The sequence below is a fragment of the Vicia villosa genome, unplaced genomic scaffold (assembly GCF_029867415.1).
Source record: "Vicia villosa cultivar HV-30 ecotype Madison, WI unplaced genomic scaffold, Vvil1.0 ctg.001104F_1_1, whole genome shotgun sequence".
Taxonomy (NCBI): domain Eukaryota; kingdom Viridiplantae; phylum Streptophyta; class Magnoliopsida; order Fabales; family Fabaceae; genus Vicia; species Vicia villosa.
The window spans coordinates 488,641-560,729 of record NW_026705481.1 but is presented as its reverse complement, the minus strand read 5'-3'; the positions used below and the strand labels follow the sequence as shown (position 1 = coordinate 560,729).

At 35.8% G+C, this 72,089-nt stretch overlaps 5 protein-coding genes across 5 annotated transcripts in view; 3 read left to right on the top strand and 2 right to left on the bottom strand.

Moving 5' to 3' along the window:
* The first annotated feature begins 32,696 nt into the window (after positions 1-32,696).
* LOC131633302 (17.5 kDa class I heat shock protein-like) lies at positions 32,697-33,577 on the top strand. Its single transcript, XM_058904015.1, has one exon. It carries the CDS (start codon positions 32,794-32,796, stop codon positions 33,265-33,267), a length of 474 nt encoding a protein of 157 aa, XP_058759998.1. The 5' UTR covers positions 32,697-32,793; the 3' UTR covers positions 33,268-33,577.
* A 5,992-nt stretch (positions 33,578-39,569) lies between these two features.
* Positions 39,570-40,332, top strand: LOC131633270 (17.5 kDa class I heat shock protein-like). Its single transcript, XM_058903981.1, has one exon. It carries the CDS (start codon positions 39,681-39,683, stop codon positions 40,152-40,154), a length of 474 nt encoding a protein of 157 aa, XP_058759964.1. The 5' UTR covers positions 39,570-39,680; the 3' UTR covers positions 40,155-40,332.
* Positions 40,333-44,002: 3,670 nt separating this feature from the next.
* Positions 44,003-44,789, top strand: LOC131633285 (17.5 kDa class I heat shock protein-like). Its single transcript, XM_058903999.1, has one exon. The coding sequence runs from the start codon at positions 44,090-44,092 to the stop codon at positions 44,561-44,563; it is 474 nt and encodes a 157-aa protein (XP_058759982.1). The 5' UTR covers positions 44,003-44,089; the 3' UTR covers positions 44,564-44,789.
* A 6,018-nt stretch (positions 44,790-50,807) lies between these two features.
* On the bottom strand, positions 50,808-54,204 carry LOC131633288 (uncharacterized). The gene is made up of 3 exons (XM_058904001.1): positions 53,686-54,204; positions 53,187-53,555; positions 50,808-51,536 (listed from the first exon to the last, which is right to left on the bottom strand). The coding sequence occupies exons 1-3, from the start codon at positions 53,962-53,964 to the stop codon at positions 50,916-50,918; spliced, it is 1,269 nt and encodes a 422-aa protein (XP_058759984.1). The 5' UTR covers positions 53,965-54,204; the 3' UTR covers positions 50,808-50,915.
* A 16,872-nt stretch (positions 54,205-71,076) lies between these two features.
* The window catches only part of LOC131633272 (uncharacterized), a 1,860-nt gene continuing 847 nt past the window's right edge, over positions 71,077-72,089 (bottom strand). The window contains exon 2 of the mRNA XM_058903983.1: positions 71,077-71,494. Coding sequence (XP_058759966.1) covers positions 71,260-71,494 — 235 coding nt within the window. The 3' untranslated portion in view covers positions 71,077-71,259. The remainder of the gene's footprint in view (positions 71,495-72,089) is intronic.

Here is a 72,089-nt window from a genome sequence, read left to right as displayed (position 1 = left end):
CGTAAGGCAACCAAGAGGGGCGTACCTTAAAGGTGAGTGAGTGAAATGTGTATTAGTTTCAGATATGTTATCTTGATTTTAAAGTTAGCTAACGTTCAATTAATTAATCTTGCCATACACGCCTAATTACTAACAGTTAAATATGTGCAAAAAATAAAGTGCGGAATGTAAAGTTCCTACGCTATTACATGGCTTCGGGATGGGGATACATAACTAAACGAATGGGGATAGAAAATTATTACAACAACCGAATTAAAATGATTAAATGTGCAAAGTTAAATAACTTGTAAACATCCATGAAAATAATCCGAAGGCTTCAAATGTAGTACCTCGCAATCAAAAATGAAATGTTAGTAATGAAATGTGAGAAAATAAAATCTAGTCATGTTATTTTTGTATTTTTGAATTTACCTAAATAAACCTAAGTTAAAACTCTAAGAAAAAAAACAAAGAAATTTATCTAATCGGAATTATCCTAATTATTATTCTAAAATTTAATCTAATTAAAAAATTTGATCGGGCCATAACAAGATTGACTAAAATTCTAAATTAAGACTAATAGATTAAATAAAATCCAATTTAATAAACATAAGTGAGTAAGTATAAAACTGAATTAAACAAATGAAAAAGAGAAGTCCTAAGGTGAATAAAAAACCAATTTCTACTCATTAAGAGAAAATAACTAAATAAATAAAAGCAAAGAACTAATACAAAGAACTAATACATCAACAGGTCATCGCCCCATAATTTGATTCAGCATACCTACATCATTTTAAATTCTAAAGAAAACAACTATAACCACTAGAACATTGACATGTGTTGGTAACAAGATTAATAAACAAACATATAACACCAAAACAAAATCTCAAAACAAACACAGCACTGGTTCAAGCAATACAAGTCATGAAAATTACACTACAAAGATGCAAAAAGAATACATTTACCGGTGACGGCGGTTTGGTGATGATGCATCGAAGGGAGCGGCTCCTCGTGAGTTTCATGCGGATTCTCTTCGATCTGACTGAAGGTGTTTGGTCGGAGACGACTTCATGTGGTTCTCACGGCAGTCGTAAGGTTGAACGTGTGTTGTCAGGATCGTTGTTGGTACAATCAGATTTGTGTTGTGGTTCCCTCATGGTCATAGCTTCACATCGGTGTTTGACGGCGACTCAGTTCTGATCTTCTTCTTTAGATCTAACACCATTCAAACACATGCAATCAATAAAAATCAAAGTTGAGGAAGAAAACAACGGACCGACAACAGCCGTGGCCGGATCTAAACGACGCGGTGATGGATAATGAGTCAAAGTTTGGTGCAAGACGGAGCGACAATGTTGCTTTGTTGTTTTCCGATGACGGCAACATCAGCGTAAGCAGTTGACACGGTGGCCCTTGAGTCACACTCCTCTTTAGTTCTTCTCTTCTATGTCTTTGTTGGATCTGGTTTTTCTACCTGCAAATTGTTAGAATAATTAAAAACAACTTTTGTGGCATGTTGATTATGACCCGGTGTTATTTATATAAAGTATCAGTGTCAATAAGTAGTAAAAATATGAATATTTTTAGTGTTAAAAAAAATTATATACAAAAAAAAACAAAGGAAAAGTTGTGTTTAGTTTGATGAATGAGGTTGTGTTTGATTGTATGTGTTAGAAACGATTTGGAATGTGAAGATTAAAAGATGGTGCGATTGTGAGAATGTTTGGATCAGTAGGTTTTGAAGATGAAAACAGAGGTTTGTGAAAGTTCATAAGATAATCAAGATTAAGGTTATTGTACGTGAAATGGAATTTTGTACGTGAAAGTGTTGGTAAGAATTAGGGTTTATTGTTAGGATGCAGTCTATGTGGAAACAGTTTGGTTTTGAAACAAGATTGAGATTGTTCTTAATATGGTCTGAAAGTTTGTGATGATGAATGGTTATGGTGGAAAGTTTTGTACGAAAAGCTGCCCCTCTCTCCCCCAGTTAGCGTTCTATTTTATATATATATATAAACCTCAGAAATATGTCATAGTTGGATTTGGACAACAGATTAATTGATATTAAGAACTTGTCTCTCATAGTTAATTTCCTTTCAATGCTGTCTTGAGAATGTTTTGCAAAGTTGAAGATGCTGTCTTGAGGTTGTTTTGGAAAGAAAATAACTTTGTGTCTTTTTTTGATATTTTTGTGATAAAAAATACATAAAAATGAAAAAATAATAATTTCTAAAAATGCTTAAGTTAAAAAACGAAAATTAATATAAAAATATTATTTTTGTGATTTTTTTGAATAAAAAGTAAATAAAAGTAAAAAAGTTGAATATTTCAAAAAAAGCTTAATTAAAAAAACAAAAATATTAAAATTAAACAATAAAAAAAAACTTATTTTTGTGATTTTATTTTTTTTAATATAAATAAAATTAAAATCATAGTTAGAAACAAATAAAATGAGAAAGTGTTAGAAGTGGGATTCGAACTCGGGACCTTGCGCTAATGTAGCTTTCACGCTCAAATTCTTACCAGCCGTGCCAATTCATTTATTCGAAATAAAATGGCGTTGACAAATATATGAGGGCAAATTTTGGGGTATGACACCCTCGTATGTTCGACCAGAACTACGTTATGAAGTGGCTTTCAAACTTAATCCTCCAAAATTCCCTCCACTGCCAAGTGCGGATTTTGGTGTGGCTCTGAGCCCCCCTTTTCCAAATTGGTTTGTGTGTGGCAACGTTTTAAAAGATCTTCAAGAAAGTACTAAAAAACGTGCTGAACGAGTGGTTCCGACTAAGCATACCTTGGATACTTTCAAAGGACATCTTCATGTAGATCTTGAACATGTTCGTGTCTTGACTCCAATACCTGAAGGTTTGGATTCAGACAATTTTTCGACTGACTTTTCTTTTCTTTGCTGATATACTGATTTCAGTTTCAACTACAGCTATTGCTCGAAGGAGGAAGATTAAAGAAGCTCCTACCCAAAAGGATTATGGGGCATCTAAAAGCAACAAACCAAGTGAGAGTGACTCCATTGTTACTGACAAGAAGCCCACGGTACATACCCACTTTATATTCTTAATCTTGTATAATCTGTGAGCAGTACTCATTTTGCTTAATATATATATTTTCCAGAGCTCGAAACCCCCAACAGGTTTGAAACGGAAAGTCTCTTCAACAGTTGTCTCAGATGACGAAGATAAATCTCCTCCTCGTACCAGACAAGGACATAGAAAGAGACAAAAAGCTGTTACCCCTTCAGGAAAAGAGAAAGGGGTAAGTTCCTCCAAAGTTGCTTCTCCTAGCGACAAGGCATCTTCTGAAGAATCTCCTCTGAAAACCGCCAGTAATGCTTTCGTTGTCGAAAGCCATAATTCAAGTCCAGACAATATCCCAACCAAGGTATTTGGGTTTCAACCCACATACTATCTTGTAATTTTAACTAAATGATTAAACCGACATCTTACCTTGTTATTGCAGGATGACGCTGGCACTGCCACTTCAGGTCTTAAGGCTCATGACCTCACTATTAATGTTGATAAACTTCACGGTAATCGTAACTCTTTCACTTCCGTCGATAAACTCCTCAAAGCCTTATCCTTACGACTAATTCTGGTTTGTTTAACACAGATATCTCTCAAAACAAAACTCATGTTCTCTCACCAATCTTCGAAGATGCTAGGCCACTCACCACCATATTGCCTAATGAACCAGTCGAAGAAAGCCAATCTACTGACGAATCCCCACCTACTCATCAAGACAAAAATTTGGAAGAAGATCATCCATTCTCAGGCAGCGACAATGTGAATCCACAACCACATGACAGCGAAGACACTGCATCGGAACAAGATGCTATGGAGGAAACTTCTAAACCAGAAAAACACAATCCTCAAGAAACTTCAGCCCTAGACACAGAAACCACTCCTGGGACAACTTCGAAGCCTGCCCCTGCGAAGCCTACTCCTTTGGAACTGGAACAGCTTAAGCAAACTGATCCTCTTAGTTTTCTAAAGGCTATTATGAATATGAATACTTCTTCGCCTTCAGAACTTGATGTCTCTCCAGCTGTCGTTATAGAATCTGGTGACAAGGAAGACATTCCCAACCTCCTTCGACAGATAAAAGAAAAGTTCTTTGGGGTCAATCTCGTGGATGTTCTTAGCTGGGAACCTATTAAGAGTCACAACTTAAATCAACTCTTAAAGAAAGTGGATTTGTTTCAAGTCTCAACAGAAGTTTCAGAGATAATTGTTTTGCTAGGTTCTCTAGTTGAACAGCTCCAGGCCAACATTCTTTGAAAGCAAAATGTCGAAAAGGAACTATCTGAGAAAATGGCCTCTCATGACTCTTCATGGAATTCTGCTGTGGATGCAACGAAACAAGGTGAGGCCCTCAAGCTTAAACATTCAGAAAATCAGAAGGCTTTTGATGATTACGAGAAGAACATCAACTCCTGGAAGCAAGAGATAAAGGCCCTCGAAGAAAAGATAAAGGAAGCTGAACATTGTCAGGCAGCCATACAAAAAGCCAACCAACAGGATTTGCTCGAAGTGGTGCAATCGGGGATTAAACATTTCGAAACTGCGCAGAAATTAGTGCCAGAGATTGAAAGATTGAAGAAACACCGGGCGTTACTTGAGCTTCGTATGTCTTCGTGGGAAACTCAATATTTGAAGATCAAAAATAGCCTCCTTGAGGATTTTAACTAGCTGTTTCCAATCCTGTATTTTGTTGCATTTTCGTTTTGTAATCGAACCTTTTGTAGAAACATCTATCTGTATGCTTGACTTCTATTTTCATTCCGTCTATGTTTCTAATATTCGCAAGCACTATCTTTTAGCAAATCTTTCAAGTTCTGCCAGAATATATCTTCAGATTTTCCACAGTGATTTTATTTAATGCAACATGTAGACCCTGACCATCCTTCGCAGCATCCTTGCCTTTAGACTTGACGTTTCCACTTCTCTAGCCATAATCATTATTACACAGTGACGTCACTCTCTTCAAAACGTCTATTTGAGACGTGCGTGCGTCAGTTTCATGATTACTTCTCAACTTCCAAGGGCGGGAAACGGCGGAAGCCTTAACTCCCTTTTTGGAAAACCAAATGCAGTCTAATCAATCATCAACATTTTAAACCAACCTTCAGTATCCCAGGTCTATATAAAGGGTCTAATATTACTTTCATTTCTTCATTCCTGTGCTTTCTCACATACTAACAACAGAAAAGAAAAACCAACTTCTTTCTCCAAACCCTTTTTCTGAAATGGCTGCACCTCTTTCTTTCAACAACATAAAAGCTCTTATCAAGAAAGAATTCAAACTTTCTGAAGATGAACTTGATAACAACTTCATCAGCCTCGAAAACCTCTTTGTCAACCAAGAACTGGACTTCTACTTTGAAGAAATCCTGGAGGGTCCTGTCTACCCCAACATGTTGGCAGATTTCTGGATGTTTGCGTCTCTACGCATAGATCCTGAAGGTAGGACCACCATTGTTTCTGAGGTTCGACATGCTCATATCAGCATCACTCCCACCACCATTGCCAACCTAATGAGATGCAATAATTCTGGGGAAACTTTTGATGATAACAGCTTCAACATGACTACTCATCTCATGTTAAGGACTCTCATGGACAACGACCCCTTCAGTGCCAAGGTTATCAGGATCTGGCATCAAATGCTTGTGGGTAACTTCCATCCTCGGAGGCTTGATGAAAACAGCATTATGGTTGAAGATTTGGAGTTTATTCTTTGTGGTCTTCGAGGGAAGAAGATTAACTTACCTTTGATGATTTTCAAAGGACTTATTAAGGCTGTTTCCATAGGTGTCACACGTCAAGGGACTGTGACCTGTCTTCCCTATGGGAGACTCCTCTCTTACATTTTCCTTAAGAAAGGTGTAGTGAGGAGGATGCGCAATTCTGGATCCATAGACATGTTCGAAGCCGTAAGCTTGCCTGTGCTGTCCTTGGAGGGTTTAGATCAAAGGATTAATTAGCAAGTGTTTGCCTTAGGTTTTTATGCTTTCTTTTTGTAATCTCAGAAGTTTCTAGATCATGTTCTTTGGATCCTTTTTGTAATGCATGTACTTCTGTGTTTGAATGAAAATATTTTGGTGTTTTCTTTGACTCTTTTCCTTTAATTTATCAACCCATTCTGATTGTAAAGCCATTTTGATCAATGCAACACATATGTTTTGATACATGCCTGACCATTTTGGCTTTCGTAGTACCCTGAATGTCTACGTTTTTGCAATCTTTACTTCGTACATGCTTGGTTTATATCTCTTCAAATATTTCCCGTTTACTCTCAAGATCCTACGATCTTCTGCCAACTCTTCAATTTCGTAAGCATTGTTCGAAAATACCTTTAAGATTCGAAAGGGTCCTTCCCAGTGTGGGGACCATTTACCAAGTGTCTGATTCTTTCGATCTATAGGTAAAATAACTTTCCAAACTAGGTCATTATTAATAAATGTTTTACCTTTCACCTTTTTGTTGTATGCTCTGGACACTCTTTCCTTTTGTCTTTTTATCATTTCCAGCGCTCGAAGTCTGTCCTCATCCAAATCTACCAACTCATTCATCATTAACTCCCAGTATACGTTGGGAGGAATATCTGCTTGTCTTTGTATCCTTACTGATTGCAAATATATCTCGATTGGAAGTACTGCATCATGTCCAAACGTCAACTGGAAAGGAGTTGTGTTTGTAGCTTCTTTTGGAGATGTTCGACAAGCCCAAAGTGCTTGGTCCAAAGTCTTATGCCAATTCTTGGGTTTCTTTCCCACATGTTTTTTAATAAGGCCAATTATTATTGTGTTTGCTGCTTCAACTTGTCCATTTGCTTGAGCATAGTAAGGTGTAGAAGTAAATAACTTGAAACCTATTTCTTTGGCAAAGTCTTGCATTTTTCGTCCAGTAAAGACTGATCCTTGATCAGTTGTTATACTTTCTGGGATTCCAAACCTATATATAATATGTTTCTGAATAAACTCAATCACGGCCTCTTGATCCACATTCGCCAGTGGTATTGCTTCGACCCATTTCGTGAAATAGTCTATTCCTACTAATATGTACCTTTGACCTTTAGACGACTTGGGGTGAATTTCTCTAATCAAATCTAATGCCCATCCCCTAAAAGGCCAAGGTTTCACTATTATACTTAATTCGTTTGCTGCAGCGTGTTGGATACCTGCATGTTCTTGACACCCTTTCGCAAACTCTATGCAATCTTTTAACATCGAAGGCCAGTACATCCCATAACGAAACAAAAGCCATTTCATTTTGTGCCCTGCTTGATGTGCACCACATGCTCCACTGTGTACGTTCGACAGGGCCAGATATGCTTCTGCTTCACCCAAGCATTTCAATAATACCCCTTCAGGAGTTTTCTTGAACAATTCATTTCCCATCAGGAAATATGACAGGGCTCTATACTTGATTTTCCTGTCTGTATCCGTCGAAGGATTTTTTAGATAGTTTATTATTGGACTCCTCCAATCTGTATCTGCCAATGAGTCTATGTTTAATACTTTGAATTCTTCTTTGTTGGCATAACCCAATTGTGAATTCTCTAGGTCACTTGGGGAAAGTTTAGTAGACATTGCTCTCCCTCTTACTTCAATCAATTCCTCTAACTTCTCTTTTGATACTTTGTATCCTGAAGCTAATTGTGCCAAGTCGTTTGCTTCTTGGTTATTTATCCTTGATATGTGTTTTAATTCCACATATTCGAATTTCTTGAGTAGCCTATTTGCTATGACAAAATACATGATCAAATTTTCTTTGATGCACTTGTATTCCTTTGTCAATTGTTTAATGACCAATTCGGAGTCTCCTTTAATTTCGACTCTGGTTGCCCCCAATTCTAACAAAGCTGCTTCGTATTCAGCTTCGTTGTTGGAGCATAATGGACCTTCGATTTTATACTTGAGCTTTGTTGGAATTCCATCAGGAGAAATTATCAACATTCCAACTCCAGTTCCTTCTCTATGCGTTGAACCATCGAAGTATAACTTCCAGGGTTTTAAACCCACATACTGTTGATGACTCTCAACTACTTCATGGTCGACAATGAAGTCTGACACAATTTGACCTTTCATTGCCTTGAGAGGCTGAAATATTAATGAATATTCAGTAAGGGCTAAAGCCCACTTACCAATTCGACTATGTAGTATTGGCTTGGATAACATATGTTTAATAACATCACAATGAGATGAAACATAGACATCAACTGGCTTTATATAATACTTAAGTTTGATATAAGAGAAATACAAGCAAAGGCAGAGCTTTTCTATAGCAGTATATCTAGTCTTTGCATCATTGAGTACTCTACTTAAGTAATAAATGGCTCTTTCGATGCCATTCTCATCTTCTTGTGCCAGCATGCTGCCTATTGTTTTATCTGACGCTGAAATGTATAGGCGCATGTGCTTCTTCCCATTTGGGGGAGATAAGATTGGTGGACAAGTCAAGTATTGCTTGATCTGATCGAAAGCTTCTTGATGTTCAGCACGCCATTCAAATTTTCCTTGCTTAAGCCGTGGTAGAGGTGAGAAAGCTTGCGTGCGTCCACTCAAATTAGAGATAAATCTCCTTAAGAAATTTATCTTTCCCAATAATGATTGTAGTTCTTTCTTTGTGGACGGAGACTTGGTTTCCATTATGGCTTTCGTCTTGTTCTGGTTAATTTCTATTCCTTTTTTGTGGACTACGAAACCCAAGAAATCACCTGCCTGCACAAAGAAAGCACATTTGAGGGGGTTCATCTTCAAGCCATGTTTCCTCATTCTTTCGAATGATTGGCTCAAATGATCGAGATGACTCATACCCGAGGTAGATTTTACCACAATGTCATCTATATATACTTGCATGAATGTTTCTATAAAGTCATGGAATATAGAATTCATTGCTCTTTGATAAGTTGTCCCAGCATTTTTTAAACCAAAAGGCATTACAACCCATTCGTAAGTGCCTATTGCCCCTGGGCAACGAAATGCTGTTTTGGATACATCATCCTCTGCAATAAAGATCTGATTGTATCCAGAATATCCATCCAACATGCTCAAATACTCAAAGCCTGCGGCTGAGTCTACTAGCATTTCTGCTACAGGCATGGGATATTCGTCTTTAGGAGTGGCTGCATTAAGATCACGAAAGTCTATGCATACTCTTAATGAACCATTCTTTTTAATTACAGGTACTATATTAGCAATCCATTCAACATACCTTGTAGTTTGGATAAACTTGCAACGTAGAAGCCTTTCGACCTCTGCTTTAATCTTCGAATGAATCTCTAGCGCGAATCTCCTGGGAGTTTGCTTTACAGGCTTCTTCCCTTCTTTTATTTGTAGTTTCAATTCGACCAAGTCTCTTCCTAGACCAGGCATCTCATCATAATCCCAAGCAAAACAATCTCTGTTTTCTTTCAACATTTTGATGACCGTTGCTTTTAGTTCTGGTTCTAGTTTCGCGCTGATGTATGTTATTCTTTTTTGATCCTTGTCTCCAAGATTTACTTCTTCAAGTGGATCTTGAGCCAACATCTTTATGTTCGATGCCATTGGGTCTTTTTCAAATCCCAAAGGTTCTTCGTTGTAAATTGCATCTAACCTTTGACTCGATTCTTCTCTCACGATCTTTTCGACTTGAACCGGGTCTTCAGAGAATTCGAAACTCGTATGTATCTCTAACACTGTTACTCCTTTTTTGGTTAGAACTGCGTCCATCTTTGCATTTGATAGTTCGTCTTCGAGAGCCGCCTTCCTTTTGTTCTCGGCCACGTAAGCCGAAATCTTTTCGAAGAACGAAGACTCAGACATTATTAATGTCATCGTCCCAGCCTGTTGGCCGTACTGCTGGATAATTCTCCAATGGTGCTGTATCTGCTGGACCATCCATGATCTCTCTATCCCACTGGAATCCATTTGGGTGTAAAGTTAAATAGTACAATGCATTCTTATTTGGGGTATACATCTCTTCTGCAGCATGACAAGGACTTATGTTTGCCAGGTTCCTATCGAAGTTGGTTTTATTCACCTGGTTAACTTCAGCCATATAGTAACTCTGATCTCCTTCGATATTCTCCACTATACCATCTTCCCTCCAAATTGTCACCCTTTGATGCATTGTCGAGGGCACAGCTGCCACCCCATGAATCCATTCCCTACCAAGCAAAAGGTTGTAATTTGCTTTTGCTGGTATAACCATGAACATAGTTGGCCTTGTGACTGAGCCCACTGTCAAATTGACCTGAACGACTCCCACTGTTTGTCCTATTTTGCCTTCGTAGTTAGATAAGACCATGTTATGTGGCCTTATATCAGTATCGAACATACCAATTCTCTTTAGCATGTATTGAGGCATTAGGTTCCCCGCTGCTCCCCCGTCGACTAGGACTTTATTAATGCCAACATTCTCAATTTTAGCCCTGATATAGAGTGGCTTCAAATGATTTCGCATACCCTCATCAGGCCTTTCGAAGAAAGCGTTCTGTTCTTAAACTGCACCATTATTCAGCACATAATAACACACAGGCCTGTGCTTCGCCATTTCCTCGATATCAGCCTCTTCGCAGTCTTCAACTTCAGTCTCCTGATTAAACTCATGAGGGAGTACGTATACAAAGTTTCAATTGAGGTTTATAGACGAAACTCCATCAGAATCGAAATCATTTGTCATTCTATCCTCTTCTTTCCAGGAATTGGAGCACATCTTTTCTTCTTCGTCCAAGATCTTTTCAGCTTCGAATAGCCTGCGTTCCACCGGAGGTTTGTTTGACTTTGCCCCCTAGTGTGGGACTTGGTTGCTACTAGAATCACCAGCTTCTCTTGGTCTGTATTCCTTTTGAGCCTTTTTTATTCTCTGATGCCTTCTCCACTGGGATCGGGACATAGGATTTTTTCCTTTGTGATTCTCCAATCGATACGCCTCTCGATTTTGTTTTTGAAATTGCTTCCTATATGCCATTGCAGTTCTTCCTCCTTGGTCCCAACTTCGCCATTTGTTGTTTCTTGCATTAGCTTGCACCCATCTATCCCTGGGTGCATCTGTAGGGACTTTGAATGTTACCCTTTGAGCTCTGGGGTGTGGGCTATCAGGCCTCTTCGTTGGAGTCCATATGTCGAAACCGTATAGGTTAGGACGCAACCCCTGAGTTTCTCGACCCATGTAGCAGTACACACGTTCGAAAGATCTTGCCAGCATTTCATCATAGACTGCCCCACATCTGGGGCATAGTGCAACTTCAGTGTTCCCTTTGTGGCATCTGACCAAAAATCCTACTAAGCTTTCCTCCATCCTTGGGTACACTTGTAGTAGGGGACTTGGTTCTCTCCCTGGGTGTTCCCATCTTTCGCGTCGAGCCCTTTCGAAGTTAGCTTCGACCCTTCGATTCAGCATGATCGAACACCTTGGACACATCCATTGTTTTCCACCATTCCTCTCATGGCAATTCCAAAGGTAGTCTTTAAGGCTTTCACCTTTTGGAGGAGCTTCGATGCCCCCATTTTGCCTCGTCAGCCATGTCTCTAATTCGCCAAATTCAGACACTGGACGTCTGGCGCTGACCATGTTAACAACTGCTGGAGGAACTTCAGAGATTTGGATTTTCTGGAGTTTCATTCTGAGGTCTTCAGTGGCCCCACTGTTCTCTCCCTTCGACCCTTCAGGTATCTCTGTCTTGGAAGATTCTTCAACATCAGTATTGAAGACTATATCATTATTTAGGCTCTCAGTAGCCTGCTTTCCATTGAACATTGTTTTGGTTTCCGCAACTTCGACTTCAGATGCCTCCACCATGTTGATATCTTCTAGCTCACAGAGGCTAGCGTCAGCAATGTTCAGGGGATTGGTATCGACCTTCATGTGACTCTTGGTCTTGTCAGCAAACTTCAACCTTCCATCTTTGATAGCATTTTGAATTAGATCCCTGAAAAGAAAACATTGTGAAGTTTTATGGCCTAAAAAACCATGATATTTACAAAAACCTCTTTTCTTCCGTTGTTCCAACGGAGGAATTTTGGAATTTGGAGGCAGTATCATTTGGCCATCTTTTACCAGTAAATCAAATATTTCATCACACTTGGTAACGTCGAATGTATAAGTTTTCTTAGGGAACCTATCATTCTTATTGTTTTCTACTGGATTTTTTCCATTTGCAGGGTTTAGCAATTTGCAGGCATAAGGTGGCGCTTCTTTCAACTCAGCTAAGTCTATTTCGACTTCTTCAGGGTTATACGAGTCATTGAAAGACTCATCATCAGCGTCTTCGGCTTCGACGTACGCTACCCTTTCCTTTTTATAACTTTTATTTGCTCTAACCTTTTCTACTTTCAAGCGTTCGACCTGTCGAACCCTATCTGCCAACTGGGCCATATCCCTAAGGTATTGGGTATCTAGTTTCTTTCTAATTGAATAATCTAGACCACCCGCAGCCATTTCGACTAGTTCATGCTCTGGGACTGTTGTAAAACACCTTGATTTCAACAGACGAAACCTATTTAAGTAATCATCAATTGGTTCTGTGAACTTTCTTTTAATACTGGCCAATTCTTTCAGACTTATCTTAGTTTGGCCTATGTAGAATTGTTCATGGAACAGCCTTTCTAAGTGTGCCCATGCATCTATTGAATTTGGTGGCAGGGTAGTGAACCAAATGAAAGCATTCTTTGTTAGCGAACTAGGGAAATATTTGATCCTTAGGTCTTCGTTTCCTGCTAAGTCCCCTGCTTCTGTCAAATATCTAGCAATATGTTCCACCGTTGACTTGTTAGTTTCGCCTGAAAACTTTGTAAATTTGGGTACCTTAGTGCCCCTAGGCAACTCTGTCTGCATGATATAATCTGATATGGGGGATGTATAATTTGGACGTCGAAGTCCAGTACTAAGGCCATTATTGGCCATAACCCTTTCTATCATGGCAGTTAAGTTATTTTCTGTAGCCAGATTTTCTCTTCTGACTCTTTGGACAATCTCATCTGGATGCTCGTCCCTACCCACGATCCTTAATCTGGGTCTCTCTTCTTCTGTTTCCTGTCGAACGGGAACGGTTCTTTGATTTGAAGCCTCTAAGTTAATTACTGGAGTTCCTTCGGTCATCTCTGTTCTTCGTGAGGGGCCTATATCTCTAGTGGCTGTCCTAGATGGTGGAACCACATCTTGTATACGTTCCAAAATGGGCCTCTCTTCTTGATTCGAAGGCTGTTTGTCTTTCCTTCTTGGTTGTGGCACTCCCATGAAATCTGCCATTCGATTCATTTGGGATGATATCTTTTGGAAAGTCTCCACATTATCCCGATTTGTATTAGCAATATTTGTCGCTAGTGGGTTCAAAATTGAAGCCAATTCTTTGGCCAAGACCCCTAACATATCATGGTTGCTTGCATCCATTTCTTGCCGAAATGCTGCTTGGTTATTTGTGGTAAAATGGGGCATCTGGGTAGAAAAACTAGTGTTGTGTGCACTTCGACCCACTGAACCAACATTCGGTGAAAACGTCGCATTGTTAGTTGTGCATATGTGGGCCCTGCCCCTCGTACGTCTGTTCCAAATGGATATAGCATTCCGTATGGATTATTTGGCCTCCACTCGAAAGTAGAATTCGTGCCTTGTGTTGCACCCCAAAATTTGCCCTATTTATTTGAGCTATAAGTTAGTGATGACGTTTATTTCGTCATTCAAAAAAATCAAGAAAATAATAAAGGGTTTCCCATCTGAGCGCTTGAGTTTGTGGAGGTTTGATTGATGATTAATTGGCTTATATGTTGAGGTTTTCTTCAATGGATTGTTGTTGTGGTGTTTTGAAATACAAGTGTGGTGGCATAGGAGATTGATTGGTTCATTTACTTTGGTCAATACACTTTGCGGTTCTCATCAAATGTTTGTTACTTCAATCACAATTTAATTGGTATTTTGAGAATTGAAGTTAAGGATTCAAGGTTGTCATTGAAGTTTAGAAGCGAAGGTTTACCAAGTGAACAAAGTTTCATCGAAATGGCGATTTGATTAGAGTTTATTGATTAATATTCAAAGTAATCTAAATCAAAGTTTCGTTCAAAATTCTTTCCAAGGGAGGAATCAAGATTCATTCAAATGTCATTCACTCAAAGTCAAAGTTCAAAGGCTTGAAGCATATTTCTAAATCATAGCAATTCATGTTATTTCCAATTACAAATATGATTCAAGTCCATGTTCATTACAAGAAATTACAAAAGCCCATTTACAAAACTATACAAAAAAAAATCAATTGCCCACTCCATTACAAAAATACCATACAAAAAATAGAAAGACAATCTATATGCAAAATTCCAACCCTGCATCAAATAAACCAAAAACAACAAGTTTAAGTTTCTGCATAATAAAACCGCCAATACATACTTCAAATGGACGGCATCAAAACCAAAAATCAGAAGGAAAACCGACTTGCAACTATTAACAAAAAAAGAAGAATAAATCAGTTCGAAAGAAAAACCGCAAGAGGATTTCACAGCTCAGCAGAGAAACAGAAAATAGTAAAAAAGAGAATTCAAAACAAAAACGCAAGAGAATCGTAACAAAGTTTGCGCTTCAATCTTCAATCTTCATCAACCACAACAGAAGCTTCATCTTCACGCTTCAATTTTCATCATAAAACAGAAAACCTCTTCATCTTCAATCTTCATCGTTCCTCATAACCTTCAACTCTCATCCATAACAGAACTCATCGATTCTGAGAACCTCTCAACCTTCACAGAATTCTTCAACCACAATCATCAAACTCCAAGCTTCAATATCAATCTCTAATCTCTTCCTTCGATCTTCACCAAAGGAAATTCAGTAAAAAAAAGAGAAGAGAGAATAAGAAACCTGTAACAGAATGTAACAAACTCTTCTTCGATTCATCTCTCTCGTTCGCCTTAACCTTCATCGTTCATCACCACAACCGAAGGTTCTCACTATCAGGACGCGTGAATCCACACCTTCATCAATCCACCACCATAACTTTCGGAACCTACAACAACGTCTTCATCGCATCAACATCGCCCTTCATCTTTTCTCAGCATCGTCTTCCACAAGCCATCTGCAGCAAGAACGGCATCCTCTCGGATTAACCTTCACAGATCCACAGAGGCACTCTTCATCTCCATCATCCTCGCAACAATCAGCGACACGATTCACACCTAAGATTTCAACATCAAACTTCAATGAGAGTTCGATCAACAACACAACAACTCAGAAAAAAAATCAAGAAAAAAGAAGAATCAAATTAGAGATGAGTTTGAGGCGAAGAGAAGTGTGACTTGATCGGAGTTAATCGGTTCAGAGATGAGATGATGGCGCGCCGATTTAGTTTTTTTGGAGGTATGCTGTCATCACATTTGCGATGGGAGATAGCGTGAGAGATCGAAGGAAGATGAGTGCGAGTATGAGTTCGATGAGAAGAGGAACGAATGGAGAGAGAGGGATACGTCGCGCTATTGGCTTGCATAGAAGGAGATAAGCTCGCCGGAGAAGAAGAGCCTCCGACGCCGCCGCTGAGTTCGTTGAGGAAGAGAGGGAGAGCGTCTTTCACGTATAAATTCCAATGGTCACAATTTCTACCCTAATCCCCTTTGTTTATTCATTTTCTTGTTTTAATTGAGGTTAACTAGAGTAATTGGAATAATGCAGTGGTTAATTAAGAAAATGTGATTAATTAGGATCCAGTTCTATAATTGATAATAAAACTCTGATGGATCATAGCCTTGGCCCAAAACAAATTACTGTTCATACACCCCCAGGCCCTCCAGCATCCCTTTTTGTTGGCAAAAAACACTCCTTGGGCCAGCAACACCTGGGCCATGCGCCCTTAGCCTTTGCATACACCAGTTTTCTGGCTATTAACACCCCTTGACCCATGTACTATTCTAGTTAGAATTAGTTTTGATTTCGTATTTTCTTAGATGATAAAATGTAACGGTATTTCAATATTCTTAATAGATTTTGTGTTAGCTTTTAGATAGAAAATGCAATACAAAAATATGTAATATCTCTTGCTTGTTAGAATTTAATTGTTTTTTAGTTTTGTTCTATTACTTTTTAGATAGAAATGACATAAAAATCATCTTGTTTTGTTGGAATTTGCATGATAAAAATAATCAAAAACATGTAATGTTTCTTTGTTAGAATTTAATGTCTTGTTCTATTATTCTTTAGATGAAAATGCCATAAAAAACAATTTAATCTTGTTAGACTTTTGTTTTAGAATTTAATTAGGATTTAATTTCTATTATTTTCTATGGCGGGTGCTTGCCTCCTTGTTATCACTGATTTGTTTGTTGAGATGTGCGAGATACTTCGAGAGAGCCTTCGATTGTGATTCGACTTGCTTCGTGTTCCACTTTATTTGTGGGACACAAATTCGCTTCCGGTGCGATTGACTTGCGTCGTGTTCCACTTTATTTGTGGGATACAAACTTACTCCCGATGCCAGTCACCTGATCTCTCATTCATTGAGATGTATATCCCTGTATTGTCTGGCTTGTGTTCTCTTGCAGGTTGCTCGTGTGGTTATGCTCGACGCGTGCCACATGTCGCTGGTAACTTTGCTTGATGATGGTTTTTCACGACGACGCTTTCTGACTTGCTTTGCTTGATGCTAGCTTACGCGAAGTATTTTGGACTTCTCTGCTTACGCTTGCTAGCTCATTGCGGATTTGCTATCCGCTCGGTATTGTCTCCTTGTCCCTTTTACCGCTTTCCGCATCATCCTATAACATGAGAAGTAGGACTTAGACATGCATCTGGCCAAGCCCTCGAAAGAGGCTCTGTTTTTGTTGGTGTGTTTATATTTGTGCTTTGCGGCAGGGAGTCACGGTGTAATAAGTCCTATATGGCACTCCGTTAAGTCCTCATGGAAGGCATGCGGTCAAGGGTTCGTAATCAACCCCCGCCCAGTCTCATCGAGTCTGTTTGGTATGCGCACGCTACACGTTGCTCGCTTCCGAACCAGCACAAGATCTTGTTATCGAGTATGTCAGGTAAAGGGTTCATGCAATCGGACCCCCGTCTTTCCTATAGCTCGCGTCGCTCGACGTTGATGCTCGGTGTACGCACGCACCGTTTTCCTTTACGATCCGTGACGGCTTGGTTGCTGAGAGGGGTCCGCCCTCTTGTCTATGGCCCGATCATTTTCGCGAGGTCTAATGCTTGGTTGACTTGGGTTGAGCTGCTCCCCTTGGCTATGGCGGGACCGCTTTTCTACCATTCGGTCAGTACCGTTGGTTTTGTTTGCTTTACGAGCGGATGCTCGTTTGTGTGATATTATTGTTTGCTTCCCTTTTCCCTCGTAGGTTGATTAGTTTAGTTTAGACTGATACCCTTTGTATGATAACATTAGGTAGCAAGCTTTCCCCCTTAGCTTAGGTCTTCCTCATGCATTCTTTAAAACACAAACCACACTCTTTGATTTTCTTTTCTTAAGAACTTGTTATTTCCGCTCCATTCCCAAGCGTAAGCCTCCAAAGGTCGAGCAGCGGAGTGTGAATGTAACTCGTTCACCTAAAAAACACAAAACAAACGGAAATTAGTTAGCCGAGCTACGGTAGCTCTGATTCTGCAAAACAGATACGTAGGCAGCGGGGTAGGGCCCGTGCGAGCATAATACTTTCTTTTCCCTACATTCTGCATTCATTTTAGTCCAGATTAGCGTAGTTTTCTTACACACCCATAGTTTTAGACACAGGCGTGGATACCATCGAGTACGATGGGCGTGAGGGGTGCTCATACCTTCCCCTCGCGTAACCGACTCCCTTACCCTTTTTCTCTGGTCGTGAGACCGTTGTTTTGTTTTGTGGTTTGCTGGCATTCCCTTCCTTTTCAGGATAAATATGTTAGTGGCGACTCTGTTAATTTTCGCGGGGTAGCGACAGCTGGCGACTCTGCTGGGGACGTCTTGACCTGTTGCTGGTCCGGACTCAGCGAGTCGATCCTAGCGCTTGTGTGTTTATCATTGGGTGTTTTTATTGCTTTGCATATTTACCTGTTTGCATTGCATTCTATGTGCGCTTTTACTTTTCTGCATCATATTCTGGACTGGCTGGATCTCTGTCTGTTGGGTGGGTGTTTCAAGAGGTAAAAGGCCCAATACCCAGGCTATGTGTGAACCATAGGAACCCTAGGATAGAGTGGGAGCATGGTTTGTCTCGAGGTGTACGTCTCGGGATGGATTATGTGACCACGAGCAGAGTAGTGGTTTCAAACGGAGGTATTATCGTCACCCGCTTCCGCGCTGTGATGATGCTTACCTTCGGGCGGACCGTATACTGCGTTTCATGACCTTACCTTGGCCTAGATTTACCCGTGAGTGGGGCGGGAATCAATCATTGATTAACAGGTACATTGATGGTGACTTTGGTTCTTGTTCGTGGGTTACCGCTGTTCTCGTTCGAGTGTACTATTGGTTCCTGTTCGTGGGGTACTAGGGTTCTTGTTCGAGTGGTAATCTATGTTCTATTCCAGTGTGTTGGTGACTATGGTTCTGATTCTATTGGTTATGTCCCGTGATCTACGGGGAGTTCCGAATTGGTGCCGAACCTTTGAACCTGTGCCGTGTGATTTCTCGGTATCTCAGATATATCCAGCATTTGTGATTCCCACCACCTTGCATCATTGCATATTTACTTTCCAAAAAATGATGTACAAAAAATAACTAGCATACATGTTCCTTTCATTTCCAAGGAATCGTATCTTTAAGCCTCGTGTTGAGCTTTTCCATCTCTTGCTTGCAAAAATCAAAAAAACAAGGATTCCTTGGAAATCGAATGAACATGGCATTGCATTCATATCATGCATCCCATACATTCCATGCATAACAGGTGTTCAGGATCGAGGATTTCTTATTCAGACTTGGTACAAACACTTGATACAGACTCAGAGACTTGATTTGTCCTTATTGTGTGTTCAAAGATCAGTCATGAAACAACTTTGTGGGTGACCAAGAGGAAAGCTCAGTTGAGGTTCTTCTTGAAGACTTGTCTTATGCTCATTTGCTTCCATGCTTGCTTTATTTGCAACTGGTTAAGCTCTGTATTGTGTGGATATCTACAGATTCTATGCTTGATGACGATGACACTAGGTGTGAGTTCTATTTTGGGTCACCTGGTCGTGATGTTAGTATCTACAAGTCTTTGAAATTGCTTGGGGCTCCCGCACGAGGGATAAGCAAGACATTGTCTATCTTGAGCATTGCACCATTTGCATTGCTCGAATCCCTAAAGCATTACAGATTCCGTGTGACTTTTCCAGAATTTTTTGCCAGACAGTAATCCAAAGTGTTCAGCAGAGACACCTCTCATTCTCAAGGATCGGCCTTACATCCCGAGTCACCTCTCCTCATGGAGTTTCCTTTTCAGCAACCTTTGCTTGTCAACAGAGACATAAAGAATATGAGAAACAAGCTGTTGTGATCTCAATGCCTTGAATTCGAGTTACTTCCTTGCTTGTTGGAATTTCAGTTGGTTAAGATTCATTCTTTGGGTGTTTCTCACCACAGATAGCTCTCTTGATTCCGATGACAATACTCGGTGTTTTCCATTTGGGGGCACCTGATCATAATGTCAAGTCTTACAAGGTGTTGAGGTACAAAGATTCCAGGACTTGCTCGACACAGAGATGTTTGGTTCATTCATAATGGTTTCTACTAGTCAATCACATTTCATCTGCTGCAAGTAGAATGTTTGTCCTCCTCGAGGAGTAACTCATGAGAATCACTTACAATTGATACTACCAGAGGTTTCCTTCACAATGGCTATTGTGTGTTCCAAGTAATGACTTTGATAGCCAAGCGTCAGAGTTTATTGTTGTTCGCTGATAGTAATACAAGTTTCCTTCATTCATGATGGTGTTTTCTGTTTCAGCAGCTATATTTAGGGCTCCCGACCGAGGGATAAGCAAGACTCCGTGTTGTTGAGTTCGCATCATTGGCAGCTCAAATCCCTAAAGCATTCATAAACTCCAGTCGCTATATTTGGGGCTCCCGACCGAGGGATAAGCAAGACGCCTTGTATCTTGAGTTTGTACACCACTGGCATAACTCAAATCCCTAAAGCTGAGCACTTACAACTTCTGTATGACTTTGCCGAAATCTTCTTCCAGGAAGTGATCTAAAGTGTTCTATCTGAACATATGCAACGCTTGGTGTGTTTTCCACTATGGGGCACCTGGTTATCTGATTGAAGGTTGACATTCATTTAAAGACAAGGTACAAGACCTGATTGATTCAGAGGCTATCACATTCGCACCTGAAGGCCAGAATTAAAGTTCTCCTTTGACTCAACGGATCTTGTGAAGCAATAAGTCCATACGGAGATGATCTCCTCAACATTGGCAATTCCTAATTCATCATGCATGTTCATGTTTAAGCTTTCTTGTTTGCTCAAAACTATTTGTATGCAAAACTTGTTTGTTTTTGAACTATAATTATAATGCACTGAATATGTTTGTCTTGAAAAAATCCTTTCGCTTTTGCTCTTATATGTTTTTCTATGCTTTTTGTGATACTCAACTCTTGTTAACAAAGCATGATAACTCTGAACGGAGAATGATGAACATAATACCAAGAACCTCAAATGGTATGCTTTTGAGTAAAACCCTGTTGATGATGTACAGGCATTGTTTCAATTCCCAAACACTGGAGATATAAGGGAGTGAAACCTTTGTTAACCCATCTGAGCCTTCGAAGTAGGAGTTTCTTTTCTATAAGAAAAAACCCTTATCTTAACCCAGGGGCAAGGTAGTATTCAGTTGACCTGATCGAGCATTCAAAATTCATCAGGAGCACACATCTAAGGATACAACAATGGCTATCTTTCAAAAGGTTGAGGAAATTCAAATCCACAACGGTTACCCCTCACCTCAGGAGGTCGAGACATCAAATTTATCCCTCACATCAGGAGGTCGAGACCAACATCCAAACCGCTGTGGTTTATCCCTCCCATCAGGAGTTCAAAATATGACGATACCACAATGGTAATTCTTCATCAAATCAATGACTCAGGCAGTCACTATGCACTTGCAACAAATCAGAGATTCAGGATCACACGACTTGTTTAAAAGAAAAGAATGAATCAAAAAAAAGGAATCAAAAAAAAAGAAAAAGAGCCCGCTAAGTCAACAAGTTGAAAGCATGTGACTTAGGCAAAAGTTAGGGCATCCCGCTGGACATCCAAATCAAAATTCAAAAGAATTTGTCCAGGCAAAAGTTAGGGAAACAAAAAAATAAAAGCGAAAAACAAGGATTACAAAATAAAGATCCTCAACAAAGAACAAAGTCGTGTGATCAGACACAAGAAACGAAAGGTAAAGTGACTGCCATGTCCGAAGACCTCATTGATTCCTCAATCATTTCCAAACTCCTCTTGAAAGATGAATGCTCATGTCAAGTTAACTGAACTTAGGACTGGAGAACATCACGAAGGGGGTGGGCACCAAATAATTTGAGCCTAAAAATCCTTTTTTGCTTAAACCGTGAACCTGGCCACGTTACAACCCTCAAAAGTCCTAATTGAAGCAGGGTTAATTCGAAAGCAGACTATACACAAGAATACGGTAACCTGACTCCTAGGAGATCCGCTAAATGCTTGGGTTGGTATCACACCATCTTTCTTTCATAAAAAATCGATGTTACGACATCCTTTCAAAAAGTTTTCTTTTAACTTCAAGACAAACATGAGCTTTGCATTAGAATTATATTTCTCATAATAAACATTCTTTGCATATGAACAAGTGCTTAACATCAGGAAAGTTTCCATCATGAACTTATGATGAAAAGTTGTATCCTCCTGAAGGACAGGTTGTCTTCCGAACTCCGTTGAGCAGAGGCAGTAGTATTTCAAAGTCTGATCCCCTCAGGGGCACAAAAGCATTTGATTACTTTGTTGAGCAAGTTTTCACTCAATCCAAGGCAATCAGGTCAAGATTCGAAGAATCTCTCAAAGTGCTGAGCAATCAGGGGCATTCACCAAAGCACAGCTGAAGCTACCTCCAACACAGGCCATGCAGGGGCATGATTCCAAAATTCATGATATTGGGGAAAGTTGGCTATGATAGCACAAATTTCAGAAGGTCCTTACGAGACGAATTTCTTCAAAGTCCTTACAGGTTGGGGTAAAGCAATATACAGTGGCATTCTTTCCTCATCAGAAGGTGTCCAGTTTAAAGTTCGGGTGTGAGCTAAGCAACTTATGAACTTGAGAACTGTCAGGGTCGTCATCCTCAGCAGTCAGAAGCTGAAAGTCCAATACTTGCTTGACCCATTAATCCCACTTCTTGGTGGCATTCTCTTGGAGAACCAATGTCTGTTTGATGCTCCGACTGATGCTTGTTTGGTGTTCTAATCATTGCTTGCCTATCAGCTCATTGAATCCATTGCTTGTTTGGAAAGTTTCAAGCCGAGATGTATGACAATCTGTTTGCTTTTGCATTTGCCCATTGTGGGTGAACATCAGTATCCTCTGCCATGTGAGGAATCCCGTGGACGTCATGCTATATCCTGGGACGTTTTCATTTGTCTGTCTCGCAGGTACGTCCTTGCAAGCGCTTCGCATCAACATATTGGCGGACCTAGCTACGAGGGATCCTTACTCCCCAGCCGAGTGCTTCCTAATGAGAGATTCTCATTCCCCAGCTGATTACATTCAGATGAGACTTTCTTTATTCCAAGATTCTCATATCCTCAGCAAAGCACATCTCGATGCATTCTCCGTGCTTCGGAAGCCTTATTCCCCGATGGAATGTATTCTCCCCAGTTGAATCATGATTGAATGGTATCTGATTCCCCAACAAGCTCTAAATGAGGTTCCATGCCCGAGTTCCTCATTTTCCCCAGTAGAGCTTTTCTCTCCCCAACAGATTGACCTGTTGTCCCCAAGAGAGTCATCTTATTCCCCAGTGGAGTGGTCTTAACAAAGGTTCTTATGCTAAGTTCCTTATCCCCAGTGGATCTCTCATCTCCCAAGTGGATCGCTATGTAGAAGTATTCATCTTCTCCACTGAGTCTCTCCCCAGCAGAGTTTCACTTGCATCCTCAGCAGAATCTATGTCCTTCAAGGATTTCCCCAGCGGAATGCCTTCTACACAAGCAAGTCGGTTACTCCCCATCAGAGTTATCTCCATGACTTGCTCTTATCTCCACATCCCCAGAATGTCGAGAATTTGCTTCTCCATTGAAGTTGCCAGGGTATTCCCTAAGCAGATAATTGGGATGTCCATATCCCCAAGCAGGATTTATTCCCCAAACAGAGCTCGCATCCAGATTTGATCGTCTCCAGCAGATTTCTGATCCATCTTTGCCAGCTCGTAGTTGTGACTTGTGGTCACTCATCTTGTCCTCCCCGCAGAGTTCTATACTCTCTCCAGGACTTCTTCAGCAATTCAGTGCTCCTTCGTTGTCTCCTTAAGCAACGTTCGAATCATGCATCATTTGCATTGCATTCTCAAAAGCGTATAGCGTCTTCCTTCTCGGAAACGTTATTCCATACACATTCATACATACATCATGCATAAACCATATCATATCTGTTGTTTCTTTCTACGGGAAAGTTATCCAGATTCAAATGCTCCCTAGAGAGCAATATTCGCCTAGTCATTGCAGGCGCTTATCCTGATGTTTTGAATCAGAAGAGGATTGTTCTACTTATTTTCTGGCATAGCTCATATCAGTTCAAAGACATTCCTATTCCCGATGCCCCCAGATCGGTGGAAGATATTTGTTCCTATTCCTGATAAATCAGACTTTCAGTTGAAGGAACCGCCTCCGGATCTCCCAAGGTCTTCCGAAGGAGCAAGCCCTCTGATACATCAGATCAGTTGGAAATATCTACTCCCTGACGATTTAGTTTGTTCAGAAGAAGAAACTCGTTTGCCCAGTCCTGATACCTTACTATCAGTTGAGGACGCTTTCTTTACCCGGCGTACACAGTTCGGAAGAAACATCTGTTCCTATCCTAATATTCAGATTCAGATTAGTTGAAGGAACCGCCTCCGGACCCCCGTGGTCTTACGAAGGAGCAAGCCACTGATATCATCAGATCAGATGGAGATGTTTGCCTGATTGACTTTTTCATTCAGATGAAGATTGTCCTACTTATTTTCTGGCATCATGTCCAGATCAGTTTAAAGGCATTCTTTCCCCGGCGTACACAGTTCGGAAGAGATATTGTTCCTATCCTGACTTCCAGTTCAGTTGAAGGAACCGCCTCCGGATCCCCGTGGTCTTACGAAGGAGCTAGCCACTAATTCCCAGATTAGTAGGAATATCTACCTGATGATTTAATTGCATCAGAAGAGATGTCTGCCCAGATTCCCAGATCATGATTCCCAGATCAGAGATACCTATTACCCGTTGATGCCCAGATCAACCGATGTATCTCCTTCGATTCCCAGATCGACTTAAGACATCTATCCCGATGCATGTTCGGAGACATCTGCTACGTCTGATACTCAGATCAGTCGAGATGTTCCTTCTCTTGATGCCCAGATCATTTGAAGTGTTTCCCCTGCCTGTGGGTGCCCGTTCCTTCTTATCACAAGTTGGAGCATATTTAATTGTCCAGATCAATTGAAGTTTTTTCTCCTCGCCTGCGGGGTGGTATATTCCTTCTTATTGCAAGATGGGATCTTCTATTGATCAAGAGCGCAAATTTTCGAGTTCATTCTAGTATTCAATCTCCTTCCACCTCGACGGTTCGAAACTTTCGTTTCTCACTCGCCAGGTTCAAGAAGTTTGAATAGGGGCAGCTGTTGCACCCCAAAATTTGCCCTATTTATTTGAGCTATAAGTTAGTGATGACGTTTATTTCGTCATTCAAAAAAATCAAGAAAATAATAAAGGGTTTCCCATCTGAGCGCTTGAGTTTGTGGAGGTTTGATTGATGATTAATTGGCTTATATGTTGAGGTTTTCTTCAATGGATTGTTGTTGTGGTGTTTTGAAATACAAGTGTGGTGGCATAGGAGATTGATTGGTTCATTTACTTTGGTCAATACACTTTGCGGTTCTCATCAAATGTTTGTTACTTCAATCACAATTTAATTGGTATTTTGAGAATTGAAGTTAAGGATTCAAGGTTGTCATTGAAGTTTAGAAGCGAAGGTTTACCAAGTGAACAAAGTTTCATCGAAATGGCGATTTGATTAGAGTTTATTGATTAATATTCAAAGTAATCTAAATCAAAGTTTCGTTCAAAATTCTTTCCAAGGGAGGAATCAAGATTCATTCAAATGTCATTCACTCAAAGTCAAAGTTCAAAGGCTTGAAGCATATTTCTAAATCATAGCAATTCATGTTATTTCCAATTACAAATATGATTCAAGTCCATGTTCATTACAAGAAATTACAAAAGCCCATTTACAAAACTATACAAAAAAAAATCAATTGCCCACTCCATTACAAAAATACCATACAAAAAATAGAAAGACAATCTATATGCAAAATTCCAACCCTGCATCAAATAAACCAAAAACAACAAGTTTAAGTTTCTGCATAATAAAACCGCCAATACATACTTCAAATGGACGGCATCAAAACCAAAAATCAGAAGGAAAACCGACTTGCAACTATTAACAAAAAAAGAAGAATAAATCAGTTCGAAAGAAAAACCGCAAGAGGATTTCACAGCTCAGCAGAGAAACAGAAAATAGTAAAAAAGAGAATTCAAAACAAAAACGCAAGAGAATCGTAACAAAGTTTGCGCTTCAATCTTCAATCTTCATCAACCACAACAGAAGCTTCATCTTCACGCTTCAATTTTCATCATAAAACAGAAAACCTCTTCATCTTCAATCTTCATCGTTCCTCATAACCTTCAACTCTCATCCATAACAGAACTCATCGATTCTGAGAACCTCTCAACCTTCACAGAATTCTTCAACCACAATCATCAAACTCCAAGCTTCAATATCAATCTCTAATCTCTTCCTTCGATCTTCACCAAAGGAAATTCAGTAAAAAAAAGAGAAGAGAGAATAAGAAACCTGTAACAGAATGTAACAAACTCTTCTTCGATTCATCTCTCTCGTTCTCCTTAACCTTCATCGTTCATCACCACAACCGAAGGTTCTCACTATCAGGACGCGTGAATCCACACCTTCATCAATCCACCACCATAACTTTCGGAACCTACAACAACGTCTTCATCGCATCAACATCGCCCTTCATCTTTTCTCAGCATCGTCTTCCACAAGCCATCTGCAGCAAGAACGGCATCCTCTCGGATTAACCTTCACAGATCCACAGAGGCACTCTTCATCTCCATCATCCTCGCAACAATCAGCGACACGATTCACACCTAAGATTTCAACATCAAACTTCAATGAGAGTTCGATCAACAACACAACAACTCAGAAAAAAAATCAAGAAAAAAGAAGAATCAAATTAGAGATGAGTTTGAGGCGAAGAGAAGTGTGACTTGATCGGAGTTAATCGGTTCAGAGATGAGATGATGGCGCGCCGATTTAGTTTTTTTGGAGGTATGCTGTCATCACATTTGCGATGGGAGATAGCGTGAGAGATCGAAGGAAGATGAGTGCGAGTATGAGTTCGATGAGAAGAGGAACGAATGGAGAGAGAGGGATACGTCGCGCTATTGGCTTGCATAGAAGGAGATAAGCTCGCCGGAGAAGAAGAGCCTCCGACGCCGCCGCTGAGTTCGTTGAGGAAGAGAGGGAGAGCGTCTTTCACGTATAAATTCCAATGGTCACAATTTCTACCCTAATCCCCTTTGTTTATTCATTTTCTTGTTTTAATTGAGGTTAACTAGAGTAATTGGAATAATGCAGTGGTTAATTAAGAAAATGTGATTAATTAGGATCCAGTTCTATAATTGATAATAAAACTCTGATGGATCATAGCCTTGGCCCAAAACAAATTACTGTTCATACACCCCCAGGCCCTCCAGCATCCCTTTTTGTTGGCAAAAAACACTCCTTGGGCCAGCAACACCTGGGCCATGCGCCCTTAGCCTTTGCATACACCAGTTTTCTGGCTATTAACACCCCTTGACCCATGTACTATTCTAGTTAGAATTAGTTTTGATTTCGTATTTTCTTAGATGATAAAATGTAACGGTATTTCAATATTCTTAATAGATTTTGTGTTAGCTTTTAGATAGAAAATGCAATACAAAAATATGTAATATCTCTTGCTTGTTAGAATTTAATTGTTTTTTAGTTTTGTTCTATTACTTTTTAGATAGAAATGACATAAAAATCATCTTGTTTTGTTGGAATTTGCATGATAAAAATAATCAAAAACATGTAATGTTTCTTTGTTAGAATTTAATGTCTTGTTCTATTATTCTTTAGATGAAAATGCCATAAAAAACAATTTAATCTTGTTAGACTTTTGTTTTAGAATTTAATTAGGATTTAATTTCTATTATTTTCTATGGCGGGTGCTTGCCTCCTTGTTATCACTGATTTGTTTGTTGAGATGTGCGAGATACTTCGAGAGAGCCTTCGATTGTGATTCGACTTGCTTCGTGTTCCACTTTATTTGTGGGACACAAATTCGCTTCCGGTGCGATTGACTTGCGTCGTGTTCCACTTTATTTGTGGGATACAAACTTACTCCCGATGCCAGTCACCTGATCTCTCATTCATTGAGATGTATATCCCTGTATTGTCTGGCTAGTGTTCTCTTGCAGGTTGCTCGTGTGGTTATGCTCGACGCGTGCCACATGTCGCTGGTAACTTTGCTTGATGATGGTTTTTCACGACGACGCTTTCTGACTTGCTTTGCTTGATGCTAGCTTACGCGAAGTATTTTGGACTTCTCTGCTTACGCTTGCTAGCTCATTGCGGATTTGCTATCCGCTCGGTATTGTCTCCTTGTCCCTTTTACCGCTTTCCGCATCATCCTATAACATGAGAAGTAGGACTTAGACATGCATCTGGCCAAGCCCTCGAAAGAGGCTCTGTTTTTGTTGGTGTGTTTATATTTGTGCTTTGCGGCAGGGAGTCACGGTGTAATAAGTCCTATATGGCACTCCGTTAAGTCCTCATGGAAGGCATGCGGTCAAGGGTTCGTAATCAACCCCCGCCCAGTCTCATCGAGTCTGTTTGGTATGCGCACGCTACACGTTGCTCGCTTCCGAACCAGCACAAGATCTTGTTATCGAGTATGTCAGGTAAAGGGTTCATGCAATCGGACCCCCGTCTTTCCTATAGCTCGCGTCGCTCGACGTTGATGCTCGGTGTACGCACGCACCGTTTTCCTTTACGATCCGTGACGGCTTGGTTGCTGAGAGGGGTCCGCCCTCTTGTCTATGGCCCGATCATTTTCGCGAGGTCTAATGCTTGGTTGACTTGGGTTGAGCTGCTCCCCTTGGCTATGGCGGGACCGCTTTTCTACCATTCGGTCAGTACCGTTGGTTTTGTTTGCTTTACGAGCGGATGCTCGTTTGTGTGATATTATTGTTTGCTTCCCTTTTCCCTCGTAGGTTGATTAGTTTAGTTTAGACTGATACCCTTTGTATGATAACATTAGGTAGCAAGCTTTCCCCCTTAGCTTAGGTCTTCCTCATGCATTCTTTAAAACACAAACCACACTCTTTGATTTTCTTTTCTTAAGAACTTGTTATTTCTGCTCCATTCCCAAGCGTAAGCCTCCAAAGGTCGAGCAGCGGAGTGTGAATGTAACTCGTTCACCTAAAAAACACAAAACAAACGGAAATTAGTTAGCCGAGCTACGGTAGCTCTGATTCTGCAAAACAGATACGTAGGCAGCGGGGTAGGGCTACGTATATTCATTTTGATTATATTCATTTTGATTTTGTTGTTGTTATTGGTGTTGTTGTTGTATTTGATGATGATGAGGAGGAGGAGGAGGAACATTCAGAATTTGTCAACAAATTTGATGCTTCATAGATTAAAACGAGAAAAAAAAAACAGGTTAACACTAAAATTATGTAAACAGTACTTTATCCCTCAGGTTTTGTTAAAACCGAGGTAAAAAGTAGCGTAGTTTTGAAAACCCTAAAAATGCAATTGTTGGGGATCAAACACATGACCAATGTCACGTTTCCCCTTGATTATTCAAAATGCAGTTGTTGGGGATCAAACCCAATTCCAATGTGCATGACAAAAGTAAATAAATCTATTACATGTTCATAACAAACGAAAACAAATGAAAATTACTCAGTAATACAAAATCAGACTACTAAAGCGATAAAAAAACATTATAGTAATGTTTGCGTGTGTCGTGCCATTCAGTCTTCCTCATCATCAATTTCATCTTCATCATTGCCTTTTGGTTCTTCTTCATCTTCTTTTTTCAGAACCCAGTGTTCCACTCCCACTAGTATGATCACTATCACACTCACAATGGAATGGCCTATTAGTGGGCTATTGTAAATAGCTACCAAAATTGTCTTGAGTGGGAACTGGCTCAAAAGGATCATGTGGATCTTGTATCCATGATTGCAACCTATTCAAATAATTGTTAAAAGATAACATACCTCGGTGATATGCCTCAAGGACATCCCACCCTTAAGAGAAGCTCGTTGTCATAGAAGGATCCACGCTATCAAATCTATCTCCTTTGTGTTTAGGATATCCACGTACAACGGGTGGCTCTTGTGGTGGTGGTGGCACCTTCTCTCTATGACTTATGCAGTGGCGTGCGATGAATGCTTCATCCAAATTAGCTACTTACATAGGGTGGTGATGATCGGGTAGGTCAACACCATGATGCTTACACAACCCCGTGATTAAATTGAGGAATTTAAGAGCATGCCTATTTGGGGATTCCATAATTTTTCAGATTTTGTTAGAGATAACTTGGGCATTATTCACTTGCTTCCTTTTATTATATATCAGATAAGTTGTGCAGTTTTCAAGGTTGTAGAACAAGTATTACTTAATAGTATAACATTTTTGACTAGGATTGTCAACTAAATTGGTGATCGGATAGTTAGGTCAAATCTTTTAAAATGAATATGAAGTTTGGTTTGTCCCAGGTGGTATGTTTTCCCTGGTTCTCAGATATCAGTGGCTATCTTATCATATATTTAGTTTCCTTTTGTCAATTATATGGAAAATGGGTCTAACTTCCTATGGTGTGCCATATAGTTGTCTTCGACGTATATATGGATGGCATCCTTATCATATAGGACTTATTTGCCTCGTACCCAAGAAATTATAGCTAATGGTGCTTCATCATTTGGTTTAGCGTTTGTATAAAACTCCTTAACTCACTACTACAAAAATGGTCTTTTACCGTGGTTAGTAAAGATATATCATCACATGTGATAAACTGTGGTAACTTAGAATATAGAAGTATATGCCCTCTTTACCACCACGAGCTACCAACCGTGGTAAAAACATAGTAGCGTGTAGCATATAATTATGGCTGTATAAAAAAACTGCACTAAAATGTTAAGGTCAGGGGTTTGATACCCAACACCTGCATTTTGGAAAATTTCTAAAACATTTCACCGCGATTGTTTCTTCCCATCATAGTGAAAGACTTAGCACACAACATATCACCACGAATATAGATTCAATCATGGTGATAGTATACTTGAGTTTATTATAACTTATGTGGGATGCTTATTTTACCAAATGCTCACTAAACATATAACCTTTGAATCTGATTTAGAAATCAATATCATGAAAAAGTTAAGTTATATTAAAAGAACAAGTTAGACTAATCAGTGTTCTACGATATTTATACAACCCATTATCTGCATTTTACTCTTTAACAATTTTAATATATTTCAATGCTTATAATTCTTATACTAACACTTCCTTCACTACTAGTTTATTTTGTAAAGTATTAATTACTTTGCAAATAAAAATAGTAGTGGCAGAAGTGATGATAGAAGAACCAGAAGCATTGAACCAAGTTCTAACCGTTAAATAGTAAAATACAATATGGGCTGCAAAAAGTTCGTAAAGTATTAATAAGTGTAAGTTATTTCCCAATATAACATAATATCTCATATTATTATTTTTAATTAAATTTGAAACGCAAATAAAACTAGTGATGGCAGAAAAACCAGAAGCATTGAACCAATTTCGAACCGTTAAATAGTAAGATACAATATGGGCTGCAAAAAGCTCGTAAAATATTGATTAGTGTAAGTTATTTCTCAATATAACATAATATCTCATATTACTATTTTCTAATTAAATTTGAAAGGTTGTGTAGTTAGTGAAGGAATGGTAAACACTCAAACCGCATATGATATAATGAACTCATCTTCTTGAACATATTGGCTGAACAAAATGAAAGTTGCTACGTATTAGAAATAGAATTAACAATAACACAAACAACAACGTTCATCAACAAAAACATCAACATACTTCAACAAAACTTCTAAGATAACACAAACAACAACATTTATCAACAAAAAAACGTATTTTAACAGAAACAACAACTTTTCTTAATAAAAGAACAACATACCTCCATACAGTGTCGAAGCCAGAAATTTTAGGCAGCTTGGGCAAAAACTTTACACCATTAATTATTCATCTGTTTTAATTTTCACACACTATTTTTACTAATTTTGTCCCTGATTTTGTCTAAAAATCGACTATTAAATTGGGGGGAGTATAAAGAAAATAAGGGTTGAGCTCGGGAGCCTGCCCGGGCTAGCTGGGCCTTGGCTCCGCCCCTGCCTCCATAAAAACATCAACATACCTAATAAAAAACATCTACAATATCACAAACAACAATACTTATCAACAAAAATAACAACTTACCTTAACATAAACAACAAGCTACTTAACAAAAAAACAACACACCTCAACAAAAACATCAAAAACCTAATAAAAATACTGTACACTAGATTCAAGCTACTGCCCCCATAAGGACCGTCTGATCTAACTAAATGATATCCTACAATTCTTGTCGGACGAAGTTGGATTAGTTTTAACTACCTCCCATATATAAACCATATCATGTGCCATAATGTGTATTCACTCATTCTCACTCTTGCAAATTACATCTCTGACATCAATAACTTATGCGTTGGAGTGCTAATTTTGCAGGTCTACCTCCACTTCAAACTCGTACCGCTACACCAAAGGAGCTTCTTTCTATCACACCATCGATCACTCGCTATTTAACAAAACATCATAAATATATACAATAAACAAGACAAACTAGATTGGATTCATATTATCTTAAATGTGTGTGATCGATGGAGTTTATCTTATCTCAAAACACCATTCTTCATAAATCGACAATAATAATTAATACACTCTTATGTGTTTGCAAAAATAATTGATACACAATAATACCTTAAAAATCGAAATTAAATTAAATTATTTTTTAATTATACAAATTAACACTATTTGAATTATATTCGATTTAATATTATTTATTTTAAATTATTAATATCATTTAGATAATTTCTTATTTAATATTCATACTTATAAATTTTTTTAATATGCATTTCCCTTTAAATTATATCATGTTTCAATTATTTTATATAGTTTAAAAAGTAGATTGTATGAGAAAATAAAATCATAAAATTATTTTTTATTAATAATATTTAAAAAATATATTTAGAATATTAGGAAAAAAACTCTCTCATGTTCGAGAAAGCTCTTCATAATTCCAGCATGTCTAAATGTGGCTGACATGTCACTTTTCTTTCCTTTCCTTCAAAATGTAAGCACTTGATACTTCATGAATCATCACGAACATTACCTTTTATAACCAAAGCACCCGCCACAACAATATATACACTCACACACCGTTTCTGGTTTCTCATCACCGAGACAATAACAAATACGACCAACAAACAAAAACAATTTCTTTTGCTGTTCCTATTTTCTGAATAATAATCACTATGTCGATAATTCCAAGAGTCTTTGGTACAGGACGAAGAACCAACGTATTCGATCCATTTTCTCTAGACTTATGGGATCCATTCCACAACTTCCCACTCGCAACATCCGCCACTGGAACCACCAACGAGACGGCAGCTTTCGCTAACGCACATATTGATTGGAAGGAAACACCGGAGGCTCACGTGTTCAAGGCTGATCTACCGGGAGTGAAGAAGGAAGAAGTGAAGGTTGAAATAGAAGAAGATCGTGTGCTCAAGATAAGCGGAGAGAGGAAAATTGAAAAGGAAGACAAGAACGACACTTGGCATCGTGTTGAGCGTAGTCAGGGGAGTTTCCTCCGCCGTTTCAGGTTGCCGGAAAATGCGAAGGTGGATCATGTGAAGGCTGCTATGGAGAATGGTGTGCTTACTGTTACTGTTCCTAAAGAGGAAGTTAAGAAGCCTGAAGCTAAGCCCATTCAGATTACGGGCTGAGTCCTTATCCTAACTATTCCCGTTCCTTTTGATGTTTGTGTGTGTCTCTAAATAAAATATTAAAATAAAATAATTAATAATAATGGTGTTCCTTTTGATGTTTGTGTGTGTCTCTAAATAAAATGTTAAAATAAAATAATTAATAATAATGGTGTTAGTAGTGTTCCAGCTTTAGGAGATTGGGACATGTATGTATGTTCTTGGCTATTACAATAATGTAGCAGTTTGTGAGTGTTATGTTCTCTTATCTTTAGTGTGTATGCAAAGAGCTTTTCTTGAATATATGAAAGTTTCTTCTGATTAAGCTGTATTTATGAGTTGACTCTTTTGTTCTGTTTCAACGTTGTTTTGGTGAAATACTGTTTACGTTTCAGGGGATATCAAAATTCAGATGTTTCTACATTTTTTAAATTATTATATGATGATAATCAAATAGAGGATAAATCAAAACTCGTCATAATGATACGGAGATTAACCTATTTAATTTAATGAGTAGGGTACCTTTAATTTAATGAGTAGGGTATATTTAACTCTCAATTTAATGAATAGAGTAGTCTGGACTAACAACTATCATTTTTTAAAAAATTTAAATTTAACTTGCCACAAATAAAGGTTGGGATTTTCAAAAAGGTGGTGGTAAGTTTAAAACAGAGATTGTGTGGGAAGTCGTTTTCTTTTTGCGACAATTAGGAGTTATACTTTAATTTTCATGCTCGGACAATTAGTCCTTTAAATAAGAGTTATGCTCTAATTCATTTGTTAGATGAATAATTGTTCTTGAGAGTTTCAACAATATTTAAGAGTGAAGTGATCATTCTTCTTTTTCAAGTGCGGGTTGAAACGGTTAATCTTCTTTTCACGAATAAGTTTCAATTATTTGAGTTCAATTTTGATTTAACGGGATAATCAAATAACCTCTAAGATTTTAAATCTCAAACCAAGGAAGATTTTTACTATCGGTTAATTCAACCAAATTTGGTTTTAACAAGATAAACTATAACCTTTGAGATTTTTACCAGGCTAAAAAGGAACTGATCACACAATTTTTAACTAAAACTTTTATCGTGTTTAGCTTCTAACAATATATATAATCCTTATTTGAACATTATTAAACCAAGGTGTTCATAAGACATTGCCTTGGTGAATTTTACAATTCTACCCTTTCAAAAATATAACATTATCCTCACAAAAATAGTTTACTTACAAAAGCAATTAGAGAGTGTGTGAAAGAGGGAAGTGTAAATAAAATAAACGTTTCTGGATGATTTGAAATGTGAAATGAGGTCTCTATTTATAAGTAAAAGGAGTTCCCAAAACAGAATTCTCATTTAATTATTGTTATCGTTGGCTAATCGATTAGCACTTTAGTCTAATAGATTAGATTATGAAAAATATCCGTTGGGGGTCATTCTAAAAGGAAATAATATATATCTAGCCGTTGTACATCATTGAGGCGCAGTCTTAATAATTTGGGGCTTAAGTTTGAAATGATCTAATCGATTAGCAAAATGACCTAATCGATTAGTTTAGTCAAATATTTCCTTCTAACTATTTCCACTGCTCCTAAGTCATCTGACAGAACTTTAAGACACTTTGAAAAGTGTTTTAGTGTGTGTGCACGCTTATAGCCATATACATTTACGAAAAAGTCATTCGCTTTTACAGAAGGTCACTCACTTACTAACCTAGGAGATTAACTCCTTTTACACGCCACTTGCCAGATATTATATTTTGTGTTGACATTGCTTGAGGTTACATGAGGCTTTTAGATAAATCACCTTGTTTTCCTTCTTTGAATAGTTAAGTTTATCAAACTATTTTACTTGGGTTTGTATCTCAAACCGCTTATGCTTGACTTATCATAAGTTATCTTTATGGTTGACTTTATAGGTGCCTTTACAATTGTCATCATAGTTGTTATCATAGTTGTCATCATCAAAAGATGATGCCTTGGTTAAATGTATATTACCTGCAAAACAAGGTTTCACATCTATTACTATGTTTGTCTTACTTGAAAGGTAATTCACTTTCACTACCTCATATTTAGCTTCTTTTGATCAAAGAGATACTTTAAAGCTTTGTGATCACTGAATGTTTCTAATTGAACACCATATAAACAATGTCTCACAATGCAAAAACAATTACGACTAATTCCAAATCATGAGTATGATTATTCTTTTCATGGGATTTAATATGTGGAGAGGTGTAAGCTATTATGTTTCTCCCTTTCATTAGCTCACATCCTAATCCCTTCAATGAAGGATCACAATATACTTCATACTTTTGCATTGGATATGAAATGAACAATAATAGTGTAGTTGTCTGTTTTTCTTTCAACTTCACAAAAATCTTCTAACATTCTTTGTCACATAAAATTAGAGAATCCTTCTTGGTTAAACTATTCAAATGTCTATGGAAAGACTATCATAAAGAATCTTCTGTAGTATCATACTATTCTCAAGAAACGTCTGAGTTTAGCTACATTATTGGGTTTGTCCTAGTTCATGACAACTTTTACTTCGGTTTACTAAACTTTTACTCCTCCTTAATGATTACATGACCAAAATTTAGAATCCATGACCATGAAAAAAGATTAGGATTAGAAATTGTATTATAAATGATATATTATGATGATTATACAAGTGAATAACTTGATGAAACCTGATTAGTGGTTGAGGCTTGAATTGAGGAAGCCAAATTTGACTATTGGAGCCAGGTAACCAGTTGCTCATATTGAGCTTAATAAATTGGCACACTATTACTTGCAGAAGAAGCTACCTGAGTCTCATCTACTTGTTGAGAATATGCAATGTTCTCAACCTGACTTGCATTTACATATAATTTATTCTTGTTGAATTTGGAATGATCATGCTTTATAGGAAAAATCAATAGTATGACCACTTTTATGAAAAAATGTGCATACCCTACAAGAGTTCTTGAAATTTGGTCTATGTGCAAAATTAACCAAAATGGAATTATCCTTAAGTGGTACTAAATTCTTATGGTTAATTTCTTCTTGAACCACAACGAAGTATATTCGATTAATGGATGGCAAAGGATCCATGAGTAAAAATTGTGTTTTATCCATAAAAAAGGTATCATTCAGACCTGTGAGAAATTGAATGGCTTGATCTTCAAGCATGTATTCTTGATCATTTCAAAAATCAAATTGCTTCAACAATTGTCTTTCATGAAAATTAATGCATTAAATGTTTGAAATAATTTGTGTAGACGATTTTCAAAGACTGATTGTGTTGGGATTTCTACACCTTGTTCATTAATTAACAATTAGAAATAAAAATTTGTGATCAATTACGGAGTATTTTCTTGAACTGAAAGGACTATGGGAAAAGCTCAATTATCATTATCCATTATTAATATGCACTTGCATTCATAGATGTTGTTGTCACACTTAACTTTAGCTAATCTAGATAAGGCTTCTAAAAACTTAAAACAACCTTGAATATGACAAGCCAAGATAAAATAAAATAGCCAACATAAATTACAAATCATAATTGTTGTCCATCTTCATGCTTCATACTTCCAGCACCTGAGTTTATGTTCAACATAAGAAGATCTTCAACAAATTTGGTATTGGGGTTTATGTTCAACATAAGGGCATCTATTCTTATGTAAAAAACTAAGTATGACGGAGCTTGCCCTCAAAGGTGAGGGAACCTAGGAAACTTGATGTTATTGTGACTGACTTTGAGGATTTGGAAGTAGTGGGCTAGGAACTTTGTTCCAAGAGAGTGTCTGACTTATCCCTTTTGCGGGACCCCCTTTGTATGTCTTATCCAGTGATGGATTAGTTCATGAATCTCTTTATCTGAGATCTTGAGGCCTATTTATAGAATGGGTTATGCTCTTATTGAATAGTCATAATCAATACCCATCATGACGTTTCTTACTTTTGTGTTTGAGCATTTGGAAGTATCTTGCTTGTGTGCTTGAGCATTTGTAATCAGAGTTGGTTGTAGTGAAAATATCTTAGAAATGCAAGGGGACTAGACTACTCCTGATTTGTATGAGGAACCAAGATATATTGCTTGTGTTATTTATCTTTACCTCTGAACCTTTATTCTGCTGCTATCATCAGACTCTGAATCAGATGACAACCTTGTGTTCATAATTTGATAAGAGATTTTATATAGTAAAGGAAGAAAAAGTTAACACAATTCAACCGCCTTCTTGTGTTTTTCTCACCTTCAGTCTTTTTATTATCTACATAACTCGTCTAATTGCTTAGAATTTTTTTGCTATTTCTTGTATAATTTCAAGTCTTTTAATCCGTTCATAATCTTTGTTTTACATAAAGGCCTTTTTTTTCTTCTATACAATTATTCATAGAGAGTCATTCCTAGAACGAAATGGTAATAGTTATAATATGAAAATTCAAATAAGAGTATGTGTTTCTTCCTATTTTATCCATCTTTTAGACTGCAGGCTCAAACCCTATCTTCTAAAATCTATATTGTTCTTTCTGTTTGTTTTTCAGTCAGATAATGATGTGACGTGCTAACATTAAATTTAGTGTGTAAAACTCACTAAAATTTTCTCCAAAATTTTAAAGTAAATTTTAGATTCCGATCACACACTATGCTCTCTGGTATCTCATGGAGCTTCCAAATTTATGATATAAACAAGTCTACCTAAAAATTCACCAACTTAGTTAATCTGTCAACAATGACACAAATTGAATCATAACCAACTAACTACTTATGACCCCACAATCATATGATGTAACATTAATATAAAGATCTCTAAAATCTACATAAATTTAACACTTATGCATCAGGAGTTCTGACTTGTACAAAAATTTCCAACCTAAGGAATCTATTACTATGTTCGTCTTACCTGAAATATACTTCTCATTCATTTTCTCATATTTAACTCCTTTTGATCAAAGAGATACTTTAAAGTTTTGTGATCACTGAATGTTTCTAATTGAACACCATATAAACAATGTCTCATAATTGCGGCTAATTCTAAATCACGAGTATGATTATTCTCTTCATGGGATTTAATATGTCGAGAGGTGTAAGCTATTCTTTTTCCACCTTACATTAGCTCACATCCCAATCCGTTCAATGAGGAATCACTATATACTTCATACTTTTGCGTTGGATATGACATGAACAATAATAGTGTAGTTGTATGTTTCTCTTCCAACTTCACAAAAATCTTCTCACATTTTTAGTCTTATAAAATTAGAGTATTCTTCTTATTCAAACTAGTCAAAGGTAAGGTTATTTGAAAGAATATCATAAAGAATCTTCTATAATATCCTGCTAGTCTCAAGAAGCGTTTGACTTCAGCTACATTCTTGGGTTTTTCTTAGTTCATGACAACTTCTACTTCAGATGGTTAAAATTTTACTCCTCCTTGAATGATGACATGATCAAAATTTAGAATCCATTAGCATGAAAGAAGATTATGGCTACAAATTGTATTACACATGATAGGTAAAGGTGATTCAACAAGCGAGGGACTTGACGAAACCTGATTAGTGGTTGAGGCTTGAATTGAGGAAGCCTAATTTGACTGTTGGAGCAAGGTAATCTGTTTCCCATACTGAGCTTGATAAATTGGTCTAATATTACTTGCAAAAGAAACAACCCGAGTCCCATCTACTTGTTTAGATGATGTAGTGTTCTCAACCTGACTCGCATTCATAGATGATTTGTTCTTGTTGAATTTGGGATGACCATGCATTTGAAAGAAAAATAAACAGTATGACCACTTCTATGACAAAATATGCATACCTTAGAAAAGTTCTTGAAATCGTTGAAACTTCATTTAATCTTGATATTTGGTCTATGTGCAACATTAACCAAATGGAAGTATCCCGGACTAAATTCTTATGGTTAGTTTCGTCTATAACTAAAAAAGAGTAGATTTGATTAATGAATGGCAAAAAAAAATTGAATGGCTTGATTTTCAAGCATGTATTCTTGAGCATTTCAAAAATTAAATCGAGCATTTTTTTCTCTAAACTAAAATATATTTCAAAATTCATAATATTTTTTAAAACAGAAAACAATTAATAAAAATAATTTTATAAAAAATAGGATATATGATTAATAATAATAATAATAATAATAGTATAGTAAAGTGAAAAATAAAACCCAATTTTCCAAGGTTGTCTTCATAATTCCAATCTAGCTGGCATGCCACTTTGCAGAATACTCTCCACCTTTCTTTAGTTTTCTTCAAAATGTGGCACTTGCTTGATCTTTCACGAAGCACCGCGAACAACACCTTTAATGACTATAACATGTCCTACAAACTATATATACTTACACACATTGCCAATTCTTCATCATCCAAAAAACCAACAAACACATTAAACAAACCAAAGCACTCTCGCTTTTACTACTACTATTATTCTTTCTATTTTCTGAATAATCACTATGTCGATAATTCCAAGTGTGTTCGGCACAGGACGAAGAACCAACGTATTCGATCCATTTTCTCTAGACTTATGGGATCCATTCCACAACTTCTCACTCGCAACATCCGCCACCGGAACCACCAACAACACGGCGGCTTTTGCTAACGCACACATTGACTGGAAGGAAACACCGGAGGCTCACGTGTTCAAGGCTGATCTTCCGGGAGTGAAGAAGGAAGAAGTGAAAGTTGAAATAGAAGAAGATCGTGTGCTCAAGATAAGTGGAGAGAGGAAAATTGAAAAGGAAGACAAGAACGACACTTGGCATCGTGTTGAACGTAGTCAGGGGAGTTTCCTCCGCCGTTTCTGGTTGCCGGAAAATGCTAAGGTGGATCATGTGAAGGCTGCTATGGAGAACGGTGTGCTTACTGTTACTGTTCCTAAAGAAGAAGTTAAGAAGCCCGAAGCTAAGCCCATTCAGATTACGGGCTGAGCCCTTATCCTAAGTATTGCTGTTCCCTTTGATGTTTGTGTCTCTTAATAAAATGTTAAAGTAAAATAATTAATAATAATGGTGTGTAGTGGTGTTCCAGCTTTAGGAGATTGAGACATCTATGTATGTTCTTGGCTATGACGATAATTTAGCAGTTTGTGAGTGTTATGTTCTCTTATGTTTAGTGTGTATGCAAAGATTTTTTTTTGAATATGAAAGTTTCTTCTGATTTAGCTGTATTCATGAGTTGACTCTTTTGTTCTGTTTCAACTTTGTTTTGGTGAAATACTGTGTAAATTTCAGGTGATATCAAAATTCAGCTGTATTTAACATGTTTCCACGTGACGATAATCAAATAGAAATAGAATATATAATTCTTAATTTAATGTCTATGGTAGACCGGATCATCAACTATTATTTTTTTAAAATTTATATTTAATTTGCGATAAATAAAGGTTGATATTTTCGAAAATGTGGTGGTGAGTTTAAATCATCTTCCTGAGACGATTAGTCCTTTAAAAAGAAATTAGACTCTAATGTTACTTATTGAACTTGAGATTTTCCACACAAGAGAGAGTCAAATAACTTCATAGCAATTAGTCTTCAAGTTCTAAATATTTGAAATCAACTTTGATTTAACAGGATAATCAAATAACCTCTTAGATTTTAATTTGGCTAGTCTCAAACCAAAACAGATTTTTAATATCGGCTAATCTTCAACCAAATTTGGTTTTAACAAGATAAACCATAACCTTTGAGATTTTAACCAAGCTAATCTCAAACCTAGGAAGAAATTAACATCGGTTAATCTTCAACTTAAAAAGGAACTGATCACACAATTCTCAATCAAAACTTTTATCGGGTTTAGCTTCTAACCACATATATAATTCTTATTTGGACATTATTCAAGTAAGGTGTTCATAAGACATTGCCTTGGTGAATTTTACAATTCTACCCTTTCAAAAATACAACATTATCCTCACTCACAAAAGAAGTTTTCTCACAAAAGCAATTAGAGAGAGTGTGAGAGAAGGAAGTGTAAAAAAAAACGTTTCTGGATGATTTGAAATGTGAAATTAGGCCTCTATTTATAAGCAAGAGGAGTGCCCAAAACGAAATTCTCATTTAATTATTTTTCCCGCTGGCTAATCGATTAACACTTTAGTCTAATCGATTAGATTATGAAAAATAGTCGTTGGGGGTCATTCTAAAAGGAAAGAAAATATATCTCGCCATTGTACATCATTGAGGCGCAGTTTAAATAACTTGTGGCTTAAGTTTGATCTGATATAATTGATTAGCAAAATGACCTAATCGATTAGTTTGGTCAAATAATTCCTTCTAACTATTTCCACTGCTTCTAAGTCATTTGGCACAACTTTAATACATTTTTGAAAATGTTTTCTTTTGGTTAAGGTATTTGAAAAGTGTTTTAGTGTCTGTGCGCACGCTTATAGGCATATACTTTTATGAAAAATCCATTCACTTTTATAGAAGGTCACTCACTTACTAACCTAGGAGATTAACTTCTTTTACACGCCATTTGCCAAATATTATCTTCTGTATTTACATTACTTGAGGTTACATGAGGCTTTTAGATAAAGCACCTTATTTTCCTTCTTTGAATAGTTAATTTTATCAAACCATTTTACTTGGGTTTGTATCTCAAACCCCTTAGGCTAGACTTATCATCAATTGTCTTTATGATTAACTTATAGGTGCCTTTACAGTTGTCATTATAGTTGTCATCATAGTCGTTATCATAGTTGTCATCATCAAAAGAACATGTCTTGGTTAAAGGTATATTACATGCAAAACAAGGTTTCACATCTATTACTATATTTGTCTTACTTGAAAGGTAATTCACTTTCACTACCTCATATTTAGCTCCTTTTGATCAAAGAGATACTTTAAAGCTTTGTGATCACTGAATGTTTCTAATTAAACACCTTATAAACAATGTCTCACAATGCAAAACAATTACGACTAATTCCAAATCATGAGTATGATTATTCTTTTCATTGGATTTAATATGTCTAGAGGTGTAAGCTATTATTTTTCCACCTTGCATTAGCTCACATCCTAATCCCTTCAATGAGGCATCACAATATACTTCATACTTTTGCATTGGATATGAAATGAACAACAATAGTGTAGTTGTCTGTTTCACTTTCAACTTCACAAAAATCTTCTCACATTCTTAGTCCCATAAAATTAGAGAATCCTTCTTGATTAAACTATTCAAAGGTCTATTTCAAAGAATATCATAAAGAATCTTCTATAGTATCTTACTAGTCTCAAGAAACGTTTGTGTTTAGCTACATTATTGGGTTTGTCCTAGTTTTGTCCTAGTTCATGACAACTTCTATTTTGGCTTACTAAATTTTTACTCCTCCTTAATGATTACATGATCCAAATTTAGAATCCATGAGCATGATATATTAAGGCGATTCTACAAGTGAATGACTTGATGAAACCTGATTAGTGGTTGAGGCTTGTATTGAGGAAGCCAAATTTGAATGTTAGAGCAAGGTAATCAGTTGCTCATACTGAGCTTAATAAATTGGTACACTATTACTTGCAGAAGAAGCTACCTGAGTCTCATCTACTTGTTGAGAAGATGCAGTGTTCTCAACCTGACTTGCATTCACATATGATTTGTTCTTGTAGAATTTGGGATGACCATGTATTTGATAGCAAAAAACAATAGTATGACCACTTCTTTGAGAAAATGTGCATACCCAGAAAGAGTTCTTGAAATTGTTAAAACTTCATTTATTCTTGAAATTTGGTTTATATGCAACTTTAAGCAAAATGGAATTATCTCAAGTGGTACTAAATTCTTATGGTTAGTTACTTCTTGAACCACAAGAGAGTATATTCGATTAATGGATGGCAAAAGATCCATGTGTAAAACTTAATTTTTAACAACAAAAAAAGGTATCATTCAGACTTGTAAGAAATTGAATGGCTTGATCTTCAAGCCTGTATTCTTGAGCATTTCGAATATCAAATTGTTTTAACAGTTATTTTTTATGAAAATGCATTGAATGCTTGAAATGATTTGTGTGAACGATTTTCAAAGACGGGTTGTGTTGGGATTTCTACACCTCGTTCATTAATAATCAATTAGAAACAACATTTTGAGATCAATTATGGAGTATTTTCTAGAATTGAAAGGATTATGGGAAGAGCTCAATTATCATCGTCCATTATTAATGTGCACTTGCATTCAAAGATGTCGTTGTCACACTTAACTTTAGCTAACCTATATAAAACTTCCGAAAACTTAAAACAACTTTGAATCGAAAGATATGTAAGTCGACCCACATCTATAAACACCTCTAAATATTTACATTGGCGATTAAAATATATATATTTTCAAATTCTCTCTTTTAATTATTGTCAATATTTAATTCTTTTAAATTGTCGTTATGGAAGAATTTAATAATTTAAATTTATTTTTTTAATTTGTTGATATTATATTTTTTAAAAATTAAATTAGTTTTCACTGTTTTTAGAAAGTTTCTAAAAGATTTTCCCATAAACTAAAACGTATTTTAAAATTCATAATATTTTTTAAAATGGAAAACAATAAATAAAAATAATATTATAAAAAATAGGATATATGAAGAATATATAATAAAGGGAAGAAAAAAACAAAGTCCCAGTGTTCCAGAAAGATCTTCATAATTCCAACTAGCTGGCATGCCACTTTGCAGAACACTCTCCACCTTTCTTTAGTTTTCTTCAAAATGTGGCACTTGCTTGATCTTTCACGAAGCACCGCGAACATCACCTTTAATAGCCATAACATCCTACGCAACTATATATACTTAACACACCATTGCCAATTCCTCATCATACAAATAATCAACAAACACATTCAACAAGCCAAAGCACTCTCGCTTTTACTTATCTTCTGAATAATCACTATGTCGATAATTCCAAGTGTGTTCGGTACAGGACGAAGAACCAACGTATTCGATCCTTTTTCTCTAGACTTGTGGGACCCATTCCAGAATTTCCAGCTGGCCAGACCCGCCACCGGAACCACCAACGAGACGGCGGCTTTCGCCAACGCACACATTGACTGGAAGGAAACACCGGAGGCTCACGTGTTCAAGGCTGATCTTCCGGGAGTGAAGAAGGAAGAAGTGAAGGTTGAAATAGAAGAAGATCGTGTGCTCAAGATAAGCGGAGAGAGGAAAATTGAAAAGGAAGACAAGAACGATACTTGGCATCGTGTTGAACGTAGTCAGGGGAGTTTCCTCCGCCGTTTCAGGTTGCCGGAAAATGCGAAGGTGGATCATGTGAAGGCTGCTATGGAGAATGGTGTGCTTACTGTTACTGTTCCTAAAGAGGAAGTTAAGAAGCCGGAAGCTAAGCCTATTCAGATTACAGGTTGAACCATTGTTCTTACTATATTTTGATGTTTGTGTGTCTAATAAAATGTTAAAATAAAACAAATAATAATTGTATCAGTATGTAGTGGAGTTCCAGTTTTAGGAGATTGAGAGACATGTATGGACTTGGCTATTACAATTGTGTAGTAGTTTGTGAGTGTTATGTTCCCTTATGTTTAGTGTGTATACAAAGAGCTTTTTTTAGTATGTCAAAGTTTCTTTTGATTAACCTCTTTTTATGAGTTGACTCTTATGTTCTCTTTCAACTTTTTTTGTGTGGATGAAATACAGTGTACTTCAAACATTTCAGGTGATATCAAAATTCAGCTGTATTTAACATGTTTCCAATTTATTTTTTTTTTGAAAGCCAAATAAATTAAATCAAACAAGCATAAGCCATGCTTACACAAAACATAGTCCAGTTCAGTACGATACAGGAAAAATCCAAACATTTCAATTCCTCTAAAATAAACACACTCCAAAATTACTAACTCTCCAAACTACTCTCTCCAAAATCGCAATAAACCAACACAAATCATTAAGATTTCCACCTTCTTATTATTGTCTAGCAAAAGTCTTGACCGAGAAACCTGCTGCGTCGTACCACTAGATAAATTTATCTACAAATATCCTTCTTATGATTGATTTATTTAGGTTGTCTAATCAATTATCCTAATCGATTAGAGCATTCATTAGGTCCATAGATTGTTTCTAAATTTATACCATGTGTTGGCCTATAAATAAAGACATTCTCCAAGACTTTTTCACATAGAAAACAAGAATAAACATCACTTTTCATTTCTGTTATCATTTCTCTGAAGATAATTTAGTGAAAATCTTCATAATGATTCTTAAGCGTAACCCGGTTAAAAGCTCTAATGATTTGAGATCCCGGTTAAAAGCTCTAATGATTTGAGATCAGTCTGGTTAAAATCTTTCTTGGCTCCTGAGTTTAGCATGGTGTAAGAGGTCAATGGGTTCAATATCAACACGGTAAAAATCCCGATTTGGTTTATATTCAGGCTGTGTAAAACTATGGTTCGACTCAGAGGATAGTCAACTAAAAACTCCTTCTTGGTTCGAGATTAACCCATGAAAAATATATGTTTGGCTTAGAGACTTATCACTATAAGCCTTGTTCGGTGTTTGGTAAGAAGTTAACCTAAAATTTTCTTTCCTTGTATAAGGAGGCTTATAGGTACATCCTTCTAAAAGCTCTCAAATTTAAGTGAATACTCTCAAGAATAATTCTTGAGTACGGAAGTCGGTCTTCTTACCTAAACCTGTATAATTTTATGATGTTATTTCTTCTCCCTTAAATCCTTTACTTTTCAATATTTTTCTTCCCTTTGGTTTTCCGCTACTTATTAACTCACAATATTTTCAAAATCTGATTTTATAAACGGTTTTGTTTTAAACCATAGTTTTTCAAATGTCCCCCATTCTTCCACCTCTTGTTTATGAAGTTGCATGTCGAACACAAAAATGGAGCGGTGGATCGAAAACCTCCCTAAGAAAAAGAAGCTTCCCAGAGTCAACAAACTACACCTTAACAGCAAACACATGAACAAGAAGCTCCTTCAAATTTAGATGAATTCGATTATGAGATACCTATAACTACTCATAGTGAAGCTCTCCTCCACACCATCATCAAAGAGCAGAAAAAAACAAATAAGAAGATTGACTACTTGAAGCGGAAGCTCGCTGAGACCGGAATGCCCATGCCATCTGGGTTGTTTAGTGATGATGATGAGAATACTGAGTAGTCATTTCTTTCTTGCTTTAGTTTTTTGTTACTCGTTTTACTTCTTTTTGTTCAATAATTTTCCTTTGTAATTGTTTCCATTTAATGAATAGACTTAATTGCAACTTTAGTCCCCCTATTTTGTCTTTTTCTTGATTTTGATCCCTCTATTTTATAAACCACTATTTTAGTCCCTTTTATAAGTTTTTCGTGCAATTTTCGTCCCCCTATTTTGCTTTTTTCTGCAAAATTAGTCCTTATTTTTGTCTCTTTTTCAATAGAAAATTCAGAAGAGAGACCAAAATCGTGGTTTTGAAAATGAGGGGATCAAAATCGAAAAAAAGATAAAATAGAGGGACCAAAATTGCAATTAAGCCTAATGAATAATGATTATTTTGGCTATTAAATATATTTGTGTTTGATTGCTTATGACCTAGAATTTGCATACTTTTCCCGCCTTTTAGGTATTTGTTTATGTTTTTCTCCTTTTTTATTATTCTAAAGAGGGAGAAGTATACTCTTAGGAGGAGGTTATACTCTCTTTATATATGTGAGAGGGAGTTAACCAGTTCAATTTTTTAACCATGTTTCACTAATTTTCTACCTCCTTAATAGATGTGCTTAAAAGTACAAATGTTTGCAACCGTAAGATAATCATAATGGTTTTAATGATGACAACACTGTATGTCCAATGAAATTATATAAAGACTTCATGAGTCAAGAAGAAGCAATGATCAATATGTTCTATTAGGATCTAGATGTTCCTTATGAGACTAAGATGTCAAGCCACATTCAATGATGACAATACCTAAGGATAAACAACATTTACTAAAGTGAATGGTGGTTTACTAGCCTACAATATATGATGACGACATCTATCAAAAAATATATATCAAACCTCATCAATTAAAAGAGTCATGTCCTATATGTAACACTAAATCAATATGGAACCAAGCAAGGGATTTAGAAACTTCAAGGTTGTGAAAGAGAGAAAGTGTGAATGCTCACTAAGTCTTGTGTTTGAGTAAATAGTTAAGTGTAACTGTACGAGAGTAATTCTTGAATTACTAAGGCAAGTCACTCAAGAAAAATAAAATTATTTAAACTTCTCATAATTCGCTAAAACACCTTAAAACCCTTGGAAAAACTACCAAGGCTTGTATGGAATTGACCAAAGATTGTTCCTAATCAATTGGGAAGTATTTTACACTTACTAATTGATTAACGAGTTAGTCCAGTTGATTAGATCAAGGAAAAAGACTCCTTAATCGATAGAAATATTCTTAGTCGATTAAATCACATAACTATTTTAGGGCTTTCTTTTTGGGACTAAGGTTGTAGTATGCTGAAATCTCTTCATCGTTTAACAACTATAGTTAATCGATACATCATTAAGAAAGCCCATGGAACTTTCCTTATTTAGATATTTATTTTCTTATAAATAGATGTCTTCTCCTCATTTTCATTTTATACTAGAAATTGAATCTAGATCTATTATTTCTCACTTTCTACTCTCCTCTACTTCATCTTTGTGTAATTCTTCACGAAGTTGCATTAATGCTTGAAAAGTGAAAATATATGTGAGATCTAGTTCTTTTGGTGTTGTGTTATTGTTGTAATTTACTCAATAGGGTATTGTCTTTTGTGTAATATATTGAATAGAAGTTGTTGTTTGGTTCTTAAGATTATCCGATTTAAAGCTCTGGAGATTAGATTAACCTGATAAAATCATTCATTTTATTTGGATGATTACCCTATTAAATATATCATTTGGATCATGGGATTAACCAAATTAAATTTCCGCTTGACTGTAAAAAGCCTTGTGGGCATAATCTGTGAGAAGTTAACATCTTTAGTGGAACTCTCAAGAGGAAACTATTTAGGACAAGCGTAGGCCAAATGGTTAGCTTGAACATGTATAAATCTCTAATTCATGCTCTCTTTCCCTTATCTCCTTACTTTCCACCGCTTGATTTTCTGTACGCTGTATTTCATTTTCTTAATCTTTTTATCATTTAATCTGCTGCCCATTCTCTGTGTGTTTTATAAAAATAACTTAAAATATTTTACTAGTCAATTTGTTTTATAATCACACAATTTTCAACCAACACAATTAACCCCTACCCTTCTCGTGTTTGAAGTCACTTGGTCAATAATGACAAATTTCCTGAATTCTGACGCCAAAATCATTTCTTGATTGTATTGGGCACTTATGTTTACCTTCTTGATGAGTTGTCTCCAAAGGAGGCCTATTTGAAGAATAACGTAGTGGCATTTTGAGAAAGTATATACTTTGTTGCGGTGTGAGACCCTATACTATTACATCAAGATAGAAGAAGAGATGGTGTATAAAAATTCACCTGTTAATGGAGGAGGCTGCCATAAAGCAGAGGTGAGTTTGTTTACCAGTGATTTCTGACAAACAACCGCTAGTCCTCCAAATTTATAAATGTATTTGGTAACTTATAGGATCGACTAGATTGATCCTAGGACATGTGCCACAAGTGCTAATTTTAATATCATTCTATCCATGATTCAGTTCTTGAGTAATAACTTAGTATATGATAGTGAAATTCGACAAGGAAATAAAAACCTAAAGAAACGAGATTCGAATAAAAGGCTCCTAGTATGCAAGAAATGATAAAGTTTAACAAAATAAAGACTTGACTGGAAATTAAATGAAACAAAAGACAATGTAATGGAACTTGTGTTTATTCGAAAACAATAAATATACTTAGAATGTAAAGGAAATCTATGGTGTTCTTAATACATACATGATCAGCAAAACTTGTTTCTCTCGCTCTGGTACTTTGAGTAATTTAGTGATTTTTTGTATATCAGTTTGAACACACCAAATCTAGTAACTAAGACTCCTATTTATACTAATTTGACCCTAACGGTCTCTATACAGATGAGCACCATGTTCGTATCTACAAACGCTACTTTCTTCATATCTTTCCACACGTTCATCTGGAAAAAGCCTATAAACTTGAAATTTGAATTCTCCCGCTCGAAACTTCAAATTTGACAAACACTATCGTCGAAGTGTATTCGCGAGTATTTCCAAAATCTTCTAAGTTTTTACTTTAATACAAACTTCCTCGAACTACTAAATACACTAAATAGTTCAAAAAAAACCATTTTCACATCACCTTACTTCGATCTGTCGAAATTCTCAGCTAACATAATTATATTTGGTAAGGGAGTGAAAGACTTTCCCCTATTTCTCCTTTATCGCTTCAAATTGGGTGTTCTCACTTTTTTTATTTACCTTTCTACTAACAGGTAAGATGGGTTTCTATAAAACAATATTCCTGATGAGGAGGACGTCCACAAGTACACCTTCACCTTTTGAGGTTGTGATCTTGCAAACCCTAAAGGAGGCTTGCTCCTTGGGAAATTTTTTCACTTCAGCCTCTCCCACTCTTCCTTATCCAAAGCGGTATAAGATGCGAGACCCTTTCAGTTGGCCCTCAAGCGAGGATCTCTTGAGGTCGTCACCAAGAGTGATTGGAAAAATGAAAGGGCTTGAAACGTTCCAAAGTCAGATCTTGTAGGAACAAGATCATGTTGTGAAGGAATGGATGGAGAGCACACTAGAATTGGATCATTCACCATTGAAGGAAGAGGTGGAGCTTGTTTGATTTAACAGCCTCAACAACGCATGACGTTGTGCGGATGATCTAATAATCTTCTACATCACCATTGCTTTTTTTAGTTTAATATTTGATTTTTTCGGCAAAAAGATCGGTGTTTTGTGAGAAGAACATCGATGATCTAAATCTTCCGTGAGGAGACAGTGGTTTTCGTTGAAAATGGTAGGAATCAATAGTCAATTTCCATATTCGTTGTCACTGTTCCAAATTGAGAACTATAGATAAGTGATAAAGTGATGGAATACAGTTTGACATATCATATCAGACTTTTGATGCAAGATTAACATTTCAACGTTCAAGTCAGTGACAGTGAAAAGTAGTTCGAGAATGGAATTGAATTGAATTCCCGAAATCGAGCGATTTGGTCTTTATATAGTATGGGCAGTTAAAATCATCCGCGTGTGATTTAGTGTCTTATGCGAGTTGTCATTCAGTTGGATCCAACAGGAAAAGATGTGATGGAGGATGTGGTCTTATGTACTTTGCAGGGATGAGAGACCATAGTTTATGTACACCTTGTTTTCCCATACTTATTATTTCTCCTTCTTCATAGATCTTGTGGGTGTTCCAAAACAAATATCATGCAAGTTATAATTGGATGAGCACCCTTAATGCAAAAAATATCTTGAAGTAGGAGCTAGATGGACGGTAGGCAAAAACAAAATTTTGGCATGACAAATGGATCCCAAACAAGTCATAGATATACATGCTTCATTAAACTCACATAGCTCATCTCTCTAGAAAGAAATTTGGAAAGCTCCAATTCCAAATAGAGTTAGAAATTTCATGTGGAGATCACCAAAGAACATCCTTCCAACTTTAGAGAAAGGAATTCAACTGAACAATTTAAGAATCCAAAACTAGAGGAATTAATTTATGTAACTTATAATACAACATTATATTCCTCAACTACAAACTTGACCAAATCAAACATGAAATGAACTTAGTATCAAATTCACATATCTTGAATGTTTTCACTAAGACATGAATCAACATCATTAAAATCAACTACTTTAGAACCACTAATCTTAAAAGAACCAGATTGAATCCTAAATGGTAATTTACCATTACCAACAGAAACAATCTCTTTTTCTTCCTCTCTCTTCAAATCACTAGGAGCCAAAAAACAATCCAAACACAACCCTTTAACATTAAAATCCACTTCTTCAATTTTCCAAACCTCTTTTATTCTTGTCCTTGAATGACTCTCAGGTCCTTCACCAAACCTTGACAAAGTGACCCAAGTTTTTCCACAATGTGCTATTTGAATATCATCCACTATTCTATAATCTTGTATGGTTGATTCTGTGTTTGTTTCCCAAAATATGGATTCGGTTTCTGATGATTTGAGTTTGATCAAATGTGTGTCTTCTAGTTGGACTAAAAGTCCTGTTCTTTGGCTGAAATAGCCTAAGACTGTGTGGCCAATTATTTCTATGTTGTTGCTGCTTCTTGTTTGTAATGAAGTTGAGTCTGTTTCGAGCTTTAGAATGAAGCATTCTTCTTTGTTTGCTGTTTTTTCTCCTATGCATGTTGAGTTGTTGAATAGATTGGCTATGGAGTTTGGATCAAGACCCTGTTAAATGACATTCATTGACTATTAAGAGATATGCAGAATGAATATGATAATAATTATTTGCAAGGTTTTAAGCACTATGTTACGAGAAAAACAACCGCGACAAAAAAGTATTGCAAAGTTTCAATACTGAGAAAAAAAAACAGGAAGAAAAGTCATTTTTGTAAACTCATAATACATGTCAAAGTCTAACCAATATTAACATTAGAAGTAAAATAAATTAAAACAATCTTGAAAAATTCAAATGTACATTACAAATATTTTAAATAATAAAAGACAAACCAAATATGATTTATATTAACCAAACAATTAATATTTTAAATTATCAAAATTAAATGTTTAAAATTATAAGCGGGTTAAAGAACAAGTTCGAAGTAGTTATCAGTGTCTCAAATACGTGTCTCATATCCATATTTTAAAATTATGAAAAATAAACTCAAACTCAAACTCAATCAACATAGATTTTTTCTAATAAACTCGACACAAGTTAGGGCATGTATCCACAAGTACAAATATTCTGTCATATCTTATCAAATTTTAACACAATACTTGTATTAGTCAAAATCGGGAAAGCTCTTGTCCGACCTCGGGCATTATTTAAAACCTTATAATTTGTATAAAGTTGTTTCTCAATTACTAGTATTTTTGTTTTTTTTAGCACAATAGCATCATGTTCTCCTTTTTATCATGGAAGTGAGGCTTCTCATGGCCCATGTACAGCAATCCAATGCCTAAATTCTATCAACTCAAAGTGACCCATCAAAAGGGTTGGAAGGGCAGGAATAAAAGTAAAACAAAGCTTTTTGAAAAATAAAAATGGGAGCAAGTTGTCATTCACTAAGGAATGAGAATGACAAGTATTGTTGACATTTGGGGATATCACAACTAACTAATTGGATAAATTCAAATTTCAAACTTAGGATTTTCATACATTACCTATTAAATTGTTGACTATATAGTTATTAAATGTAGACCTTAACAATATGGAATATAAAGTGACCTTTTTCAAATGGGAAGGGAGGAAGTATCCGGTTTTAGGTGGGATGGATTGAGTTAGGCAGTGTTTGGTTAGGTAAGATGGCAATATCCAAACTTAGATTTTTCTGTTATAGAAAGCTACACTTTTATGTCAAAAAGAGAAGATGAAAAAAGTGAAATGAGAACATAACATATACATTGTATTCAAACCAGATTCACACTTGAAAAAGTTAAGTGAAATCAAATTTAAAAACATAACACTATTGTCGGACATTGATACGAGTCAGACACTACTTATACATGTCAGACACTGAACGTATAATATTGTTAAATATTGTCGGACAATGAGTCAGACACTATTTATGTGTCACACGTTGAACACATTCTAGTACAGAATATTATTGCTGATATGCGTGAAACACTACATATAGGTATGTTAAACACGGTAAACACATGATATTGTTAAATGTTATTGATATTATCGGACACTGATATGTGTTCGAAACTACTTATACGTGTGTGACAATGAACATAAGATATTGTTGAATGTTAGGGAGTTTAATGCTATTAATTTCTAAAGAGTAACCATACATTCATTCAAATTGAATAGCTTTAATTGAAGCAATAATGAAACAAACAAATGAAAATTAATGAACTTTAAATGAAATTTACCTGAAGTAAACGTCTAAGGGGTCTAGGTGGGCCTCTAGAAGCATGAGAATGATGCCAAGGTGTTTGCCTCCAACCCACTTTTCCATCACTCCCTGCACTAATTTTGTACCCAGAAACCACCAATTCCAAACACCACAATTCTGGTCTCTTTTGCCACAAAACAAACCCTCCCATTTCTTCTTTCACCTCCACTTTCTTCAACTTCTTCACCATCTTCTTGCTATTCACACCTCCTTCCCCTCCCACAAACTCTGATGTCCCTATTCTCACCTCCCCCATTGCATACATACTCTCAACCTTACTCAAAACACTCTCCCCTCCCACCGCCGCCACGTATTGTTTCACTATATACTTCGCCATCGCCGCCTCCTTCACAAACACAAAAAATAATATAAGCAAAATAAAAATCAGTCGATTGTCCGTTTGTCTGCAATTTCTATATAATATATATTGAAAGGGTTTAAAGATCAATCAAAAATAAAGTTTCATGTATACTTACAATGTTATGGCTTTTAATGTTGTGAGTGATGATGGGTTTGTAGTCATTGGTGATAGGGAAAGGAATCAATGGAGCTCCAACAACACCAAGCAATAATTGAATATTTGTGTTTGAATCTTCAAAACATGATGATCTTGATTCATTGTTTGGTTTTATCCATTGCTTCATGTTTTTCCATGTGTTTCCACTCTTGTTGATGAAAATCTCTTCCGGGATAGGAACTTCGAGCACGGTTTCGAGTCCATATTCATGATCAAGGTTGGGACAAAGCTTCTTCATAGCATAGATGAAATTGAATGAGATGAATAAGAATTTAAGAAGGTAATAATGAGAATATAATTGTATCAACACGCCCGTGTTTGTGTCGATATGAATCGTCTGATCTTGATCGAACAATTGGAACAGTGGTTTATAAAATTGTGTGAATGTGTGAATTGAAGTTTTGAATTGAAAGGGAGATAGTATTGAGATATTTAATGAGAATGTAACTTTGGAAAAAGATGACCAACCAATCTATATGGGGACACCTTTTTTTTTTTTTTCTCTGTCTATATCGTCGTGATTGCACGCACCTTACGTATTGGCAAATTAATTTAAGGTTTTTATTTAAGATTTATACTTGTTGTTTTTGACTGCATAAGTTTAAGGATTATTATTAAATGTATTTTTATAAAGGGAAAATGTTGATTTGTATATATCTTTGATATTAAATGCAAAATAAAGGTTTGTGTTAAAAGTCTCCATGTTCATATCCTGTTAAATTAATGTCATTTATTTATGAATTTAATTTATTTATATTAATACTTTTTAATTATTTGTTCCATATAAAACGAATAATAACTAGTGCCACTATTTTTTTAGTGAATTTTTTTTTTAAATTAAATTTATTGTCGTAAACAAAACAATGATATGCATGAGACTTTATATTCTCTTTAAAAGATTCACAATTTCTAATATTAGAAAATTAAAAGTGTTAAAAGACAAATAGTTTGAAAGTTTATTGAACATGATTGCTTATGCTTGACCACATTACTTAAAACAATTTTAAGAGTTGTCTATCCTACATTAAAATCTCCAGCCTTCAATCTCACTAATGAAAAAATCCTGATCAAGTCTTCACATGCATATTTTCCTCTTATCCATCTGTACACCATAATATATGTTGGTCTAAGTATCGATCCCCTCTCATGCGGGTCAGTCAGAAATTTATAGGCGCCTCTTTCTTTACATATAGCTGATGCACCGAAATATATTAAATAGTATATCCCTAACAAAGTCATATCGGCAATTGAATCCTAAAAACTTCTTACAATGAATGACGTGTTTCCCAAATGTATCCAAACACATATTGCAAAAAACAGAAGAAAAAAACTTCATCAACGGAAAATAAAGGAATCATAATTGATATTTAAGGATGGTACGATACTCTCTATATGGGGTATATGTTGGCCTAAACCATCAATATGGATAGCCAGGAGAAAATCTTAAGCACATGTTATTTGCAAACATAAAAAAAAAACTATATTTTGCCTCGTGGTCAAGTCAAACATCACATTCATGTCCTAAACACTTTTACTTAAAAGGAAACTCAGCAAAATTTGTTGTGTTTTGGGAGGAACAATGATTTCTAGTAAAAACAACTAAGGTAAAAATCTAGAATCACAATACTAAGATCATCCAAAACTCTATCGAAATCAAGGTCCATACCATATATCCAATTGTCTCTCAATATATGATCATGTAATCTAAGATATGACCCTAGAAGCCACATACACATATGAGGCAACCTCTACTGCCGAGTACAAATCAAATTCTCCAACTCTAATAAATAAAGAAGCCACACTCCATGGAAGTCCAGAAGAAAAGACATCCACCAACCACGATGTTTTCAAACACCATTCACATTTATTTATCAAACTAAATAGTTGTTTTTTTCATATGATTAAGTTGACACATTCTAAGATCAAGATGAGTTTGGTGATACCCATGCAAAAACAAAGTAGAAGAAGTTCACTCTGAAGATCCTTTAGTTTAGCAGAAGATGCATTAACTAAACAATCTTGAGCGTTCTCTTCATGGAAAATTCCTTGATAAATTATTCATCTCGACTAACAGCCCCTTCAAGCAACTTCATCGCCAACATTAGTCTCGCAATGCTCGAAGGAAACAACTCCCCATAAAGTTTACTATACACGAAGGTCAAAAGTTCTCAGATTTATGAATATTTAATTCGAGACCTAATCTTAGAATGGTCTTCGAAATGATGTCAACGGAATGATGGTCTCATTATTAAGATATTAGGTATGAAGAAGAAGCTTAAAATTATGGGGAATCTGACGAATAAGTGGGTGTAACACAAAGACGAAAAGGAGTGGCTCTAACAGATCACCTTGTTGCACTCTAGTGGTTGGCATAATATGTTAATCCCAAGGTATAACCATGCAACCTAACCATAAAGAAACTCAACCCACAAGGAAATAAATGGTCATCTCACCCTTATCTCTTGCATTATAGATTATCGATTTACTAGGTTGAAATATTCGAGAAATCTACCGTGAGCATAGTCAAAGAGTCATCTCCATATTGCTTGCTCAACACTCTGTTGACACAGTACAAAATGGCCTTAGCACCGCTCGGTACCCCAACTCCAAACTGAAAGTCATTGAGATTTTGTGTCATGTCCTTCCTTACTAATCCTTTTCATTGCAAACTTGAATATAAACTGACTAAAAAAACTCACAATAATTGGCCGTATTCCACCATCAGACTTAAATTATTTTTTTACGTGTGATATAAATTATTGAGAGTTCTGTTAAAATAATTATTAATTAAATTTTATTTATTTTAAGTTAAATTTTGAATTATTAGAATCACTTTCTTCTAGAAATAGAAGATTTAGACCAAAATATAAAATGGTTGAAACAAAATTAACTCTGACATAATATTAAAATTACACTCTTATAGTGAGTAAACTAATGATGTGTAAATTGTTAGTTTAAAATTGATATAATTAAAACGTTCATATTTATCAATCAAATATTTTTATAAATAAAAAATAGTGCACAAACTAACAAATAGAATTGTAGGTAAAATATATCCCTTCAAAGAAAGTTAGGTGAAATACATATTTACTTAGTGTATCCGCGAGCTACACAATTAAGATACTTTAATTAGACGTATAAAAATGTACACACTCATAAGCAAACTTGATTAAGATATAAAAAACTTCAAATCAAAAGTGAAATCATCTAAAAGAAAAGAGAAATTCATTGCTTATGTTACAATTTACTAAAAAAGAGTGTTGATTACCCTACAACTATAGAAACTTTGTTACCTTATATTATAACATACTTTCACTAACTTTATCTTTTACACAATAATCATAACCTAGTTAAGGAATCTAGTACAAAATCTTACTCTAACATAGTACCTTAAACAATGTCGGTAATATTACATAACATGATATGGTCCCAAGAACATAAGAAATGCAAGAAAATGTACGACCAACATTCTTATTCAAATTGTAATTGAGAATGGTAACCCATGGCCCTGCCCATTGGTGGTTGTTGTTTTGTATTAAGCTAGGATGCCATGAATCTATTCTTGTCGCAAATAAACAAAAGCCATGTGAGGTGTTCTTTGATCATGTTTTGATTTTTTGTTGTGTTGAGCTGACTAGGATGGTGTAAAGCGACAAGTTATTACGTTGTCTTTTGTGAATTTCGAATCATTTCATGCACGTTCTTGTTCTTGTGTAAAATGGTGGTGTTTTTGTTAGAGATGAAATTAATACGTTTTTTATTGTAAGGAAAATGTTGTGTGGAAAATAAAATTCAGGGCATTTTCTTTTTCTTTGTAATTGTTGGGAGAAACATCATAGACAGGTTATTGAATTATTGAGTGAAAGAAAGTAATGAAGACAAATTAATGGATAATTTCTGTCACTTTTGAGCATCAATGTTATTTATACACTTGCACAAGAGTCCAATAAACATACACTAGCACTGGGTTATACTCTATTTATTCTTATACAACTATCTCTTTTTTCCTTACACATATTACAAAAATTGCTAAGCAAATTAAATGTGTTTTAAAAAAGCCCTATAATGCCAACTTTTTTATTTCCTTATACATATTATAATTGAATGTGTTTTAAAAAACTCTATAATGCCAACTTTTTAAAAAAAAAATGTGATTGGTTAATGTTAGGTAATCAATTCGGAGGTTAATATGAGAAGACATTTTTACATTGGAGTTTCTCTTTGGAGTTTTTCTTTATGAACAATACACCTTATGATACATCACATATTCGCCAAAAACATTATATTGATAGGTGCGGAGATTCTTTCACTTATATATAAATGATCAAATTTCCACTTTTCTAAAATCTCCACTTTTCTAATTAACGTGGAACTTCTCCATACTTTATTTCTTAATATTTTCAACTCATGCTTGTTACTTTTCAATAGTTAAATAATCTCGGAAAACAAATAATCATAAGTAGTTTGTGAGGAGTTAAACTTATTATGAGAGAAAGATGAACAAAATGAAGTAGAAAGAAAGTAGTTTCTCATAGGAAAATGAATGTGAAGATTGCATCATATATCATATATACATGTAGGTGATGCTCACTCTATGTAAGTGTATGACACATGTATTATATAAAACCCTATGGTGCAAGTTAACTAACAATATAACCACCTAACTAATTTGCATAACTAACTTTTTGTTATTGTTGTTATTGGTTAAGATACCCCTTAAGTTGACACTTGATATATGTCGGTCAAGTTCAACTTGGATATGAGAAAATTAAATGGTTGTGATGGGAGAGACTTAGCAAAGAAGTCTGCAAGTTGGCTCTTGGAAGAGATGGGAATAAGTTTCATGATCCAGCAAAGAATTTCTCTCTTACGATGTGGCAATTGATTTCCAAGTGTTTGGTTCTTTCATGGAATACGGGATTTGCAACAATGTGAATGGCACTTTGGTTTCCATAGTATAGAGCTGGAGGTTTATCACAAGTTACTTGAAGGTCACACAAAAGATATAAAACTCATTGGTGTTCATAAGTTATTGCTGCAAGGGCGCGATATTCGAATTCTCATGAGGAACGAGACATTGTTTGTTATTTCTTAGTGCGCCATGATATAATAGATCGGTCAATGAAGAAACATGAGCCTGAAATGGAGCGTCTAATATCTTTGCAACCAGCCCAGCCAGCATCCGAGAAACCAAGAAGGTGCATTTTGAAGTTGTGTTGGGAGAAGAGACCTTTTCCTGGACATGATTTGAGGTATCAGACGACTCGACAAGCAGCATTATGACGAGTAATTGATGGATTGGAGAGGATTTCGCTCAGCTGTTGTGTGATGTATGTGATGTATGGTTGAGAGGTGTTGAAATAAATAAGTCGGCCAATGAGTCTTCGATAAGCTGGAATGTCAAAAAATCTTCACCATCATCGTGACAAAGATTAATGGAAGGATCTGATGGAGTAGATACGGGTTTGGAGCCAAGGAGACCTGGATCAACAATAAGGTCCAAGCAATACTTTCGTTGGCAAAGTGAAATGCCCTTGGAAGAGCGAGCAACTTCTAAACCTAAAAAATATTTCAAAGTGCCTAGATCCTTAATTTTGAAGGCATGATGAAGAGCATCCTTGGTTTCTATAAATACAGAATGAGAGTTTCCTACAATTAAAACATCATCAACATAAACCAAAATGATGGTGATATTGGTATTGGTGGATTTAATAAAGAGAGAGTGATCTGAGTTAGCTTAAATTTTGGTGCCGCACTTTCTGGGTCGGTCAAAGGCTTTATAAGATGAGGCTTATTCCTCTTATCTTCTCCAATGAACCCTAAGTATAAATACAATTATAAGAGTTTTCATGTACACAATTTATAATCTCCACTCTCACTATGATTATTGATGAAAATTCTAGCAAGTTACTAGTCTCATTGAAGTAATAAATATAATTCGTCTCCACAGAGATTGCGAATTTAAAAAAGGTAACTATGTGAAAATTAAAGTAAATAACAAGGGGGTTCAAAGTTATTTGGTTCAAAAATAAAAATAAGAAATTAACACAATTGAATTTACCTTAATTCTTGTCTTTGGGATCTACCTTTCTCTTTCTTTCCTAACATCGCTCAAGCTTCTGACTCCTTGCCTCTTTTCCCTACTCCTCAATTTTCACCATCTGATAATTCTAACTCTCACTTTATATATTTACTCACCCTAATTCTCTTTAACACCCCTCCATTCTCTTAACACCCTCACTAACTCTAAATTTTTTTCTAAAAATTTAATTATCTTATTTAACTAGATAATAATTCCATTAACTAATTATTCTATTTTAGTTCAATAATTACTTAATTAAATTAAAATAGCACAATCATTTATTTATTTAAATAAATTTAATTCTCAAATAATTAATAATTCTAATCCCAAAAACTTTCACTACACCCTAGCTCTTACTCAAAACACCTCTCACTCACTAATTCCGATTTCTCTATTACTTCTAATAATAAATTAATATAATTAAATAGAAATTCTAATTAAATTTTAATCCACTTCTAAGCTATTAAACCTTCGTTCTACATTACATTGAATATTGTAGGTCTACCCACAATTCACCAACTAAACTAATTAATTTAAAAACACTCCTAAAACTCTATTAAAATTAAATATAAAAAATCGGGGTGCTACATGTTTCGTCCACCGTGAGGTATGTGTTCTATATTAATAATGTGAAACATGCTAAAACTTGGGTTTAACTAAACTAAACTAATGTTAATAAGATTATATGAGTTTAGAAGTAAGAGTTAAGAACAAACCATATGAGAAATTAGAATAATAAGTTATTCACCTAATTAATAATATTTAAGTATTATATCAGATAAGTTCCTATATAAACAGTGGCGGAGCCAGAAATTTTATACAGCCTGGGCAAAAACATTACACCATTGATTATTCACCTGTTTTAATTTTCACACCATATTTTTACTAATTTTGCCCCTGATTTTGTCTAAAAATCGACTATTAAATTGTGGAGAGTGCATAGAAAATAGGGGTTGAGCCCGGGCACTTGCCCGGGCTAGCTGGGCCTTGGCTCCTCCCCTGTATATAAATAACTAAGTTTTTTTGTAATCAGCCCACTGCTGATTTGAAACAAAGTGAAATATGGATGTCGATCAACTAGAAAATCTTCCAACGAGATTTTTTGAATTAAATGGTGAGGGTCATTTGGTTTGAGTAAAATAGTGGAAGCATGTTTAATTAAAGGCCTAATTGGATATTTTGTTTTTAATGATATATATTTTTTGCGTTTTTTATATGTAGATTACCTTGTCAACAAACACTTCAAACAACATTTTGAGATTAATCTTTGACAAGGAAAAAATGTCAGGAATAAATTTTATGGATTGGCACTGAAACCTGAGGATTATCCTTAAACATGAGAAAAAAGTTATATGTCTTAGAGACACATGTTTCTCAAGAGGAACCTCCTAGTTCTACTCCTAAGGCTGAAAGAGATGTTTATAAGAAGTGTGTTGATGATGCTAAAGAAACTTCCTGCCTCATGCTGACTACCATGAACTCTAAATTGCAAAAGTAACATAAGAATTCTTGGGTGTGAATATGGCAATAGAAAATAGTCTAGAGGGATGAATAGACTTTCAAAAATGAAATCAATCGATTCGTCAAATGAGAATAACCAAAAATTTTTCAGAGTTTGAGCGCGGAAGTTTGTAGAGTGGAAATATGAAATTATACTCAATTGACAATTACTCAGCAGCAACTCAAATCACTTTACAAATATCGTACTGTATTTGACGAGGAAACACAATGTATGTGATTGAATCAACAGAATAATTCACGTGATGTGGTTACACAATTAATAAATAAGGAGAATTCTAAAAGCATGATATTTTTCAGATTTTAATCACCACTAAAGCCCTTAATAGGTTTCTAAATCCAACAAAACCTAAGATTATCAATTAAACCTCTATTACTAAAAATATAACCCTAAGCATGCATGTTTTACGAAAATCAAGAGTAAGAGATACAGAGATGACACTGGAATATATATATATATATATATATATATATATATATATATATATATATATATATATGAGGAGGGTTATATTTACTCCAGGAGCAAGTTATTATAACTTACTCCAAATCTAGACCATTGATTTTTCTCAATCTAATGGTTAAAAATAATAAGTAATAGTTTTCTCTCTCCACATTTAAATACTTATTATTTTTAACCATTAGATTGAAAAGAATCAATGGTCTAGATTTGGAGTAAGTTAAAATAACTTACTCCTGGAGTAAATATAACCCTCCTATATATATATATATATATATATATATATATATATATATGGGTTCGACTTTTTTGTCCTCGAGTGAGTCTACGTCCACTTTAATAGTTGTTTCTTTATTTTGACAAATATCTTGAGAGAATATGCAATCACTAGTCCACGATACTGCTGAAGAAAAATAAAAAATAAACTCTTCGATCTAGATTTTGATTTGTATATGGCCTACTGCCAAATCCTCCTACACAATCTTCACTCGATTAACGCTTCCAACCTTCAAATATCACCAATTCTGCTCCAAGACTTCGCGTGTAGCAATCAACCCCTTGATCCTATCGATTCCTTAAGCGGTGAATTCTCTATTGATGTAAAAGAAATTTTTCTTATCTGTAGCCTTCCACCCATTCAAACTAAGGCAATTCCGGATAGGAGACCTTCTTCTTTTCACTAGAATTTGTCAGCACCAATGACAACAACCGCAATCTTAAAAGAACCTGAATTTTTTTTAACAAATTACCAAGAACGGTTAGTTTCAAGCCGGTGTTTCTCCCAATCAATTAACATTCACTCATGATCAAGATATGAGAATTGGGACGCGGTTGTAGATGAAAGATTTCTACGGAAAGAGCTTCAAAAGAGGTGGTTGATTTTTCACATAAATTCACAAAAATGATTATGAACTCTTTCACGGATAAGATTGACAAAAGGTAATATATGTGCTTGAGATGAAGCACACAAAAGACTAGAAAAATTATTTAGATTTGAATCGAATAAAGTTATTTTTTAAGTCAAGAGTGTAAGTGAAGAGGAATAAAAGAAAATCAGATTTTTGACCCATTTTTCTGTTGATTGAATCAGGTTCAAAGTTTTATTCAAATTATGTACCCCGTGATTCAAATCATATACGAATATTTATTCGAATCAAAGCTGACAATTTTTTTTGAAAAATACAGCAAAATATGTGTAATCCAAATCATGTACAAAATTTGATTCGAATCAATTTGAAAAGAGATTTACATGAAGAGTGTGATTCGAATCATGTTGAAAATTTGATTCGAATCAATTTGTTCATAAATTCCCAGAAAGTGTATGTTCATTTTGATTCAAATCAGAAGGTTAGTATAAAAGTTTATGATTCGAATCAATAGTGTAAAATCTCAAAAATATTAGTTTTCAAAACCCTTTGAGATTTTACATACCACTTTGGACAGATAAAAAACACATAACATTCTTATTCCACCAACATATGCAAATGACTAAGAATCTCACTATCTTGATTGAATACACACAAGGATTTATGCATGCTAAAAAGATTCATGAATCAATTTCAAAGATAATAAACGAAAGTGATAAGATAAGCAACAAAATAACTATATCACAATTGCCCCCTGTATATGATAAGGACACGCAACCAACTTCTCTAGGGATGTGCAACTACAATATAGCAGCGTTCGATATTATCGAACACCTGAAGATGCTCTATCAAGAGAAGGCTAGGCATGGGTGGTTTAAAGTTTCCAAAACCCTATTTCAAGGAAATCTATCTGAGGGAACCCCTGTAGGACCCCATGTACTCTAAATTATTGTATATGTGGAGAACCTTAAAAGGTTTGGTTTTCCCCTCGGAAAAGAGATTGCGACTGATTTGATCCTACAATCATTGTCGTGGAGCTAAAGTAAATTTGTCCTTAATTTCAATATGAATAATATGGACAAATATCTGCTAAAGTTGCTAGGCATGTTAAGAACTGTTAAGCAAAATCTAAAATCTATAAGGAATGTCATTCTCATGGACAATAATGGAAATAAGCAGAACAAAAGGCCCAATAAGCAGGGTAATAAAGGGAAATGAAAGGAAGTTTCTAACATACTTTGAAGGCCCTATTTCTCATACTTTGAAGCCTTACGTAGGTATAAATAAGGAGGGCACTTACTTATACAGCGTTAAAACCAGACATTTGAAGAGAAACAACCCAAAGTACCTGAAAGATAAGAAGAATGGAGTAGAGACTTAAACTTCTAGTATATTTGTTATAAAAATAAATTTATCTACTTTTGCATCATGGGAATTGGATACTAGATGTGGTTCTCACATTTTTACTACTATGAAGGGGCTAAAAAGGAGTAGAGATTTGGAAATGGGTGAAGTTGATCTACAAGTTGACAATGGAGAAAAGTTTTGTGCTTTAGTCGTAGGAATTTATGTATTGACTCTACCTATTGGCTTAATAATTCAGTTAGAAAACTATTATTATGTACCTGCAATTATTAGGAATACAAGTTTGCTTTTTTATTTATAATAAATAATAATTGTTGCTCTATTTATTTGAATGATGTATTCTATGCTACTTCACAAATGAACAATGAATTATGTGTCCTTGATCTTGAAACGCCTATTTATAACATTAATACTAGAAGGATGAAACTTAACGAGTTAAATCAAACTTACCTTTGGCTCTAGGAAGTACAAAACCAACTAGGTAAGAATATTAAAATTCTTCGATTAGATCGAGGTGGTGAATATTTAAGCTTAGAGTTTGATGATCATCTGAAAGAGTGTGGGATTCTATAAAATTAACTCCTCCTAAAACACCACGATGGAATAGTGTATCAGGGAGAAGAAACTGAACCTTGTTAGACATGATTCGTCCATGATGAGTCATGTTGATCTTCCAAAATAGTTGAGAAGACACCATATGAGATATGGAGTTGTAAGCGACCACATATGTCTTTCATGAATATTTGGGGTTGCAAAGTTTATGTGAAATGAAACAAATTTCAACTAAGCTTGAGCTCAAATCTCATAAATGCTTCTTTGTGGGGTATCCTAAAGAACTTAGGGATATCTCTTTTACAATCCTTCTAAGGGCAAAGTGTTTGTTGCTCAAACTAGAGTATTCCAAGAAAAGGATTTTATTTCCAAAGGAATCAGCAGGAGTAAAGTAGATCTTCTAGTAATTAAAGAATCATAATGAAGTCATATAAGCAGGAAACAAAAGAGATTGTGGAAGAGAATCCTACTCATGTAGAACAAGACCAACATGGGTCAAACATGATATGTCACCAACCTAAGAGATATGATTATCTCGTAATTGAGCACGGAGATGTATTATTCATGGATAAAGATGAGCTATAGACCTACCAAGAGGTCATCACTAGCCCTGAGCCTGAGAAGTGGCTAGAATCCATGAAATCTGAAATGGATTACATGTACACAAACCAGGTTTGGACCTTCGAAGAGCCTCTTGTAGGAGTTAATCCAATAGGATGCAAGTGGGTCTTCAAAAAGAAGAATGACATGGATGTTAAGGCAAATACCTATAAGGCCAGACTGGTTGCTAAGGGTTATAATCAAATTCATGTTGTAGACTATGATGAAATATTTCCACCAATTGCAATGCTTAAATTTGTTCGTATTTTAATTGATATCACTACATATCATGATTTGGAAATGTGGCAGACGGATGTCAAGACTGCTTTCCTTAATGGGAATCTTTTTGGGGATGTGTATATGACATATCCTAAAGTATTTGGCATACCACAAGAAGCTCAAAATACATGCAAGTTACATCGATCAATTTATGGATTGGAGCAAGCTTCCAGAAGTCAAATCTTGTTTTGATGAAACAGTAAAATAATATGTATACATTAAAAACGAAGATGAGCCTTATGTCTACAAGAAAGTTTATGGGAGCATGATCGCGTTCCTAATATTTTATGTAGATGACATATTATTCATTGGATAAGATGTCCCTACCTTGCACCAAGTGAAAACATGGATAGGGAAATATTTTTCTATGAAGGACCTGTGTGGAGCAACTTATATATTAGAAATCAAGATCTATAGAGATAGATCACCAAAAATTGTCTAGCTTAAGTCAAAGTACACACATAGATAGAGTGTTGAAACACTTTAATATGCATGATTCCAAGAAAGGTTTCATACCTATGCAACATAGCTTGTGTCTATCAAAAATACAATCTTCTTCATCAAAGGAAGAAAGGGATTGTATAAATAAGATTTTGTATTATGTATTCCAGATATCTCGTATGCTTTAAGTGTAATAAGTATGTACCAGTCTGATTTTAGCGATGCACATTGGCTTGCTGTTAAGAATATTCTTAACTACTTGAGAAGTACTAAGGACTCGTTTTTTATATATGGAAGTCAAGAAGAGGTAGATGTAATTAGATACGTTGATGCAAGCTTTCAGGAAAATAAACTGCATAATATATGGGGCTCAACTCAAGTGGTCATGATTTTGATAAGACAAAATATTCGTCCATAGATACATATCTGAGATCATGGTTTTCATAAGAGACTTTTCTTCCACTTAGGATGGATTAGCAATTCCCTTTTAAAAAACCATGATTTTTTAAAATTTCAAAAACTATGGTTTTTTAAAATCTCAATGGGGCGCAGGGTAATGCTTACACCACTTGTTAGTGTAAAAAGAGAGAATTTCTCTATGCACCCATATACATACTCATAGACCTGCGGTGAAAACCCCCAAAATATCCCTATACTTCGGATATGCATATCGGGAGACATTTTTTTTTGTAAAAAAAAAAGTGATTTCGGATATGCATCTCCGAAGTAACCTTATGTTTTTTTTTAAAAATGTCTTCGGATATGCATATTCAAAATCACCTTTTTTTTAAAAAAAAAAAAGTGTCAACGGATATGCATATCCGAAATCACCTTTTTTTTATAAAAAAAAAAAACTTCGGATATGTATATCCGAAGTATTTTAGGGTTTTTCACAAAACGCAAACAACCATTTACAGTCTCTTCAAAACACAAAATTTTTACTTCAAACCCATTTCTACCAAGTTCCTGTCAAGGCATTACTACTCCACAACTTCCATTCAAGATCCATTCAAAGCTCAAAGCTCCATTCAAGTTCTACTCAAAGCTTCAAAATTTTGTAAGATTCCACAACTCTTCACTCTAGCTCAATGTTATTAGGGCTGTTAGAAATTAGGATAATGTTGTAGGTTGAAGTTATTGTAGTTCAATGATAGTGTTTATACGGAAAAAATTGGATTTTGTATGAGTTAGGGTAAGAAATGGAAGTCTGTAAAAAATGGTTGTTCGCAAGTAATTTCGGAAGTGCATATCCGAAATCATCTCTGACTAGTTTTAGATATGCACTTTCGAAATTGGCTTTGAGTTTTTTTTTTTAATTTTCAATTTTGTTTTCATTATACTCTTACCACTGGCAATTTTTCTAGGAAAATGACTAACAACCAGGCATCGATCGATCGACTTAGACAGGGGAGGCAGACATAAACAGCCTCAGCTCGGCGCAAGAGAGCCGCGCAACAACGAGTGACTCGGGGACGGAGTCGAGTCCGAGTCCAAATGGATGAGGCACCTGCAGGATCCTCATCTACACCAAGGAGTTGGCTATCTTAGGCGTCTTCCTCTCGTGACGTTAGTCGGGAGGAGGAGGAGGTATATGAGAAGAAGGAGGTACCCGAGGTTCAACTTGAGCACGACGATGATGCCCAGGACGATGCTTAGAACGCACGGGATGGCGGCTACCCAGTAGGGCCTTCAGACACATCTGTCTTGATATACTATCATGACCATGCCGCTCGACATATTTGGGACGGCGAGGTTTTTTTATTTCACTTTCTAATTTAATCGTTTTAATTTCAAATAGTTGAAATATATTCAAACGGTTTAACTAACATTGTTGTTTTTGTGTTGTGATAGGAACGAGTGTAACATCCTGGATTTCCGCTTACCCCGCAGGGCTTCCGGCCTACCAAGCATGTCACCAGCTAAATCAATACTCCCCTTAGGTCCGCTTACCGGCTGCCCAGGAAATATTGTTTCTGCCTCCCGCAGGAATCGAACCACGTACCTGGGGGTTAAGTACGTATTCATAATGATTCGTGCCGTTGCATTTTCAATACTATTTTTAGATGAACGCATAATTTTGTCTTTTGTTTGCAAGATTGTTGGATGAGTGTTCAAAGTCCTCACCTTTCGGTGTTTTTCATCTACCGATGAGTTTTTGCTAGGCGTGATTCGTGCTTGAGCTTGTTTTGTTTTTGAATGTTTTGTATGATTTTTGTACTTAGGATTCGTTTCGTTTTCATGTTGTCGTTGTAGGATTGTGGTAAGTATTTACTTTGTTCGTACGTTTTTGTTTGAACCGTACAATTGTTTCATTTTTCCAAATCTTGTTGATTCTTGATTCTTTGGATTTTTACTTTTGATTCTTTGAGTGTTTGGCCTTGTTTGAGGACAAACAAATTCAAGTTGGGGATAGTTTGATAAGTGCAAAAATGTACTTATTTTGTATATATGTTTTGTTGCACTTATCGATACTTTTTGTTAATACCGTTTGAATAATACCCCGTTTTGTGCATAAATACGTATACTTTGTGAATAGATATATTTTCATACACTTTTATACTTTTTGATAGTTGTCTACTCTTTTTGTAGTTATTATTGCGTATTTGGAGTATGAGCAATAAAGTGTCGAAGACACCGCTTCAAACGCGCGATTTTGAGCGACGGAATCAATTCATTCGGTGGTTAAGGCTAAAAATGAGGATGATAAAAATCATCAATTTGACTGCCATTTATTCATTGTTAGATAGGAAATTGAATAAGCTTTCCAACACTTCGAACCGGGCGCAAATCGGAATTACGGTTCTCAAGTTACACCATTTTTACTAAAAGCTGTTTTTTTCAATACAGCAGGTTGGGCGCGACGCACGTTGTATGGCGGTTTAGAAAATCATAAAAGATGAAAAATCACATTTTTGAGAGATGGTTGGATATTTTAGAGCTCCAATCCATCCAGTAGCATTTTTTGAGTGGAATGATGCTAGAAAACACAATGGAGTTGTCAAATGGATGATCCGGGGTTGAATCCTTCATCAATCGGAGCCGACAAACCGGGAGATTTTTGGGGTTTTCTCCATTTCTTCTCTTTGTAGTTTCTTTTGTGAGTTTTGTTATGTATATACTTTGATCTCATGTATATTTGTCGCCCATGGCGTTATATAAAGCTTGCTTTACAAATCTCGGTTGATTATTGTCGTGGATTTTTTGCTCTGTGCTTCGGGTTTGTGTTGTTTCAGACATGGACAGCGTAGAATCTTATCTAGGATGATTATTTGTTAGTTTCTGGATTTCATACATGGATTTAGAGCTAACAATCTTTATGGGTGTTGAAGCTTAGTGCTTCTGTGTTGGTTGTGTCGGTTGAGACATCGTCGATATGATTGATATGGATGTCTGTTGTGTTGGTTGTGTCGGTTGAGACATCGTCGATATGATTGATATAGTAGTTCTCTCTACTTTGGGTTAGAAATGACTTAGGGTGTGAGCGATGCCGGATGACATTGACGAGTACTGTAGGTTGAGTGTAACTGGTCGATAAGTTTAAGTTTGTGAAGAGTAGATTATATGCAATACTTGATAGTTTCTTCTATTTGAAGAATGAATTATTTTTATGTTTATAGTTACTTTTCAGTTTTTACTTTCAACCCATTGAACCCAAACTCAAGAACTAAGAATTCGTCGAACGGCAATTCAGTAGCACTAATATCTGTGGACACGATAATTTCCCGGATAAATACTTCCAAACATTTTGTTGCTTGCCGCTTTACCGCTTCAACAAAATAGGCCAATACACGAGGACTTGAGGAGCTCTTGGAGAATCAGCCGGCCGAGGAAGACCATGTCACTGATCTCCTGCTGATATGCCAACGGATACAGTTGATTGGACAGAAGACATTGAAGAGAGGGATCACTAAGCAGGGCGGTTCAAAGGCGGTTGCCATAGTGCAGAGGATGGTCAGTGAGACGTCTGGTGCGGCGGCGAATAGGAGGCAGAGGAGGTCGCAGGGAGTTCGCATTAGGCATACTCAATAGTAGTTGCCAATTTATGTTTTATTTATGGTTTTTTTCGGTGTTGTAATATTTTGACATTTTGCACTTATCCGAACAACTATTTCTATATTATGATATTGATATTTTATTCTAGTCTACTTCTATTTTATTTCCATTACATTTTGTCGGATAATAGGAGGTATTAATTTTAGTTGCTACGATACTCCAATTGTAACAATGTAATGTTGTTTTTAAAAAACACGAAGGACTTCAAGCATATTTTGGATATGCATATCCGAAACTAGTTTATGGTATTTTCATATATACATATCCGAAATATTAAAAAAAAAAAAGTTTCAAACAATGGTGATTTCGGATATGTATATCCGAAGTAATTGAAAATGAGATAAGAGTACCTTTGAATATGCATATCCGAATGATATTTTGAAGTTTTTAGAGGTGTTTTCCACCCTATATAGATATACAAAGAAATTCTCTTAAAATGATGAAGTCACTTTCTCATGAGGTTGGCCTTATATAGACCCAAATGCTTTACAATATGAGTCAGTGTACTAACATTTGGCCTGCAGTCTATACGGATTGGACTAGCGACTAAATTAAGCAGCCCAAAACACTCCTTTTTGCTCAATGCAATACAACTTAAAATTTAGTTGACATCAAGTATTAAATCAAATCACATTAATTATCTTTGGCAAGACAATTTTTTCAGATTATAAGTTATAAACTTTTATGATCAAAATAGATGTATTTACTAACAAATTTTTAGCGTTTCATTTCCTTCTTTTCTTCTTCTTAATTTTCCCTTTGAATCTTAATTAAAACTTAAATATTAATGGAAGATACATTTTTCATGACATTTCAAACTTACCTTAAATTACAAATTCAATGTGATAACTTATAAGCTATGCTAGATTATAATTTATTAATTATCAACTATATGTTTGTTCACTATGAATCAGGTTGTGAACATTTTGAGACTAAAACTTAGACAATTTCACTATCTCTGTAATACAATTTCCACATGATAGAGAGAAAAGACAAAACACTAGATAACATTTTGACATCAGAAGTAATTTGAGAACATAGAATAATATATGTAACCCTCTCTGTTATATAGGTTAGTGTCGGAAACTGACACGTGTCAGACACCATACATGACTTTGATTTGAAGCATCAGTGTTACATAGAAGATAATATAACTCGAACAAAATAAGATAAATAATACATCAAAAATACACATATGAACAACATATAAGTAAAAAAAAAAGCCTCCAAATCAAACTATGGAGAGACACAAGGTATTGAGTTTGGTTCCTTAGTTAATAACCCTCTATCATGTTACCTTGGCTTCAACTTAGGAATTCAAGAGGGGACATTAAAGTGAAAAAGCCATGATATGACAAATGCAAAAACCATACATGCTAGCAGGAAATTCAAAAACCGGTGTCCCTGCCAAAAATTTCGAGTTTCAATCGGCGGTGAAGGTCCGGATGGTGGTCCAATAGAGGGATCACTTGCTTCATTCAATTGGTCTGTCGTTTGAACTTCAAAAGCACCAGCTACATTGTGTGCTATTGAGCCACAGATTTCACAAGTTCTGTTCAAAGAAGTCCAATAGTTAGAATACTCATAGATAATATCTTTTATCTTAGAACCTTCCTATAATTGAAGATAAAAACAGATAAAACTACTACATGAAATGCAGGTATCACAAAAACTGATAATTATGCTAGAACACTAGCTGTAATGCAAATGGGATTTTTCAATTTCCACTATATTCCAACATTTTTCTTTAAGCATTATAACATGATAAACCCTTTTTTGTAACAATGTAGTGTAACTTAGTTCACACTAAGTTTACAAAACAATAATAAGATTCACACTCCACTATCAAGATATAAGCACTATCTTCAAAACCCATTATCCAAAATCTTTGGCATCTAAAGAATATGCTATAAAGACAATAATCAAATCAAGAGTAAATTTCAGTGTAAAAATCACGCTTAGACTCGAAACTTATAAATCTTGTCTTCAAATAGAATCTGAAAAACATAATCAATTCTACTCGAACAATCCAACATGTTAAAATCAATTCTACACATTCAGAATCAATTCTGAGTGCTCCAAACGTGAAACCAATCCAATCATACACGGAATCAATTTCAATTGAATACACTAAATCAATTCAATCA

Bases quoted from the DNA above. Each gene is read 5' to 3' on its own strand.
- LOC131633302 (XM_058904015.1), top strand. From the start codon at position 32,794: ATGTCGATAATTCCAAGAGTCTTTGGTACAGGACGAAGAACCAACGTA.
- LOC131633270 (XM_058903981.1), top strand. From the start codon at position 39,681: ATGTCGATAATTCCAAGTGTGTTCGGCACAGGACGAAGAACCAACGTA.
- LOC131633285 (XM_058903999.1), top strand. From the start codon at position 44,090: ATGTCGATAATTCCAAGTGTGTTCGGTACAGGACGAAGAACCAACGTA.
- LOC131633288 (XM_058904001.1), bottom strand. From the start codon at position 53,964: ATGAAGAAGCTTTGTCCCAACCTTGATCATGAATATGGACTCGAAACC. The intron at 53,556-53,685 runs GTAAGTATACAT...GTGTTTGTGAAG, and splicing joins ACATTAAAAGCCATAACATT to GAGGCGGCGATGGCGAAGTA. The intron at 51,537-53,186 runs GTAAATTTCATT...GTCATTTAACAG, and splicing joins CCCTTAGACGTTTACTTCAG to GGTCTTGATCCAAACTCCAT.